This window comes from Hippocampus zosterae, chromosome 5 (assembly GCF_025434085.1).
Source record: "Hippocampus zosterae strain Florida chromosome 5, ASM2543408v3, whole genome shotgun sequence".
NCBI lineage: Eukaryota > Metazoa > Chordata > Actinopteri > Syngnathiformes > Syngnathidae > Hippocampus > Hippocampus zosterae.
The window spans coordinates 18080790-18151812 of record NC_067455.1 but is presented as its reverse complement, the minus strand read 5'-3'; the positions used below and the strand labels follow the sequence as shown (position 1 = coordinate 18151812).

General features: G+C 41.1%; 5 protein-coding genes across 8 annotated transcripts in view; 3 read left to right on the top strand and 2 right to left on the bottom strand.

Annotated features, from left to right (window-relative positions):
* Positions 1-15296: 15296 nt before the first annotated feature.
* On the bottom strand, positions 15297-22856 carry cep76 (centrosomal protein 76). Of its 3 annotated transcripts, XM_052065582.1 has the most exons (14): positions 22476-22855; positions 21789-21944; positions 21576-21660; positions 21394-21491; positions 21267-21303; positions 20951-21136; positions 20207-20304; positions 19952-20080; positions 19661-19849; positions 17496-17662; positions 16660-16819; positions 16356-16529; positions 15896-16113; positions 15297-15698 (listed from the first exon to the last, which is right to left on the bottom strand). In XM_052065582.1, exons 1-14 carry the CDS (start codon positions 22536-22538, stop codon positions 15560-15562), a joined length of 1899 nt encoding a protein of 632 aa, XP_051921542.1. In that variant the 5' UTR covers positions 22539-22855; the 3' UTR covers positions 15297-15559. The 3 variants fall into 3 exon arrangements, with proteins under 3 accessions (XP_051921542.1, XP_051921541.1, XP_051921543.1); XM_052065581.1 differs by having other exon boundaries at positions 21267-21491; positions 22476-22854; XM_052065583.1 differs by lacking the exon at positions 15297-15698 and having other exon boundaries at positions 15912-16113; positions 16381-16529; positions 21267-21491; positions 22476-22856.
* Positions 22857-23696: 840 nt separating this feature from the next.
* Positions 23697-31326, top strand: dync2i2 (dynein 2 intermediate chain 2). Of its 2 annotated transcripts, none has more exons than XM_052065589.1 (9): positions 23697-23883; positions 25505-25765; positions 25852-25961; positions 26129-26286; positions 26380-26489; positions 28069-28236; positions 29327-29442; positions 29527-29684; positions 30309-31326. In XM_052065589.1, the coding sequence occupies exons 1-9, from the start codon at positions 23806-23808 to the stop codon at positions 30545-30547; spliced, it is 1398 nt and encodes a 465-aa protein (XP_051921549.1). In that variant the 5' UTR covers positions 23697-23805; the 3' UTR covers positions 30548-31326. The 2 variants fall into 2 exon arrangements, with proteins under 2 accessions (XP_051921549.1, XP_051921548.1); XM_052065588.1 differs by having other exon boundaries at positions 29210-29442.
* LOC127600792 (tyrosine-protein phosphatase non-receptor type 2-like) lies at positions 31127-42183 on the bottom strand. The gene is made up of 9 exons (XM_052065591.1): positions 41903-42183; positions 39474-39564; positions 38963-39063; positions 38691-38789; positions 35818-35955; positions 35426-35635; positions 34667-34828; positions 33665-33852; positions 31127-33222 (listed from the first exon to the last, which is right to left on the bottom strand). The coding sequence occupies exons 1-9, from the start codon at positions 41957-41959 to the stop codon at positions 33033-33035; spliced, it is 1236 nt and encodes a 411-aa protein (XP_051921551.1). The 5' UTR covers positions 41960-42183; the 3' UTR covers positions 31127-33032.
* Positions 42184-44653: 2470 nt separating this feature from the next.
* Positions 44654-53772, top strand: seh1l (SEH1-like (S. cerevisiae)). The gene is made up of 9 exons (XM_052065590.1): positions 44654-45069; positions 45620-45670; positions 45841-45987; positions 47324-47535; positions 48594-48692; positions 48801-48941; positions 49056-49210; positions 51284-51437; positions 53434-53772. Exons 1-9 carry the CDS (start codon positions 44959-44961, stop codon positions 53609-53611), a joined length of 1248 nt encoding a protein of 415 aa, XP_051921550.1. The 5' UTR covers positions 44654-44958; the 3' UTR covers positions 53612-53772.
* Positions 53773-60635: 6863 nt separating this feature from the next.
* The window catches only part of cep192 (centrosomal protein 192), a 45920-nt gene continuing 35532 nt past the window's right edge, over positions 60636-71023 (top strand). Inside the window, exons 1-11 of the mRNA XM_052065613.1 lie at positions 60636-60824; positions 61560-61801; positions 62555-62662; positions 63470-63627; positions 63849-63910; positions 64169-64310; positions 67752-67870; positions 68065-68151; positions 68224-68376; positions 69472-69622; positions 70508-70728. Coding sequence (XP_051921573.1) covers positions 61629-61801; positions 62555-62662; positions 63470-63627; positions 63849-63910; positions 64169-64310; positions 67752-67870; positions 68065-68151; positions 68224-68376; positions 69472-69622; positions 70508-70728 — 1374 coding nt within the window. The 5' untranslated portion in view covers positions 60636-60824; positions 61560-61628. The remainder of the gene's footprint in view (positions 60825-61559; positions 61802-62554; positions 62663-63469; positions 63628-63848; positions 63911-64168; positions 64311-67751; positions 67871-68064; positions 68152-68223; positions 68377-69471; positions 69623-70507; positions 70729-71023) is intronic.

The window sequence follows — 71023 nt, the reverse complement described above, 5'->3', positions numbered from 1 at the left end:
ACGTGCATGGCAGGTTAATGGAACACTCTAAATTGGTTTTTCGTACTCTCTCAATTGTCCCTAGGTGTGATTGTGAGTGTGAATGGTTGTTTGTCTATATGTGCCCTGCGATCGGCTGGCAACCAGTTCAGGGTCTATCTTGCCTACTCCTGGGATAGAACCCCAGCATGCCCGCAACCCTCATGTGGATAAGCAGCTCAGATAATGGATAGATGGATGGGCGTGGGAGAGACACTGTGGGTGAGAGCAGTCTACTGTTGACCTAACTCTTGTCAATAATCCATGCCTTTTTTCCATTTCTGCTGCATTACTGTCTGCTGCATTGTGGAGTTAGCCAGTCGTCCCTCAAGTGTTTCCTGTTGGTCCAGAAGGCTGTTGCTCGCCTCCTCTCCTAAATGGTGCTTGCGGATTGGAACACATAACTCCAATTCAGGCCTCCCTTCACTTGGCGCTAGATTTGCACTCCGCACAAAAACGATGTTCCTATGTCCCCCACCTGGGACACCTCGGGATCCCGTTGGTAGAGCTGGACAAAGTGACTCAGGAGAGGGAAGTCTGGGCTTGACTGCTTGAGCTGTTGCTCCCTCGGATAACCCCAAAAGAGTGCAGGTTGACACCCGAGACTATCACACACATTGCAAAGTGTACTTGTACTAGGGAGGGTGTGATCACACACAGTGGGTCAGTTAAAAGCAGAATTAATGTGTTCTGAAAGCTAAAATGTAATTGCTGAGGGTAAATAGGGACATGAATTTGGAAATGTTCGTTGTTCAGTTCCATTTCTCCATTGCGCCTCATTCTGTCCCTAATAATTAGGTGAATCGGAGTGAAAGAAAGAGGCTACCCATGAGGGAGTGAGTGGGGGCTGGAGCCCGCTTGCTTTCACTCCATCAATTAATGCCAGAGCCAATCCAGAAGTGCACTGCCGCTTACTGAGAGAGCAGCAGGCTGTCAGAAAGCAAGATACCGTATCGTCAGAGTTTAACTGGATTTCCTCTTTTTTTTTTGTATTTCGGTGAAATATGGCTCTGATAAGGTTAAAGTAGAAACGTTGCTCAATCTCGTCATCTTTTTCTTGTCGAAGAGATAAAGAAATGATTCCTATCCCTCCATTAGTCTCCGTTGGTTGATGTGCATCACGGCCTTCACATTAATCACCAGTCTGTCACTGCTTTCTCTCCTCCTCCTGTTCTCAATTTATTCACATTCCTCTCTTTCCCTTTCCTTTAACGTGTATCACGCCTAATTAGGCGCACTCTACATCTGATTTTCATAAAAGGCTAGGGGGGAAGGGTACATTTGGTTATGACAATTATTTTTCATATGTGGAACAGGGACAATGGACAATGTGTATTCGTATTCGGAGCATTAAAATGGAACCTCCAATAGATGCCTCTTTGATTAAAAAACTGTAATGATGGGGCACTTTTGAATAGGATACATATTGCCACTGGCCGAGCACTATCATGGACACAAAACTGCATCATGTGCCTTGTATTGAACGTTCATATTAAAACATCCGATTTGTGGTGAACAGCGTTGCAACTAGATTCTTCATTTAAAAATCACACCATGGGCCAATTATGAATGCAAGCTTGAAATATTCTCATTTTTGGACAAAACTAAGTGTTACTGCCTCGCCATATTTTGTTACTTTTTAGGAAAACATTCATATTTTCACCACAGACACCCCCCTCCCCCCCCATTATTCAGAGTGTGTGCGCTATCATCCTCATAAGACCAGAAATACCAAATAACCTGGGGGTGAATTGAGGATAATGAGAAAATATTGATTTAAGTTGCAGAAGATCCAACGACATCCGCTGTTATATTAACAACATGCACGCACACACTTCCACTTGTGCTCTATTGCCATATTGAGTGTGTTCTATTGTTTACGGCCCCCTGGACAGTCTCTCCAGATGGCAGGGTGCCTATTACCGCGGCCCTGACTGTGAGGGCCCCACTGTGCGCGTGAGCGTGTGTGTGCACGTGCGTATGTGTTTATCGAGCAACGTGTGAACATGCAAATATGCGCAGACGTTCACCTCCGTAATTGTGTGCATTTCTTTCTTTCGGTCTGCAGGGCAGGCTGCGAGTGTGTGCGGGTTCGTGGCTCTGTGTGTATGAAGTAAGGGCAAGCCCAAGACACCGGTGTGACATTCCTTTAAAGGCCTCATCAGAGCGTCTCCCTACAAAGGAAAGTGCAGCTCAATGCTCGGGGGGATTAGCTGGGCCTCGGTCATTAGGCCTCACCCATATAGCCCTGAGGAGAAGCTGCTGGCTCCATAGCATGAAACGCATACAACATCCTCACAGCCGTATGGTGGGCCCAGCTCATGAATGTCATTACATAGTAATGGAGAATTCCTACTAGGGAATAAAGCACTGTTATCCCACAATATGTTTGGCCCTGCTGCCAGGGTGGAATTCAAGGCATGGGATAAGTGTCTTCAATATTTAATTCCTTTTCTATTCCAGTCAAATGTTCATTGATGCCATACAAGTTGAGGTGACGTACTGTGTCTCTCACTGTAAATTTCATACAAAAGTAGTCCATCTTCTTTTTTTTTAAAATTTTAGAATAACAGTGGGCCGTATCCGACATAACCACATTGTCTGACCAGCCCTCACAGTTATCATCAAGTCAAAGTAAAATGTTCAAAATGAAAGACGGATGTTTGTTTTTTCTCTCCCAGTGTGCAACTGTAATGTGAAGTGATTAAGAGCTTGTTGGATCATAATAATGATAACCAGTCACTAGTAGAGCACCATTGATCATTATTAAAAAACATTGACCAGATGAGGAAAAGCGATGCGATACAGTCATCCATCTCCATAGGTCACTGAGGTTGAATAAAGACAAATGGCTTCAAACAGGATTGTGACAGGCTGCATTGAAAATCATTTTATAAAGTGGGAATTTATCAAAATTGAAATAAAAGTCTGTAAAAGTACTATATAGATCGACTTCACTTTTCTGCGGGCTCTTTCTCAAGCAGTTGCCTCAAAACACTTACTCCATTTTGTTCTTATCATACATGAGTTAAAATATCACGCTTTAAAGCCACTTAGCCAATCATGTAATTTCAGTACTAGTTCATGAGGGGGGGGGGGGGGGGGGGGTGCAAACAATGTAAGTCAAGTTGTAAAAATCTTTAGGTGTTATCATGGATAAAAATAAAAGTCTGGAGTAGCGGTATTCTCAAAATGGAAAATTATACAATATATGTAGATGTAGAGACCTAACTCTTTTCAGAATTATAGACATTAGCATTCCTACATTATGTGATGAAGAATATTGTTTTTGATATACAATTCCGTAAGGATGAGTACAGTATGTATATATATATATATATATATATATATATATATATATATACAGTATACCGTATATATATATACAGTATACCGTATATATATACAGTATACTGTATATATATATATACACAGTATATATACAGCCACTGAAAAAATGCATTAGCCGCAGACGCACTGACAGGACGTGCTGTGCTAGTCTTTGTGTACCACAGTGATATGTTGACATTTGAACATAATGGTGCCAATAATGCATTCATCCGTCTCCATTTATGGAGCAGCAGTCAGGAGTGACAGCAGTGATAACATAATTCAGAAACTACCACGCCGCTCGTGCATTCACAGAGAACATGCTTTTGGATAACTTCAACATTTTCTAACATTGACTGTAACCAGCAATGTCCTGTCTCCTAACAATCTATCAGATGAGACATTTTCACATCCTGGATGGTAATTCTCATGTCAGTACCAAAAGGACATTTAGGAGTTTTTAGGTCTTGGTTTAAAAAGTTGTCGGACCACCATATGTCTTTCCAACAGACTTCAAGTTCTCCACCTCAAAGATAAGACTCCTTCCCATGCACCCTTGGCAGTCGGGGATGAATTATTTACACTGTGTATGGATGTACAAGCTTTTAGGGCGTTGCAGTTGCTGAGCCACAATGCCCAGGAGCAAAGGAAGGAGTGGGTGAATCTGTTGTGTGTAGGGCGGGGGGGGGGGGGGGGGGGGGGTTACAAACGAGCAGGCAAGCGAGGCGAAAATGTAGCTCTCACCAAAGGTCAATGCAACCCAAAGGGTCTCTTGTGATATTTTCATTACTGTTGGGAACGTCCACTTGGCTTTGTTTAGCTACTGTGTATGTGCACCGCCTTCAAGCTCACCGTAGCTACGTCTCGTGGCAATTTGACGTGATTACGAATAGGAATGTACTGTATAGTATTTTGCAATGAGGGGAGGTATGTTATAGGGAGAGTATAGTGTTAACACTTGGAAAAAAATATTGACGTCATTTGAGGAAGAAGAAAAGTTGAAGAGAAAGTGAAGATAAAATATTGGAAAGAAAAGGAGGGGTGAAAAGATTAGAAGCAATGAAAAGAAGGAGATTAAAACAAAGAAGAGGAATGAGGCAAAAAGTAGCGACTTCATTACATAGATGCATCCCGGCAAAGCAGGGGAATCAGATAGGCTCTGATTGTTTTTTTTCTTAGATACACTTATCTCACTGATCTCCAAACAGTGCTGTAATTGGATTCCTCTGGGAAGATCAAGAAAACAAGTTCTATTAACTGTTGTCCTTTTGTCCTCAAACATCAGGGCCAGTCGTAGGATGACTTGTTCTTCTCCTTATTGGGTTAAAAAAAAGTCACAGGGACTAGCTGGGACTCATCATCAGGCCTCACCCAGTCACTCACAATAGTCCTTATATATTTCTATAAACTATATACAGAAACACCTTTTAAAAGGATCTCTTGCAATTACAATAAAAACAGAGAATCATCTTTGCTGCAGACATAATTCATTTAATCTAGACTTGTTTTAGCTACTTGGAATTACTGCAGAATATTCCGTTGTGGTAAATCTCAATTTTTTTTCAGCATGTCTAGATTTGTGTTTTCTTCTCGTTCAATGTGTGATGCTGCTGGTGATGAGCTCACACAGGCACACTGCATGTTAATTGTTCTCATTTGCTGCAACGCTTTTTTTCCTCACCTGTCAATTAATCCGTGCACTGCGCTGCTCTGTGATAACTAGACAGGTCCTCTACTCTGGCTCGCCCACAAAGTACACAAAAAGAACTTTGTATATCTCTGCACCCTGCTGAGTATGTCTTACAAATGCTCTGCCAAAACTGATCTGAGTTCAATTCACGGAAATGTACTCCTTTAACCCTTGGGTCCTTCAAATGAAAAAAAACAATAAGGTATGCATTTTACAATTTCTGTAATGATGTATTTTGTGTTATACAAACATTCTTTTTTTTTTTCAAACACTCAAAATGTTCAGAGGCATCTGTGCTATCCATACATATATAGTTTTTAGTAGTTCTTTGGGATCTTTTATTCTTTTTTTGCAAAAGGAAAAAAAGAATTGTGTCTGGAGGTCCCAAACAAGCCCTACTAACAATCCCGACCGGACGTGTTCATGTAAAATGCATTGGTTTGAAGCCTCCTGCAAAAAGGCAAACTCATTTGCGATCCTCTGGCGCCACCTAAAAGTTGCACAATTGGAATGACCTCAACCCAACAATGTGGCATGCATACGTCTGTGCAAGCGAAATCAAAGCGATTGACGTAAAAATCGCGTGAAATGCATGTTTACACATTACGTTTATGATGCGTTCAAAAATATGAATTATAATGGGTCTCTATGGTGCAAAATATGTAAATTGTGAAGATTACGGAATCAAAACCTTTTTTATTATTGCTGCAATGCCTGAGAATTATCAGCCGGTGACGTCATGAAATTTAGGCCATTTTAGAACCCCCCATACGTTTCAGCTCTCTCGTGTTTTTCCGAACGCCTTTGCCTTTGATTCAAAGACATAATTTTACATTTATCGCAAGCGGTGGACTACGAGGGTTAAGCATCTGGTCTCCCAGCCTTAACATATATCCTATTTGGACAAGCAATGGACTCTACATGCTTTCCCATCAAATTAACTGGCTTAGCATTGTAAAACAAACATTCAATAACCTTTTATTCTCCTGATAGCAACAAAATATAAATACAGAATGCAGAACACTTTACACACAATGACAAACACAAGTGTGTACACTGCTCTTGAGATCTTTTGACAAAAGCCGTTTGTCACGTTGCGAGGTGGTGGTGGACCCCAAAAAGCAGGCAAAAGAGAGGGTGTACTTGACAAGTTGTATTGAAACACAGAGAAAACTAAATCTTAAACAAAACAAAGTCCAAAGTATCACAAGGAATCCGAAGTACCACACCAAAACCATGACTGAAGCAAAAACTAGAACAGAACCATGACAGAAACAAACATGACAAGAGCAAACAGCAACAATGACATGACAATGAGTGGTCGGGCGGGAGTCCTTTTATACACCTAATTACCTAACGACCAACAGGTGTGCAGCTGCAGGGGAAGTCCTACAGTGCCGCCTGTTGGTCCCAAACCGAATCATCCAAAAAAACCTAAACTTAAAAAGCTCCAGTAGTTGCTGTCAACATGAACAAATAATATATTACAGGGGAAGTCAAACCAACAAAAATAATGTTCTTTGCGCCTCCCCTTCTCTACACATGGCATTCTGATTAACATTGCGTTTGACCAATATGAGTCAAGCTGCAAAATCCGTCTTAGTCCATTTTATGGGGCAGCCATTTTGCCACAGCTGAGAATGACATCATTGGTTGCTCAGGGGCTCGGGTAACAACCAATCATAGCTCACCTGTTTTCTGAAGCTGAGTCATGAATGGTCGTTATCTGAGTCCGATTCCAGTACTTTTACTCACTTGAAAAGCGATTGAGTTCAAATAAAAAGTGGTCTGTAATGACATGTTTAACACACCTAGAAGCAAATATCGTGGCATAAAATCTGGAATTCTGAACTTTTGTCTGATATTCGTCTTTTAATGAGAAGGCCAAATCTCATCAGTGAACAATAAAAACAAAGGAATCGACTTTGCCATTCTGATACTTTTGGAGGGGACTGTATATCACTGTTGTCTTGGTCATTGAATTACATTGTGCAGGATCTCCATTTTTGTAATTTTTTGGGGGTGGGTATTGTTGTTGTTTACAATACGTAATGTCAGAAAGTATATACCGGTAGTTGCCAAGTGTGTATATGATTTTTTTTAATCGTTCCTTTAATTAACATCATAATAATAAAAATGAATTATGATCATTTTGGTCACGAGAATCGTTATATAGAATATGTTCATTTGGACTCACCTCAAATGGAGTGTGTGGCAATTATTTTCTTTTTGGGGATTTTTCCATTGAACAAAATATTGTCATTTTGTTTCATTGAAGCATCCATTTTTGTACCTCATGAAATCTAAGCCGCTTTGTAGATTTTCCGAAGGGAAATGATAAGAAAGTGGAATCTGATGTTGTTTTTCCACTGTCAGACAATATACGGTACATGAATTACAACAGGAAAGGCAAATGGCAAAAGAAACTGCTGCATGCTTGAATACCAAATGGGAGGAATTCTCATAACTCTGAAGCAATTACTGTCAAGGGAGGTGTGTGAAATTGTGAAAAATTAAAAATACTAAAGCGCACTGCAAATTAATTCTTCCTTTGAAATTGCATTAAAAATCCCCTGAAAATATGAATCCTTAATTGCCAGCATAAACTCTTTACACGGACGGGAAGGAAGATTTAAACCAGGCCGAGCAAAACAATTTTACTGGAACAATTTCATTTGGAAATCTTCATCTGTTTTTTCCCCTCCTTCCTCTGCTTGGGGCAGAGAAGCAAATAAGTGAAGTGCATGATGTCGCCTGCATGTCATTTTTTTTCTTAAGAGTCCTTGATGTTTATTTTTTCCTTTTCCCAAAAAAGCTATGTGGATTTCTTTCATGGTATTGATCTACTGAGCTGGAAGCCTCTCTTTCTCTTTCCTATGTTCTCTCTCTCTATGCCAAGTGGACCACAACCACAGTTATTTGTAAATATTGTGAAATACATATACAATTGTGGCTGCACACTGGTTGACTGGTTCGCTCATCCGCTTCACAGTGCAAAGGTGCAGGGTTCCATTCTGGCTCCAGCCATGATGTGTGGAGTTTGCATATTCTCCACGTGCCTGCGTGGGTTTTCTCCAGGTACTCTGGTTTCCCCCCATATTCCAAAAACACGCGTGGCAGGTTGATGGAACACTCTAAATTGTCCGTAGGTATGAATGTGAGCGTGAATGGTTGTTTGTCTAAGTGTGACCCGCCTACTGCCCAAAGACAGCTGGAATGGGCTCTCGCATGCCCCCGTCTCTTGTGAGGATTAGAAAATGGATGGATGGATGTACATTGGATGCACATTCCTGACTTCTCTTGACATTCTAAAATGTGGACAGGTTGTATAGTTAACTGATGGATGGGAGGTTGTTTTCTTTTTAATTAAAAGAGCAATGTAAAGTTAAAGTTTTTTAACCCAGCTCATAACACCTTCAACAATTAGCAACGCCATTTATTTAAAAAAATATTTAACTGGCATGCACATCAAACTGAAGAGATGAATAACCACTGTGTAATAAAATTAAAATTAAGTTGGAAAAAAATACACTTTAGACACCTAACAGACACTGAGAGAGAGATAAACAAAAAGATGTTATGGTTTGATGCAACAAGCTATGCTGCTGGCCAACCAGTCAGAGACAAAGAGACAATTTTTTTTACTGTGTTACTGCAAAGAGCCACATCATGCACATTAACATCCCTTCCACACACACACACACACACACACGCGCACAGACCTCTGCTAAGCCACATTCATTGTAAATGTCACACATCAACATGATAATGACAGAACTTGACTCCTACAGTACTAAGTCCACAGGCCAGCAGTCATTTTCAACCATGAATATTGTGTGCACTGTCTCACACACACAAACTTTCAGTTCAACCAAGTCCACAAACAAAAATTGAAAACGTTTTTCTCTTACTATGCATGTTGTTGAGTGCCTTAGAGCAGGGACGTTCGGCGTTCCTTCTCTTGAACAATCCTCTTCAAATCTGGCTTGTATTCCATTGATGCCATTCGAAACAGGCACTGTGTGCATGCGAGCTGCAGTGGTTACTTAATACTTGGGTCAGCTTGCTACATAATTTACTGAAGATTGACTTTTGAAGCGACGAATCTCCTGCGATCGACCCGATTGAACCAGCCAAAGAGCTGCATGCGGTTCATGAGCCGCAGACTGTCCACCCCTACTTTATTGCAATTACTAGATTTACTGAGTAGAATTGAAAGGTGCACATAATTATCTGGAGACTTGGTAACTATGGTCACTGATCAATGACACCTGTCATCTACATCTCATGACATGTGCATACAAAATAATATCTCGGGATATTATCCATGTATGCATTAAAAAAAAAACATTGAACTTTATGTGGAGAACCTGACCCTCTCATCATCTGATGAACCCTACGCATAAAAGATTTGAGGCAGATGGTGGTCTTGCCAGAGAAGGACAAGTTGTTGATTGTATGGAGGAAACTGAAAATGAGAGCAAGTTAATTCCAATCAATGTCTTCCTTTTAACTCACCATTGCTTCAATGGCCGTGGCCAAGGTTATTTGGCTAATGCCACAATGCACATTTGTTTGTCCGTGTGTACCCAAAGAAGGCGGCGCTATTCTAATGGACTTCAAAACAGGCCTTTGAATTGGTGTCAAAGACAAGAGAGTGTCTCTTTCCTCTTCCCTCTTCTGCTTTTGTAAATGCTGACAAGCGGCTCTCTCTGTATTTGCCATGTAATCAGATGCGCCCCGGCAGTAGACAAGAAGGTTCCCTTCCCAAGTGCCTCTGTATTGGAAGAAATTGGACTCAATAGAGCCGTCATCAATTTGGAGTCACATGGTCAGTGTGCCCTCTATTTCATTTCAGTCGGTTCAGAAATGACATTGGAAGCAGAGCTGAAGACTGACTTTAAAAATACTATTCTAATGTTTCGTCAAATAGTACATTTGTTGATTGCAATGATTTGCAGAACTGCATCAAATGATGCTAATGAGAGAGAGAAAAGAATCCTTTGGTGCAACAGTACACAAATGGAGGCTTGCAATTGTTTTATTGTGACTGATTGCATGGACAATACACAGGATGGGCAATTTAAACGCTGGGGGGGAACACAATGTTTTTTAAATCGGTGTGAATGGGGGGGGGGGTTACACGGGCCCAGGCATTGCCAAACCGGATGTATGAAATGAAAAAAAAATGCTATTTTAAGTATGTGCATGCGTGCAAAATATGGGCTCTTAATCAATGTCATTTTTGATAATACATTTTTAAAGGATAAAATATGCAAGCTCAACAACAAAAGCGGGGCGGTCTGGTAGTCCAAGTGTTAGCACGTCAACTTCACAGTGCAGAGGTACCGGGTTCAATTCCAGCTCCGGCCTCCCTGTGTGGAGTTGGCATGTTCTGCCCGGGCCTGCGTGGGTTTTCTTCGGGTACTCCGGTTTCCTCCCACATTCAAAAAAACATACATGGCAGGCTGATTGAACACTCTAAATTGTCCCGAGGTGTGGATGGTTGTTCGTCTGTGTGTGCCCTCCGATTGGCTGGCAAACAGTTCAGGATGTCCCCTGCCTACTGCCCGAAGACTTCTGGGATAGGCTCCAGCACCCACCGTGACCCTCGTGAGGTTGAAGCGGTTCGGAAGATGAATGAATGAATGAACAAAAAAAGCTTTCAAGTAAACAACAAAATAGCCTAAACAACAAAATAGCCACATACTGTATTTTTTTCCAGTCCAAAGGGATCTCTTGCATAAAAATTAGCATTCAAGGATGGCACAAAACAGCTGAACAGAAACTGTTCAAAGATAGTGAGTGCAAGAACTCATTTTGTAGATTTTTTTCACTCAATATTATTGATTGTTTGTTCTGCATAACTATGCAAATCTGCAAAAACATATTAGGCCTATTCGCGTCGTAAAGGGCAGTGTAAGCGCAACAGAGACATAAGATATCCTTTATTCGTCCCACACTGGGGAAATTTACAGCCTCCAGCAGCAAGAATGTATGTAGAAAGAAGAAAGATGTCTGCCATCTAGAGGTTATTGGTGATATTACAACATAACTACAGTCGATCACCAGTTTGGCACCCACAAACCGACAAATTCATGGATTTTTCTCCCTCTTTTTTATTTTATTTATATTTCCTTATAATATTTAGTATGTTTTACAATTTTGCCCAGATACACACAACAAAATATTGTTTTGTCTTCTTTTGGTTTTTTTGTAAATTCATCAAGGGGCCACTTAAGAGTGTAGTTTTGTATGGGCCGCCAGTTGCCCATCCCTGCACGATTTCATTTTATGACTTTAAGTCAATGTTATTTGAGGTTTAAATTTTCACAGTTGGTCCACTTTTGGGAGAAAAAAAATCTAACTGATCAATCTCAAAGGGGCGCAGAATGGTTTGTATTCTGACTACCGGTACATCGGCTTTTTGCATTCTCACTTTCTTCTCTTGCATCCAACAATAAGCTCATTAGATTGCATGCAAACTGACATTTCAACCTGACTTTTCCCTCTCGCTCTTGTTTCACATCATTAAGTGGCAGCGTCAGGCTCAAAGGTAAGCAGGCTCATTCTTTGAGGGCGACGCTACGCCTGGAAGGCGAGTGTTTTGATGAGCTAGTCACTCCCTCACCTCAAACATGCCTCATTAGTAGTTCATTCCAAACATCTACCTGCACCCCACCTCCCTCCCTCCATTGCACACATACAGGGTCTTTCTCATTCCATTTACCCCTCTCTCCCATCTCTCATCTCCCTCTCTGCCACCCCCCCCCCTGTTTTTCAGCACTAATTAGCTGGCTTCTCCTTCTCCTGTGCTTCCCCAGTCACATCTCAAAGGGAGATGGATATGATTTTTCCTTAACCCAAAGGCCAACTTAATCAGCTGAATTAATGACTTTATTACTAGTTAGGCTCTGGGCTATGCAATGCCTTTCTTTCCAGTGCCCACTGCTCCTCCCTTAGTCTGTCACCCGCTCCTTCCTTTACCCCCTGCGGGAATTTTTACATTACAAAAATAGACAGAGAATAGAAAGCAATGCAAAGACCTGGTGGGTGGTAGGAAGACAGGAAGAAATATAAAACTTGACCTGCATGTCACAACAGAATGCTCATTCAGATGATCTTAAATAAAAATGGTAATATAGACACATTGTTTATGCAGTCAATAAATTTGCAGCTGAGATAAATTAGGCATTTGATACCCATCCATCCATTTTCTAATCCGCTTTATCCTCACAACTGTTTTCGTGTAGTAGGCTGGGTACACCCTGAACTGGTTGCCAGCCAATCACAGGGCACACAGAGATGAACAACCATCTGTGCTCCCACTGACACAGAGGGACAATTTAGAGTGGTCCCTTAACCTGCCACGCATGTTTTTGGAATGTGGGAGGAAACGGAGAACAGGCGCGGGGAGAACATGCAAACTCCACACAGCTAGGGCAGAGCTGCAATCGAACCCTGCATCCTCTGCACTGTGAGGCTGACGTGCTAACCAGTCGTCCACGTGCCGCTTGCATTTGGCACATTTTAATAAACTAAAACAAGGCGTGGACGACACAGTAGTCGACGAGTTAGCACGTCCTATTACTACAACTGTGTAGAGGTCATGGGTTTGATTCTGGGCCATGGCCTTGCATTGTGGAGTTTGCATGTTCTACCCATGACTGTGTAGGTGTTTCTGCGCGGCCAGGTCCTCGGACCGCTGGTTGGGAACCCCTGATGTATAGTTCATCCGTCCATTTTCTGATCCGCTTTATCCACCTTCGCAGGATGTACTGGAGCCTATCCCGGCTGTCTCCAGGCAGTAGGAGGGGGACACCCCGAATTGGTAGCCAGCCAATCGCAGATCACACAGAGACGAACAACCATTCGCGCTCACACTCACACCTAGGTACAATTTAGAGTGGTCAATAAGCCTGCCATGTATGTTTTTGGAATGTGGGAGGAAACCAGAGTACCCGGAGAAAACCCACGGAGGCCTGGGGAGAACACATGTTCCTGTGTTCCTGTGTGGAGCAAACTCCACACAGGAAGGCCAGAGCTGCAATCGAACCTCTGCACTGTGAGGTCAACGCGCAACCACTGGGGCACCGGGCCACCCTGATGAATAGTACCGTGCTAAAATGAAAAATTTTAACAGTGAGGCGGGACATCAGCCAGCATGAAAACTCTGGGTAATTTCATGCGGTTTCACTTGCCATTGTCACTTTAGTTATATTCAAATTATGTTTGAAAATCATTGCCACAATAAAATAAACTTTTTTTACAGATTCAGCTCAACCGTGACCAGAAGGGCGGATGGTTATTTTGAGGCGAACTTTCTCATAAATGTTTTTGGACGTGTGACTAGTTTGAAACAAAGTGTGCAGGAGAAAACAAGATCATTGTTAACAATACGGAAATGATCAAGTGGAGATGCAAAGATTCTCATATAGTGTAGAAATGTATTAAAAAAAGAATGCATCAACTCACAATGCACAAGGTAAAAACTGTATCTTTTATTTGTCATTAAGTTGGTGACGACAAAATACGGAGAAATAAATGATGACGCGGGCAACCCATTATGATGTTCTGGTAGTAGGCCTGGGGAATTTGACCTATTTAAACTTTAGACAAGGGCCCCTGGCATAAGCCGTGTATCCATTTTATAGTTAGCACCAATGTGCATCGGTATGAAAAGGTGGTGCTTCCACAAAGATGTCTCACAGGAATGCAAGTGCTGCATGCCAACAGAACTGTTGTGGATGTAAGGTGTGAGTGATGGTTAGGAGAGGAACCGCCATACCGCCTACTTCCCGTTTTAGCTGCTATCCCACAGGCCCCATTAGTCAATTACACCTCAGCACTGCTGATTTATATGAGCTGAAAATGAACCTACGTTTCCAGCATCAAACAATTCCGGAGCTCTATATTCTTCCTGTGGAGCTTAGGTGTGTTTGTGACTAATTCAGGACAAGTCAAATTATTCATTAGCTCTCTTTTTTTTTTTCTTTCTTCCAGCCTCCCAACTGATCCTTGTGTTCAACAACTCGGGGCACAGGCAGAAATGCAAATTAGAAAGTGAAATGGAAAATTAATTGGCCACCCTGACAGACATGTTTATTAAAATTTGACCTGTGTTGTCAGTAACTCCCCTTGAACATCAAACAGCACCGTGCAATATAAGATGGGGGGGGAAAAAAACCCAAACCATACTTTTTTTTAAAAAAAGTATTTAATTGAAAGCCACACTGACAATCACACAATACTTAGCCACAAAGCTGTCAATGCTTTCCCATTTCGAAAGTATTTGATATTCAAGTGAAGACGCCAAATTCATTGATAGCCTGTCTGTAATGTGAATAATTCCAAAGACTGTTAAGCTCTGTAATTACTTTTTGTAATTACTTTGTAATGTTGTAAATAATTTAAGGTGTGTATGTGTGTGCTTTTTTAGGTGTGGTCTTCCTAACAGACATAGGTTAATCGTAAATACTTTACAAAAAAAGAGACCATTAAAAATTTTAATATTGGAAAGGGAGAGGCATAGGTCTCCATGACAGACGGACGGCCAGTCAATTAGCCATTGGTCGATGTCGTGGTGGCTGTCGTTCTTTGAGCGTGTGACAACGCAGTCTGACTTAAAGCACAACGAGCATCATGTACTGTACACTGTCTACTTCGCTGATTTTATTTTATATCATTATCAACTTTAGCCTAAGGCGCCATCTAGTGCAGGAATTAGGTATTACAAATGTTCAGCTTTTACACTACACAATGGTATCTGTGAATTTGGTGAAGGGGTTACGAAAGTCTGTTGAAAGATCGCTGCATATGATGCGCATCATTTTCTTCGTGAAATTAAAGACTGCTCATCAATTATCTCTATTTTAAAATCAAACAATTCACCAGAATACAAATTGTTGCACTGCTGTGACAATGGTGCTGTGTGTATATCGTAGATGTTTTAATACGTAACTGAGTTTTTTTTTTTTTTTAACATCTCACTGAACACTAATACTCACAGGACATACAGCCCTTGTATGTGTTTAACTACATGTATACAATGTGTAAATTTCTTTCATAAATATAAAGTATAACAACGTATGTCGTAACTGAGTTTTTTTTTTTTTAACATCTCACTGAACACTAATACTCACAGGACATACAGCCCTTGTATGTGTTTAACTACATGTATACAATGTGTAAATTTCTTTCATAAATATAAAGTATAACAACGTATGTATAGGGGTCAGTAACATCTGTCTTACAAATGTTTCATAAAATGTATAAAGCTTTATTTACAACAAAAGTTTATAAATACAGCTGAAAACGAATAAGCATGAAAAGCAGAGCAAAACTGACAAAAACCTGGCTGGATGATGAAAGAGTATCTGTATCAAAGGGTCCCGAATGTACCTGTGACTTTGTCGATCATCATATTGTATAGAATAAAATGCCAAATAAAGTCTCAATGTGCAGTACACAGTGCTGTAAATTCATAATTTTGACATCATAGCAGACATCAACCTGTGGCTGTCACAGCACAGAGCGATACTTACAAGCAAACATGAACCAAACAGCACAAACATTCTCTGGATAAATAAAGACCCGAACACGAAGGGCGAGCCTCACGTGGTCACCGCGACAACACACTATCTCCTCGCAGAACCGCGACCTGCACAACAAACAACACAAGACAAAGAACTGACTGTGAATAACTACATAAAACAACACTGACAGCAAAGTCCTTGTCATACCATAGGTACAACTAACACAAACTACAGTATATATGATCACAATCGATGGTCTTTGCAAAAGAAGCAGACAACTCTAACAGTGTCAATCCAAAGTTAAACAAAGTTCCAAGCTTACTTGAGGCATGTGGAAAAAGCTCTTCGGGCATTGCGGTGCAGGAAGTGGATGGGGAAGCCTTTAAAGGTGTGCCCATCTGGGACAGCCCTCCTGATTGCATCCTGGAATTCCTCATTTCCACACGAGACCCCAGTGCAGCGCTCCATCTCATAGGCTGACAACGCCGAGGACAGCAGGTACGACAGGTGGTCATCCCAGACCGATGTCAGGTTCAAATCCTGGAGGAGAAAAATGATGCATAACCACACTAGGCACAACATCGGCTCATCTGAGATTGGGTAATAATAACTTCAATGTGTAAGTAACATTTGACATATGAGAACAAATCTCCAACATGGGATGTGTGGCTTTTGGGGAGTTTTAATTTGCAACATCGTGTGGAGAACCGAGCAGTAAAAATGATTTGAAACATCTACATGCAAAGTGGAATCATTTGGTCCACCGTAGCACTGAGTCGTACCTTCCTGTGCTCGGAGATCAAGTACCTCATCTCCAGCTCCAACTGATTGCTGACAGCAGCAGCATCGAGAGATGATGAGCTGAGTGGAGGAAGAGGCGGCAGCGAGGTGGTCGAGCCAGAGTCACACACTGACTTCAGAGCCTCTTCACTCATTGCTTTCCACCGAGATTGATTCTGGAAGGAGGAAAATTATTCATTTCTTGCAAGTGAAACTCGAAAAGACAAATTAAAAGCCATTTTGCTACCTCACAATACGTGGCCCCTCTCAAAAGAAAGGATTTTCAAGAAACACCTACTGCTTTACCTGGAGGTCAAAGACACAAAGCTCCACAGCGTCAGAGGGCTGACAGTTGGCCAGAAAGCTCTGGTGGTTGAAGACGCAACCCACAGTGCGGTAGGGGTACGAGGGTTTAGGATGGGGGGCCAAAGGTGGGGCATCGGGGTCTATGGCTTGATGAAGGTATCTTGCCAGACATACATTTGTAACAAGAAAAATGCTCAGTTTTGTTGAAAACATACCAACAAACTGAATGACAAGTAAACACAGAAGATGGTGCAGCTTTCAACGCGTCTTTCAAAAATAAATCACGATAAACACGCGTTTCTGGATATTTTCATTCATCCGGGTCACTTCTTTCTAAGGGCATAAGAAATCGATCAAAATTGGGCTGCTCTGTTCGTTTTGGAAGACGTTTCGCCTCTCATCCGAGAATCCCAGAACAGTGCGTTCCAGTTGCAATCGATTCAATGCCCTGAGAAAGATAAAACTAGAAACACAAAATGACATTTATGACGCATAGGGGAGAGGCCTTGAAAGCAGGACTATTATGCAGAGATATTGCGTTAATATCTGCCATTTGATTTTCTCCTCTTTTGCCTATAACTATTTCAAACAACAAACAGTATGCAGAAAAGGGCTTAAGATTGAAGGAGTGTCTGTGTCTGATGTGTTGTGTTGTATTATTTTGTTGTTATGACTTCAAGATGGCGCCGCGAGAGTGGCTGCCTTTACAGCAGCTCCTATACTTTTTGTTCTTCCACTTTCTTCCTTTCATAACTTTGCTGCTGTAAATTGGGGATTTCTCCACTGTGAGACAAAAAAATGATTTCTTATTCTTATTATCCCGAGTAGAAACGAACCTGTGTGCAGTCAGGCTCTCCCAGAAAGTGATACTTCCATCAGTACCTCGCGTCAGGACCCAGGTGTGGGGTATCCCCTTAGCTTTGGTGCCTACACACACATAAGCGTCAAGGCCAAAGCCCAGCAGGAGGCTGCACAACAGCGTAGAGTGGTCCTCGCAGTCCCCCTGTGGGTGACACAGATGAGTTGAAAATGCATTCATTACATTCTCTTTTGACACCAATATGAGGATGATTCCGCCATTAAGGGGTCTTTGGGCTGTCAAATTAAAGGAATTAACTTTGGAGATGAATGAAAAATAATAATAATAATAATAAGGCCTCACCAATCAACCCTGCTAGAGTGTGTTGCTTGTGGTCAAGACTAAACCTGTAAGCAGGAAGTTTTGAGATATATTTTTTCGATGAGACTAGAGGAAATATACCTGTAAAGCGGAGTCAGTTTTGATCGTTTTGTTCAACAGGAGCATTATAATCAAGGCTCAAACAAAGTTATTGGAAGAGAAATCGAAATTGAATCTACTTTCTCTAGTGATTTTACATTTATTACAAGATTTTACTCAAGTAAATGCAGTACGTGTTTATCAAAAGGAGTCGATGGAGAACATTTTGATGAATCCTATGGTTAAAAGGACACTCCACAATTCATTTCAATATACCCGATAGTTCTTTAGCACCCAGGTGCTACAAGATGGCACCAAAAACACTCAATGCAGTGTTGGGGGCAAAGTGGCCTTCTTTCCCCCTCGTGTTCATTGATATTGGTTATCCAAATACAGGCTAGAGTCAATGAACAATATCCTTCGAAGGGTTTATTTGCAGAATATTCCGGGCACCTGCGTTTTACAGATAATGGCTGCGTTGGTCACGATTGCAGAGAAGGAAGGGATTCACCACATATTTATATCATCAAAATGGCGGTATCGAAACACAGGGTGTGACATCAGAACTTTCGTTTCTCCCAAACCCGTTTCTTAGCTTGTATCAACTGGTGCATTCCTATGTCTGTGCGTCTCTACAAGGTCTCCAGTAGAGTGTTCCAATTTTAAGTGATGATTCCTTCAAGGATGCCAAGTTACGCTGCGGGCATGGGGAAGCTATACAGCATGACTAAATATGGGCAGAATACACACTTCAACAGTCAGTGAGTTATTCAGCGCATGACAATGGTTTTGGTTCCACAGAAATTCCATGAAGAGGTGAATTCACAATTGCTGCGCCACGGATATGTGGGGGTTTTCACTGTATCAATTTGTTGTTTGATTTTCACAATTGAAGCGTTAAATGTCCACCTGCTGCATTTCAGTGTGTTCAACATGCCCGGTGGCAGTGCCAGCAAGCAACTGTATTTATCCCGGAACGTGTTTTTTTTTTTTTTCCCTGCAAAGAGGTGTGACGAGAGCTGACTGCTACTGCAGTATGCCGGCTGGTGCGCACGACAACTCAGAATGATAGATGTTCCCCAGTAGTGCTCGTACTGACGGCAACATCCAAACAGTTTGGGGAGAGATGAGGCTAAATTAATTTTGCTTGGAATGAAAGTCATAAATCATAGCTGACAAGCGCCACTTTGTGAGAGCTGTGTTGTGTCTGTCTTGCCAGGCCCAAACAGCAGAACAGCGGGAAACATTTATCCTGTGTTGGTCTCGGGGAAAAGCCGCAAGAAAATGGATAACCGCAAAAAATGTCCCTCTCGGAAATAGTATCATCAATACAATTTACTAGACTACAATCGTTGATGAAATTAAGAAAAAAAAATATTTTATCATTTTATTCCTGGTGTGTGACATAATTCGGTACTCCTGAGCAATACTTCATTATTTTATGCACTGGCATCTAGTAATTTGCAATTATGTGTTCCAGGAGAGAAAATAGATTAATTATATATGATGAGATTTTTTTGGGACAGAACTGTATGCACTGCAGTTTTACACCAATATGAAACCATTTTAAATCAATTCCACCTTGTCAGTGTCAATCGGTCACTTACTGTGCACTCCCTAGCAAAGACGTATCTTTGCAAAGGATTTGGCGTTAAATATCACCAGGTTATACAAATAAAAGAAATGTTCTATCCATCCATGATCTGAACCGCTTTATCCGCACGAGGGTCACGATTGATCGATTGATTTCATTTTTATTGAAGCAATAAACGTCAACATTACCTTTCCTTGACACAGGAAAGCCAATAATGTGCACCACTGCTCATGCTTCTCTCCTCCTCCCACCATTGGGGCCTTCTCATGTGCCAGGAGGCTAACAAAGCGGGCCGCCCGCCGAGGACTCTCAAGCAACCGGCCGGCCCGGAGGATATGCACATAGGAGCACACCGGTCTGTTGATGCCATTTTCATCCTGCAGATTACACAGATTTCCAGCCAAGCAGTGACACAATCTCCCAGCAAATGTTACCAACCGTTGTTTTTTGTAATTCTTCAATTGTAAACATGATCAAACCTGTGCAAAGATTTTGACCATTTTGGACTGATTTGATGTTCGGATCTCAAGAAACTCCCTCCACCACTGTTTGGCATAAACAAGGAAGATTCTCTCCTTTTCCGCTGTCCTCTGCCTTTCTAGTGATTGCTGAATAACAAACATAAGATGTCATCGATTTGCTCAGACAGACTTACAGTAACAATATCTGTATTGAGAGATCATTAAACACATGAACACCTGAATCGGAAAAATGCAGAATTGAAATCAATTTACCTGTGTGCTGATGATGTCAGCGCTCAGTGTGTCTGTGAGAGGAGGGTAGAGCTCAAGACTGATTGTCAAAAGACCAGCCGGCAATTTGCTTTCACTTCCTGGTGACACAACATAACTTCGGTATTTCATATAAGGCCAAAAGATATATTTTTACAGCAGTTATAGTTTGCAGTGGCAATGAGATGTACGACATCGCACTGAGGGTTGATTACAATGCAAAGCTGACAAAATTTGTTTCTAAATATTCTAGAAAAAGAAAAGCAAAGTCTAATTTGAAAATTAAAAAAAACTATGGATTCATCACTAAACTGTCATGTTTACTTACATTTAATGCAAGCCATTTTCAGACCCTTCTTTACCGTTCCACGTGAAAAAATATTTACAAATTCATAAAAGACATACCTGGGATTCAATGACGGGATTTTTTAAAAAACATGGGGGAAAAAAAACCCTCATCCCCGGTACCAGTTATACACTAAAAAGAACATACCGTATATTTCTGTCGCATGTGCCTGTAACTTGGAAGGATAAATAGTTGGGTTTCCCACCAACACCCAGGCTAGCGCTCTACTAACTCGCCTTGTACTGATGAAGCATGCTCAGGTAAGAGATCAAAATCTTCTAAGACAACCCAAACAGTCCAGTCGTAATCGATTCAATGTCCTGAGAATATTAGCCTGATGCTTGAAAATTCTTTTAAGAGAAAAAAACCAAAACAAAACATCAGACCAATTGTTCTCTCACCCACTCCCATCAGTTCCACAGCCAAGCATGTCTTCCCACTAGGTGAACTAAGGACTGTCCTCCAGTCCAGGAAGTAGGATGAGACCAGAGCTGTCTCACCGGCGGTGTCAGTCTTGATCAGCACTAAGTGAACCGGATCACATATGGATAGCATATTGGTCGCATCTGCCATCTTTCCTCCTTCTCCTGCAGAGCCAAAAGAAATGTTGTCACTCTTACAGCATTCATTGGAGGATTTGAAGTCCTATCGAGAACATGGTGGACCCCAACTTGTAATAACGGCACGGTTGCAGTCATCATTTGCATTTCCATCTACCTGTGCCATCTATATGGATTTGGAAGAGGAAGCCCTCCTGCAGGTCAGGGTCACAGGCACAGGGCACTGGCTTTGAGTGAAACCTCTGATTTCGGAAGTGAAGGAATAACTTGAACGTGGAGCACACCTGACCAGGTAAAGGTTCTGGCTCCTGCAGATGCTCCAAGAAGGCCTTACCACCAAGCACTTGCAAATACAGGTGACGTCTTGATGGGTCGATATTGGCTACAATGTCAAAAAAATAGCTTCAGTATTTAATACGTAATCAGCTATGAAACTGATTTTCACTTGTTTGCTAATATTTTGTACTTTTTGTCGGCCGAATGTTTTCTTCGTTTGTCAAGTGAGGGATGAATTTTGGAGGCGATCCGTTTTCCATATGTATAGGTGCTGCCTAGCAAAGCAAAATGTGAGAAAAGAAAATGAAAATTTCGACATCTAAGTGTAATGACACCGTCTCTCAAAAGTAAATTAATAGAATAAAGAGACAAAACAGATATTACAGAAAGAATGTGGAGCCACCTGCAGAAGGGGTAGGTCCTTCATCACGTCGTCGATGATTCCTCTGCGCTGCAATGCATGGAGGAAGTCTGCCTCAGATAACATTTGATGAGCTGTACCTTGATCATCCCTCAAAGTCTCAGACAACACCTCTCGGATCTTCCCGTGAATATCCATCTAACAGAAAAGTAAAAAGGTCATGTTGCATATTCACTTCAACATAAAAGTCACAAACAACTGTTACCGTAAATATGGACTAATACAATTGGGTAATTATTGAACATGACTAATATCCAAAACTATGTGGGGCAGATTACACATTGCATGCAGTAATTTATTACATTGTGTCTCGTGCAGGGGTCACCAATGTGGTGCCTGAACCACCAGGCAGAATGCGCATGTTTCGGTGGGTTTTTTCTTGTTTGGGATTCATTATAATTTCGGGACGATGCCCATGCGAGTAGATGCTGATGGGACAAGCCGAAAAGTGTCTGAAATTACTTTTACTCTAAATAGTGTCGTAGACTTTCCACAATCACTTGACGCAACCGATTGGATAAAATATTAAATAAAGGGCTCTTAATTCTTTGCTTTGGATGACGCGGTTTTGAAACTTCTACACAGTTTTTGTGTGCGTTAAAGCTAAATTGCGCAGACGCACAGCGATTGTCATTTCAAGTGTCCATAACGAGTAGTTAGGGTCTTCACCTTCATCAGATGGTTGTGAATAATTTGCTTCAGCTCGGAGACCTTCTCCGGACGAAAAGCCATCGCAACAGCTGGGCTCCGGGCAACTATAAATTCGTTAACCGCGGTCCAGTTGTGAGTAAAAAGTGGATTTTCTGCTTGACAACGATTGGGATCGATGTAAACGACACGCACAACAACATTTCCGTCTGGAGCGGCAAGCAAGCGGGAAAGGGTCTTTACATATGCCTGATGACGCCCAGGCAGGCGATCAACGTTTTACTTTTTTTTAAAACGTGACCATGAAGCCAACAATAAATGCATGTTAATGCACCGTTATTCAAAATATTTTTAATGTAAATGTATTAAAAATTAATTATTCAAGGTACGGGTAGGTTGTCTGTGACGTCTTAGCCTGCGACGTGAGTTTAAAAAAGACCCTGAAGAGGCAGCTAAAAATCACAGATGTATTTGTACACACCGCCTTGACCGTGGAATCCAAATTCCACGCCGCCGCCATTTTGAATGTGGCAAAGTGGACTCCACTTCGTGTAACAATGAAGGAAGATACTTTCATTCCGTTGATGCTTGATATACCAACCGTTTTACAGTCAAAGCCAAATTTCAGATCGAACTAAAACTTGCTTCTGATTATATTAGGCCATAATTGTAACAATATTTTGCTCCACTCATAATCCATCAGTACTGTGGGTTTTCTACTTCGTTAACTGAAATCATCCAATAGGATTAACAAAGATGGAGAATGCTTTTTTCTGCACGTCTGTCTCCAGTGATAGCTACTAGACTCTAGTAGCTATCACTGGAGACAGTAACTTGAGTCAAATTGACATACAAGTGAATCAGTGAACATCAAAACGATTTATCAGAATCCAATACTATAAATCTAAATGGCAGAAAACCCACTTGTCATCGAGATGAGTACAAGTTTTTTATCAATACTTCAATATTTATCATCAAAGTGGCCATGTTTCATACTTAAATAATAATCAAGCAATTCAAACTTTGTTTATGCCCTTTTTTCTTTTTTTTTAAAAGCCCCCCCCCCTCCCTGGTTTCTGTTTTTTTTTTTGTTACCCTGTATTAATAACTTTGCAATACCTGTATATGGGTGTAGGTACCAGACAGTTCATCGGATGATTTCAAGTTAAATTGTGGAGAGAGGTAAACAAAATACCAGAAGATGGCAGTACTGCGCTCATTTATGCTTGCGGGGCTCCAATATTATTAGCAGAAGAAATCGACTTTTGTTGACGGATGTTGAGTCTATGTCGTAGTCAAGGCTAGTATTTTGTTTGGTTTTTTTTTTCATTTTACAATCGGATTTATTGATATGTTTACGGACGAAGCACAAGTGTCAGTGAGTATCCAGTCATCCTGGCGAAAATCTCAGCAGTCGTCGCAGGAGTCGGTACGTTTAAGCAACGCCGTTGGATATGAGTACATAAAGAAGTCATGATTTGTATGCACAGTCAAGCACCAGTTATCTTGGAAAGTGGATGGGCACGGACGTCATAGTGAGAGATGCCAACACAGTGTGAATCAAAACAAAGAAATATACTTTGTAAGGACGACCTTTCACCCAAAAACTCCGTTATTGGGTGTCATTTGTGTGCAATCGAAGGAAAACCAAAACAATATGTCCCATTGGAAATAAGATAACATAAGATAAGAAAACCTTTATTAGTCTCGCAATGGAGAAATTCCCAAATTCACAGCAAATATGAATCCAATTAATCTGTTCGAGATACTCATACATTCTAATTTGTAAAAATAGAGAATAATTGTAGTTTAACATGCAGAAAATTATATGAAGTTATATAAATTGCTACATAATTAAACATCACTTTTACCTTTTATAGAAAGTAACATGGACAATTATGGCAATATAGATAATCTCTGTGCAATTTAGTTTCTTAGCACCCTGTATTGGTAAAAACTTTATAGTCCAGCTCAGCAGTGAATGTTGTAGTTCAGTAAGTGATTGGCCGTATGCCCATAGTTCAAAAGCCGCTTTCCACCACTGTCGTCGCCCCTCCATTTTATCATGTTCTCAGAAGCATGAAACATCACATGGAAGTCTCTTGGTGATGCATGAAAGACAGTAAAGAGGGTGAGGTGAAGAGGATATTGTTCAGAAAAGGAACCTGCCATTTTTGGTACTTTCCTATGCATTCTTTCTTGAATGTTATGCTGTTCCTCATTTTCTTCAAAAGTGGACTGGCACTTGGAGCTTTCCTATGCTCGTGCTGGCTTGTTAGACAGTGGTACTCAATAAAAAAGAACAAGAACTTTCAAAATGCTTCAGACGATCGCGCTGGGTATCGCTCAGTTTCACTCACTCATAAGAGCAATTGCTGCACCTAGTCAGACAACAATGTCAGACCATACCCAATTCAGATGACCTTAATAGAAATGCAGACAGAGGCAGCAGAGACGCATAAAAAGCATGACTTATTAGTCAACAAAAGACCGGAACATAGCTAAAATGTCCATGATGCAATGTAGCAGGATGACACATTCACAAGCTCGAAAAAGAAAATGCTTAATAAAGTAGTGCATGTTCATGAAATGCTTTGTGTGAACACTCAATTTCAGAAAGTGAGGGGTTGAGTCACTCGGGCAGACAGAGAAGTTTGGTATCAATCATTTTCAAACCCACGGAAACTTAAGTGGATGTACAAACACCAGGTCAAAATTACATTTGTCTTGAATCACCCTCACCAGCTGCAAATCCTTCCTAGCGTGATTCCTCTGCCTCGCCGGTTTAAGCAACTTCTTTTTGCCTTCCACTTGGACATCTAAATAAATGAAACAAAATCTTCAGTGTTTTATTTTTAACTCAAATCGAACAAAACTACCCGGGCCAGAGTCACCAGATGTCGCACCATCGTAATGCTCATTCAAGGACAAACAAAAGGAAACTCATTGAATGTGTCTACCAGCCAAGCATCTATCCAGTCGCCATACCTCTACAAAGCATTTCTTTCATTTTCTCCCTGTGTATGCTTGTGTATATGTGCACATCTCAGAGAGGCTGCCAGACCAGAGCCATTCACAGTACTGAAACAGGAGTACAGACCTGTTCCAGCGTCGTCAGCAGTACTCAAACAGAACTCCAAGATCATGTAACGACACAGTTCCTCCAAGACCCCCACAATATGCTCCATTTGCCCGGCTTGAACGACTTCCTACGTCAAATTGAGGCCCCAGTTATCCGTGAGTTGGTCAGAAATGCCAAGAGTCATGCTTTTGATGGCTTTCAGGTGAACTGGGAAGAACACAATCAAATGGTAAGCAGTGAACTGATGAATCATCAAATATAAAACACATCAATATTTGACCTTGCCTTTATTGCTTGCTTCTGGCATTTTGATAGGTTTTGTGCCTTCACCAACTTCAACATCCCAGGGCCCTAGAGCAAGATCTTCATGTCACGAGCGTGTCCTGGAGTTGTACTGGTGCAGTCATAGCCTGTGCTTATGGCCGGTATGTTGCATCCCATTATATTATTAGGAATCACTCAAAGCTCGACATCCCCTACTGTTCTGCGAAACACAACCCTGTTTGAACAAGCTCTCCTGCAGTGAGTGAGCTTCTATCAAGCATGTCTAATTCACTCGCTGAGGAAGGCAATTTGCCTGTGTGATTGGCAGGATGGCAGAAGGCGATTGGAGCAATGATAAGTCATATATTTGCACATGGAACATAGATCATGGAGGTCTGAACCCCAAACAAGCTGATCTGGTCATCGATGTTCCTACTCCAGTGACAGCTCTGTGTTGTCACCCCAAGCACCCCGCTCTAATGACAGGTATATGACCCGGACTGTTCTTTTTTGCGACATGTTACATTATCATGATTTGACAGACATGTCATTCGCTTGTCTGTGATGCTGTGGCTGCAGGTGGTTTATACAGTGGGGAAGTGATCGTCTGGGACACCAGCCAGTCAACAGATCCAGTAGTGGCTCAAACTGGCATGTCTGCAGATAGCCACAGAGAGCCCGTTTGTCAGGTGAGAGAGACCTCAGGACTTACAAACCGACTAGTGATGTTAACTTTTTCCCTTTTGTAGCGTGATAAAGGGGTGGAAAGCGGAAGTGGCACAGAGTGTATGTTTCATTAAACATTTCAATAATAAATTCCTATGAGATTCCATTTTTACCAGTTTATTCATGCACACACTACAGTGAAGTCAAGCCCCGGTTTTCATGCGGGGCAATGTGCCAGACCCATCAGCCACGGGTGAAAAGCCGCAATATCGAAAGATCAGATAAAAACCTTTGGAATGCTGTTGTTTCAACCTTCCCACGTTTAAACTTATTAAAGTACACCTAAAGTTATTGAAATACACTTTTTAAAGCATTCCTTGGCACCTGTTCTCCCTCTCACGCTGTCGACAAATGGGGAGACTATCGTATAGCTTCACTTTGAAGATCCGAATATAAGATTCTCAGGTTGGCACTGTTAATTCCAAATTAACTCATTCACTCCCAAAGACGTTTTTAAACGTCTTTTCAGACTTGGTCCAGAATTGGCTGGTACTGAATGAGTTTTAAGAGGTACAACGTGCTTGTACCAAGCGTTTATTTTTTACTATCTGTTGCAGTTTACTATGAAACTGACACATGAAGCAAAAGACAATTGAACGATCTATAGTTCAACACCAAACAGCTGGACTAAACCATATCATTTTGCTGAATGAAAGTCCACTAGATTCATGCGATATGCCATCTGCAGGCATAGATAGAAGTAAAGGTAATTCTAAATCTTTGAATAACTGCCACATTGACACACACACAGCAGCAACACATACAAAAAAGTCCATACAAATTACTCGCAGGCATACATTCTCTGCTCCACAAGTTTCAAATATTACTGCTGCTTCATAGGTGAACTTGTCTGCCTTATCTTCTTGCCCGTATTTACCCTCTATCTTCATCCAGCAGACGTCAGTGCTCCACTCGAGATGCACAACTCCTAATTCTGACCTGCATGAACCCAGTACTATAAAAATCAATTGAAAAAAAAAAATCAAAAATCTACTCTACAGCAGGGGTTCAATTTATTTCATTTTATTTTCCGAGAATTTTCCAATCCCACAATTGTGTAACTTTTAAGAACGTTCAACTGATTGAATCATTTTCTCTTGAAAAGGTTCTATTAGAAACTGTGGCATACATACAGTATTTTGCATGAGTCATGACTTTTGGTTATTGAACAAAGGACTCAAACAAAACAATTGCACCGAGTACACAAACCATCATTCACCCTGACTGGTCTGTCACATGGTTAATGGAAGGGAATGAAATGGCTGCTCACCATCAATGACAACATCAAATTTTATGTGCCTGAAATTAGCTTTGTTGCGAAGTTAGATGTAATGTATTCGTTTGGGCTTCATTTGAGTTTTTTTTTCTTTCTTATTGGCGCAATCTCATTAAAATGTGTGTAAAAGACCAGAAGGACACAGGATTCATATTACCTGTAACCGAGAAGATCTAGTCCAACTATGGTACTTTATTATTGCTGGATAGGTGAATGATAAGGACATCATAACATGGCTGTGTGTTTGTATGTACACATTCCCATAGGTTACCTGGGTGCCCCTGCAGAATAAAGGAGAGTTTGGTGTTCTGAGTGCATGCTCTGGAGGGAGGATTCTGCTATGGACAGTGAGCGCGGAGCAAGGAAAATGTGTCCTGAAAGTGGCCTTTGCCCTCGTGCAACAGCAAGTTCTTTCCAAGAACATCAGTTTCAAGGTAAGGCTCACTGTTCCAAGACAGAAGAACACTGACAGTTATTTCAAAGCAACTACCAAAAAGTTCATTGCCTGACAACGAGATACTACTTACAGTGAAACTCCTCTACAACGAAATCATGTTTGCAGCAATAAATTTATCACAACAGGGGGTTTTTCACTATAGCAAATTTGATCTCAGATGTAAACACACACACACACAAACGTATGTGTACACGCATATACCAACGTATGTGTACTCTATTTTTATTCCAATAGTGCATAAGTATGAGCAAACACTTATTTGACACTTCATATAGTTAGTGTAGAAAGAAAAAAGGGAAAGAAATTGCAAAATTTACCATCGGCATTCACTTTCACTTGCATCAATTTCTTGGATAATGTCTTTTATTTTGTTTCCTCCGTCTTTCATTTTGATCACTTTTACTCTCTCTTCCAGCGTCAGAGCTCTTCTTGTCTAAGCTGCTTGACATCCAAAGGTCCGTTTTGTAGCAATTTTAGCTATGCAACGTTCTTACTGCGTCTGAAACTAACAATCACAAATACTTCCTGGACTACTGCGCATGTGTAAACCAGTGTGTTGGTTGCTGTTTCCGAACGAAGCAGTAGAGGTCGCTGTTGGATTAGACTTCATTGTAGTGAATCTCTTCCCGAGGCAAGAGCAGAGAAAAATATTTCATATAACGCAACAGGGTTTTGTTTCCATTGTAATGGGGGGCAGGAAAGTGGGAATGGTGTTAATGCATTAATATTTTTTCACACTAGGGGGTATTTTTGCCCATGTAGGTTTCGTTGTAGAGGAGTTTCACTGTACTTCTTATTTCTTATATCATCCCCCATCCCCACCCCACCCGACCCCCACCCCCAGTCCGGTTTTGTCCTTAATGGGTCAATAGCAGTTCTTGTTTTTTTAAAATGATCTGTTCAATAAACAGACATCATGTGTGTTGTACGGGATTGTAATTTGTTTTTAGGGTCAAGGCACCAGCCCTGTGGGTGTCACCTCCTTGGATCTGTCTCCATGGGACCCAGACACATTTTTAGTAGGCTCCGAGGGTGGCCTACTACTGAGATGCTCCCTCTCCTCACAGACACCAGCAGCGGTCCCGTCTGAATGTCTCAGCGTGCCACTGAGAGCCCCAGCCGTCTTCTCTTTTCGGCCTGGCAGCGGCCCTGTCCACTCCATACACTGCTCACCTTTTCACAGGTACAGGTTTAAGGTCGTATCAGTGACTAAATCAATGTCTAAATACAACCGGTGACTCATGTGTGACCGATGTGTTTTCTTTAGGAACCTGTTTTTGAGTGCAGGAACTGATGGTCTGGCTCACCTCCATTCTCTGCTACAGACCAACCCACTGCGCTCAATACGAGTGTCAGACACTTATGTTTTTAAAGTGCAGTGGTCTCCAACCAGGCCGCTGCTTTTTGCTGCAGCCACTGGACAAGGTACAGTATCACAAGTATTGGAAATCTCACGGTGATCATTAATAATTAGTTTTAAATAAAAGGCTACTCTAATGCAGTAGGTTAACACAGACACACACGCACAAACACACACACACACACACACACACACGCACAAACATTCACACAACCATTTACATTTACAGCACATCACTCCTATAGGCTATTTAGAGTCTTCAATCAACCAATTCTAAGTGGACTGATGTACCAGTGATACCTAATTGCCTGATATTTATGAGTAAAACTTAAATCTATTCATTACTTATTTCTTCAATATGCAATGCCGTGGCCTTTGATTCCCTTTCAGAATGAATATTTTCTATCTCATGTTATAAAATACTCCCTCACATGATGGCCATGACATATGACATTTTTTTTAATCTGCACATGCAAAATTGTTGTTTTTTTCCAAGAAATTCAGTCAACAGCACTGAGGGTTTAGCAGAGCAAAATTTTACATTCAAAATTTCAAATTCAGAGGAATTTTACCCGAGATGAGTCTAGTCATTGTCAGCATTCTGAAAATCTTTCTTATGTAATGATTACTTGGCCAAGCGCGTACTCATTTGTGTTACGCCCTCTAAAGGCACTCTTTTTTTCCACCAGGTGAGGTGCAAATATTCGATCTGAGTCGCAGGTCCCTGAGACCAGCAGCCACGATTGACCCAGGAGGCGTTGGCCACGCCGCAACCTGTTTGGCCTTCAACTGTCAAAACCCCGGCCTCCTTGCAGTGGGAAAAACCAATGGAACAGTTGGTGTTTGGAAGCTCAGCACTGATTTAACAGAACAGATCCCCACAGAGAGCCATCTTCTGGAGCAAATAGCCAATCAAGTAGCAGAATGACACTGTGGGATGGATGGGGACTACTGCAATTGTAGTGACGGTTGCCGTTTCGGCCATGTGTCATATGGAACCGGAGTTATATTTCAAAAGGCAAATCAAAAGCTAATGGAATGAATATTGTTTGATGGTGTTTTACACAGCTATAGACTTATAACAGTCATCGGAGCTGGACCCTCGTCTCTTAATGAAGACGTAATAAGGACGTCATTGTCATTTCTGATCATGGGTTTGCAAAAATTTTGATCATCACAGGTTTATGAACATCGGGGTTGATTTGGGGCTAACAAAAACTACAGCAAATGTCCTAGAGAGAAAGAGGGATATTCCTAACTTTACTCACATTTTCCATTTCAAATTTACTATGTGATGTTACCGATATATTTAAAAGTAAATGTAATTTATGATGAATGGCTGGCAACCAGTTCAAGGTGTACCCCGCCTACTGCCCGAAGACAGATGTGATCGGCTCCTGTGCGCACCACGGCCCTTTTGAGGGTAAAGCGGATTGCAAAATGGATGGATGGATAAAATTAAACTGTTTTGGACTTTAATATGTTTCTTTTTTTTCCCTTTTTCTCGTTTTATATTGTTTGCTGGGCTTGTTCGAATCTTGGTAGTTGCTATGATTGAACAGGATAAAATAGCAAAAGATTTGTCAAGTCAGATGCCTTACGGGTTTAAGGACGTTTGTAAAACTGAATGTTTACAGTTTCATCTGTCGTGGTGGAATTGCAATACTGTAATGACATGACCTTATATTATTAAAAGTGCAGCTAATTTGTGTGACTTGATTATTGTTTAGTTTTTTTAATATGTAAAAAATTATTCCCCCAGATGTCTTTGTTGTATTGTAGCCAGGAGGCATGATTACCATTCGGAATTTTGCCAGTTTTCATATGGATATACATTTTTTCCTGAACAATTTACTAGGAAAAGTCCTCCCGCGAGCACATCAGATAACAGCATATGAAACTATGGTGCTTAATCCGGGCCAGGACTTCAAGAAATGCTGAATCCCTTCCTGGAATCCAAGAGGAGAACATTGCCAGTCTGACAGGAGTTATTAAACTCATGCAACTGAATGAAATTGCGGCAACAGTACAGCAAATGCTAAACAGAGAAGTTGGAACACTGTCATGAATACCATAAAATCTCTTAAAAATAACAGATGCAATGCCAGGTTTTGGAAAAAAAGGATATTGTTTTATTAAGAAGTATTTCATGTTGTTTTGTTCAAACAACAAATGTTGTCATTGTGGCTAGATGTGGGACCAAAATGAAAACATTGAATCTGGAAAGCAAAAACAAATGGAATGCCATGAATAAAAAGGTTTATGAGTTCAATGTGAAGACATATAAATGAGACTGTGTGCTTGTGACAGAAATGACAAAATCCTGGGCACCTGTATTTTTGTTTTGGTTCGAGGAAGGGGGCGGGGAGAGTGAGATAAAAGCTCACGTGAAGTAAGATCTTGAGATTGCAGTAAACCTGGTCGCACACATTTGTTCCATTTAAAATCACATGAAGGCACATCCTCAAACAACAAACAGGCATTTACATTTGCTCAGAGGAATTTTAACCCACTGTACACTTCCAACTGATACAGCTTGGTCCCAGTTAGTTGCAAACCAATGCGGTTACATGCAACTCCAAGGTGCAACAAGAAATAGGAGTCAGCTGTGTCACAGATCCGACAGAGTCTACATTCCACCAATCAGAGAACACAAATTAATTGAGTAAATGAATATATTGCCTTGGTTTCCTGAAAGCGAAACAGTGGGATAACTTGTAATGACACAAAATGAGCCCAGCCAGTGGGACAATACCTGCACCACGAGGTGAACGACCCGACCATTTGTCGGATCCAAACAAAGGACATGAAAGCTAAATACTCACTCATATGCTGTAAGATAAAACGTTTTTTTCTGAAGCAAAATCAGAAGCAAGGCAGCTCTCGTAAGTGTCTAGCCGACTAAAAATATACACTTAATCAATTTTGGGATGCCCCGCTGAATGTGAATGGAAGAACAAGTGGTGCCTTTCAGAAACACTAAATGCATTAATTCAACGAGTGATGGGGGCGTGGGACCTAACTCCCAACGCTCGAGTATCAAATTCCTGAACAGTCATTTTGAATTTCTAAATGTAAAGATGTGACATAGAATGGGGTATGCCTATCTGATCATTGTAAATGAAAAAAATAAAATACAATTGTCTTCTGCACTGCACCTTTCATACATATTTTCCATGAAATGATACAGTACATTCAGAGACAAGAAGAAAAAGGAAATCCTCATGCTGGCACCAAGATCCTGAGATGTAACTAATTTTGTTTAGATCTATTAAAAATATACACAGTCATTTGATCTAGCACTCCTGCATTGTGACCTTAAGAAATAAATACCCTCTAAATCTACTTTGAGAAGTACCTAATCTCAGGTACTGGTGCAAAATAAGAGTCAGTTCGAAGTGACTGCGAGATGCTCACTGGGAGTACATCCAGCACACCAGCAGACCAAAAGCCAATGCAGCACCTGCACCGACGTTAAGCAGAATGGGTCTCCAGTACTGCCACTTCTCTTTTTTTCTCTCCGAGTCGCTCAGTCTCTGTTTCATCTGCTGGACCTTCTGTGAGATGCTGGCAATCTTCTCTTCACGGTGTCGCTTCTTCACACTGCAAGAAAAAGAAGCAATGAGTCATCAACAAACCAGACGCTTACACCGTGAGGGCGCACGACATTACAAAGCGCATAAAGCATTTTAAGTGCGGCTTATAGTCCGAAAAATCTTACCTGGACACAAGTACATTAGTAGTACATTCTGTATCCTGATCAATTAATCAAGAAACAATCGCAAATTGAATGTTTTTGACGAGTCCATGTTTACAAACTTGTAATGACTTTAAAGTCCTTTCCTGTCATACAAAACCCTCCGTGTCTCAGGGTTTTTTCGACTATTTCAGCATTTCATTTTTGTGCGTTGTTTTTTAACTACCGGTACATAATCTATTCTACTGGATTAATTACCAATGCATACCTCTATTTTTGTCTTAATTACATTTCAAGTCAGTGAGATTTCTTTGACAGATAAAACCGACAAAAAGATGGTTTACTTACTGTCCAGTGCTCTCTGCCTCGCTGTGATCTTGGTACTGTGGCTTCTCTCCAAGCAAAGGCATGTGGTCTTTGGAGGTGAGCTCGAACTCCATGCAAGGTCTGCTGTTGTTTAAGTGAGGTCTCGGTGGAGGGAGAGGTGGAGGCAGCTCTGTCTCCAAATCATCTCTGGACACCACCACTGGCTTGACCTGATACCAGGCAAAGTACAAAAACAGAATGATTTTCGCATATTATTAACAATACAAATTTCATCTTAAAATAAACTATCCACACGTGCTTTAAAGATGATCACATCTCTTCCTCTGCATTGTTTTAACCACTTGATGTCCAAACCAGCAATAGAAGGCATCCGTTTGTTAGCTTAGAATCCAGTGCTAAATATGAAATCATCACTTTTCAGGCAACCCCCTAAACAATATTTTTGTTCAGCCATCAACATTGCATCATTGAAGAAAGCAAGACATTTTCAAAACTGGTCAAAATTTGACCCACACTTGTGAGTGGTCAATGGTATACAGTATATTTGTGAACAGAATGTTAATTTGCCAAATAGTGTCAAGAAGTTTTGTTTTGCGAATTGCATAACACAGCAGATGAAAAATGCAAGGTTGACAGGGGCATTCAAGACCCTACCATCAGCTACCAGTGCTTCACCAGCCACAAACCTCACCACGTCACTCACTAAAATGACATGTATGCCACTTCCTAACATTGACGCACTTGCTTATGTTAGATTCAGCAAAAGAGTCACAGGGCACACTGCTTTTTTTTTCTTCTTTTTTTTTAAAAACAAATGTAGTCTTTTGATGTCGGAATTTAATTTCTGCTTCAAATAAAAAGCCTCTCTCGAATAATTTCCTCAATTTAAAGTAATATGAAAATTAAAAATAGCAATTATCAATAATCACTTTACCAACCACTAACCATTTCTTTCTTTTAATTCCATTTACTAAAGTGGATAAAAATAATAAACCTCGCCGTTCCCTTCAGTCAAAGTGCTACCTGTGCTGAAATGTTGGTCCCAAGGAGTTTGGCTCCCTCGATGACAGCCATGTACGAGAAGCGCAGCTGATCAGGAGTCTGGATCAGGCCCATGCGGTATTCCCTCATGTCCAGAAGAACCTTCTGTATGTCCACCGAGGACGGATTATTCCTCCGATCCATCTGGAAAAACATATTTTCCCTATTTGATTAAAAGGACCGGGCAAATCCATGCTTTGGAAAACAGTTGACACAGTTGCATTGTTTGTTACATTCAGCAAAATCTAAAACTTGGAACTATATTTAATCAGACTAGGGAAAAGGTTGCAGCCAGTATTGCCGGCCCTTTTAACAAAGATGTGGACTCGGCTACGGAACATAAATATTCAAATTCCCCCTCAGTGAACTTTACATTTACCGTAAATTAAACTCAAGACATTTTTGACAAACCAAACTTAAACCTCACACATGTACATGCTACATCGCATGCACATTTTTTTTTTACATTTCTTAATTCCTATACCTTCATTATAGACCTACACCACATAATAGTTTATTTTTGTTTGTACAGTATGTTTACTTGTATCTGTGAATGTATAACGAGGCAAGATGAATTTTATAGATCCAACAAGGATTTTCTGATCTCACCTGCAGCTGGTTATTATTATTAGATCAGATTGATTTTTGGAGTGTGAATTGATGACTCTCGGTCAACTCATATCAACCCTACGATTGTTACTATCCTCACTGGCCAAATTTGAAAACAATCTCTGTTCTCACCAAGACCAGGCAGGTGTCCACCAAGGCAAAGGTCCCAGAACGCCCAATCCCAGCACTGCAGTGCACAACTGAGGGCCCATGCTCTGTGCCCAGTGAACAAGACTCCCGAACCTTGAAAAGGAAGTTGAGGAAGGAGGCAGGAGATTCCGGCACACCAAAATCCGGCCACGCGGTGTAGTGAAAGTGATAAATCGATCTCCACTCCCCTGTCTGTGACAGACAATGTGGGACCTTAATCGTGATCTGAGTGTTGTGTGAACAGATTTCTCCACAAACAGGCTCATTTGACAACACAACTCATGGGAAAAAAGTTTAGACGCTGTAGCTGCCAAAACCGTCACACTAAACACATCACATATGGAAATCTTCCTTTTAAACAGACTCGATCTTACCTTGACGTTTTGCAATTTTAGCACACGGATTTTGAAATAGGAATGATCCTCCTCTGACAGTAGCCTGACAACAAAACCGGTGTCAGTGAAGGACATTTGTTGTTCCGCCGTAGTTGGCCAGTACTGCGCACACTTTTCCTGGAAAAAATAAATAGGAATTCATTAAGAATGGTAGAAATAAAAGTATGAGCCTGGGGAACTAAAGGCTTGCACAGAACAAAAACAAGGTGATGCGGGAAGCTTTTTAGCTGGGAAGCTAGCTGGTGGCTAGTGCCTTTAATCAGTGTGGAAAGCCCTGCGATGACTCGGCGGGATATATTCTATCCACTGGCAACTTTAAGCATGTATAATTTTGCGGCACAAATATGTAGGGATGTTGAAAGCATAAGAGAGATGCGAGATATACTTGATTTACAGCTGAGCAAGGCGTGGTTTCAGCAAATTCTGCACACGCGGCCACAGCATTGGGAAAACAGAAACATTGGCTTCCTTTAAAAAAAAATAATTTGAAACCCGCCCTTTTTTGATCATTCCAATTTGGCTCTTCTACGGGGAGTTTCAAATTTACAATCTTACCTATTACCCAAGACAAAACTCTTTTCAACTCTGCATTTTTGTGCTTTTTCCAGGTGGTATGTCCAGAAGTTTTAAAGGCATTGCTATGCAGGGTGGACACATACCTCCACATCAAATTGCCACGCACTGGGGGTGACTTAAACAAATCAAAGCATGACTTTTATGTGGTTAGGAGTTTCCCCAACATTATCAGAAAGATCATTTTCCGTATTTCTCTTCCACGAACAATTGCCTCTATAAAAATGCAAAATCCTCAATTAAATACAAGTCACGAGTTGTTGAAATGTTTTGCGTGCAAATCCATCACCACAAAGACGAGACACCAAGCTGCGATGCTCCACACGTGCAATTCCACAATATTCTTATTTTTAGGGTGGTTAGAGTCGACAATACCTAGAACTTGATAGCCTAAGCCCAGTTTCCAAGAAGCAGTCAAGTTCTGTTCTCCACACTGTACACTTTTTGTATGTCAAGGGCTCAAAGTTGTGCAGGGTCACATCCAGCAATCGGTCTAATTGGCCAACAGAGAATCGTCACAACAAGAATGGAATGAAACACAAACGAGTCCTTTTCTTAAAACAAAGCCCATCTTCAAACAAACAACGTAATGCCAAGAGATACTGTAGTGTAAAATCAGCACAGCACTGCTGCCTGGCACAATACAACCATGAAAATAAGTGCACTTCACAAAACAAAGCGGGGCTGTTGATAATACAATATTTATTTTATGATGAAGTAAAAATCATCTTTACACGGCTTTATGTTGTGATATTTAACACACTGTTATGTACATTAAATCTCTTTTTCTGCAGCTCTCTCTCCCACTTTCTGCCTTGATTTTAATCATCGAGGAGGCTCTTCAAGTTGTAAGGGGAACTACAATTTTTTTAGAAGGTTCATAATTCACTCCATCATCAGCCAGAACATGTGAATCAGTATTACCGCATTACATGGATCCTGTGTGAGTGTGGTGATTGCACCTTGGAACAAATGCGTGCTTTAATGCGAACACATGCATATTGCTTTGTGTTTTTTGTTATTGTAAAGTGTCCTTGGGTGTCTTGAAAGGTGCTTATAAATAAAATGTATTATTATCATTATTTAAGGCTGAATGAACAAAACAAATCTGATTTTGCCCAAAGGAGTCATTACTCTGCTGTCTCCTTGACTGTTTTTAGCATTTGCAAAAACAGACAAAACTCGGCGCCGTTATCACATTTTTGTTTATCTTTACTCAACCGTAAAAACATGTTTGCAAGCGCACATACACCGAAATGAAATCTCATCACTAACAATACAGTGGAAAGGATGACCAAGACGATTGCTGCTATCATCAAAACACGGCTTCATGTTTTGGTGATATGAGGGTGGAGCAAAATCTTTGCAGGATGTTTTGGGTCATGACTGCACCTCTTTACTGCGTGGAAGCTGAATGGTGACTTATGATAACAACTGATCCAGTCATCAAAAGTTGCCCTCATTAGCTGTTTTTCACGCTCTTCCAAGTCTGTTTCATGTAAAACTTGAGTGTTACTGCTCACATCTAAACTCCACTTGGAGAAGTAGTCTCGGCCCTCTTGCAAGTGAGGTGTGGTGCTGTTAGGTTTACCTTGTGACTGCTCCATGGACCCAGAGGAAAAAGAAAACCATGGAACTCACAAATATATACCAACTAAATCCAGTTATCGGAAGCACTCTGAAGTCATATGAAATAATGAGCTGATGCAACCCCACTGACAGTTTTACAGTTTTACAGTTTGCAATGTTTGAGTTTTACCACACACACGACATCAATCCATTTTTGGGTTACCAGCGTGAAACGCAACTTGCACGTAAATGTGAATGCGTGACTCAAAACTTTGGTCTGGACTACAGAAGGATGAAAAAAAATTGTGAGCGTGAGCTTAAGATTTTTTTCGGTTGCTATGCAAGCAGAACTTTTAGGCAGCCATCAAGTTTGCTAAATACAGAAATAACAACTGCTGTCATACAACAAAGGTATTACCGTTGTCATTTGTGAATCATGAGTCAAGTGATTTGTGTCCAAAGTGATATATATGATCACCAAAGTGCCAATAATATCCACGTATATAATGTGAATATATAATTTGCAATAAATACGACGGCCATGTAGCAATGTATTTATTAGTAGTAAATATAAAAAGTCCACACACACCCCTGTTCAAATGCCAAGTTTTTGTAACATTAAAAAAATTAGACTTTACTATGGTGCAATGACTTTTAGTTTGGCACAAACATGAACGTGCTCATCCCCAATTGAGTTGAAATGTACTTACAGATCCCTTTTCAATGATTCTGTTCAGCATTATAACGGCTTTGGAACACTGCTCCCAAATCATCAGCCAGAAGTGACCACAAGTGTTCCTTAAAGGACCCTGTAAAGCCCATTGAAAATAAATTTAGGACACGTAGTCACAAAGAGATTTTTTTAAAAATCCACAGTTTTCCTCTCCAAATAAGCCTTGTGAAATAACCCAATATGCTGCTGTCAAAAAATGTAAGTGAATTAAGTGTGACAAACACACATCTTGCTTATAGCAGACCTCACCTGAGAAAGAATGTAAGCTCTACGGGCTTCTTCCACTGAGACTAAACTTGCATTGATGTAGTCATTTTCAGAACTTTCAAGTTTTACCCGGCTGTGATCATCTAAAGTCAGGAGAGACAGAATAGCAACAAGTCAAAAAGACATTATTGACCACAATGCAGATTAATATTTCAAGAAAGGTGAACGATATCATATTCCAAAGAATCTCAAAAGCCTAATTGATACAATGGCAAAACTGTGGAACCGAGCTCAACACTGATTCCCGATCTAAGTTCATAACATGTCAAAGCAGCCTGGTAACAAAACTTCACACACTTTCCCGACCATCAATGTTGTCGGTTCATATAGAAAATGATAGATAACATTTATCCATTTTGTCGTTTTTGTTCACAAAAAAAAGTGCACTGCACTAAAAGGTGCTCTCTTCTTTACGTCTTATTTCAACACATTACCTTTCCAATCGTTTCATATCATGCTCATCTCAGCATACAAGTGTGTTCGGGAGACTTACATGGACTAACATCTCTGTAGCGATTCAAATTACGATTCACAGCCAGTTTTGCCACATTGTAGGGATATTCATTGGCTTGGTTCCGGATCTCCTGTAGAAAGAAAGCATAAGACAAAGAATGTTAGCTTTGCATAAAAGGTGATTACCGTACTTGTTGGGAAATGGTCGTCTCCTCTATAACGTGGTGTTTTAATTAGCCTGGCCCTCATTGGACAAGAACTACTTTTTGTTTTGTGCCGCACAATCTAGTACACACATGTCATCAATCATAATCGATACAATCAGCATCGTCCACCAAAATGACAAAGCGATTTTCACAAGACGAGCTACAAGGTTGAATTCTGCAAGTAATCTTAACACAATGCATGCTGCATTTGTTTCACTTGTTATTGCTTTCCTGCTTGACAGGTCTTTTGCAATAAATCCCGCTTCATTGTTTAAGTCTTTTACTACGTCAACAAACGTCTTTTACTACGTCAATAAACCGTGACTATTGTTTAAGTGCTATAAAAAATATTTTACAAAACCAAACCAGAGACGATTACAATAGCAATGGCACTTCGGAGAATATGCCAATTAGAATAGAAATTTCAGAGATACAAGAATATGCTGAGTTTGGAACAATGTGTTGTCGCTAATTACCGGTAGTAAAAATCTGCCATTTCTAATCTGTGTGCAAAAATATTTAAGTTTAGCAAGAATGCCAAAATATGAGAGGTGAACACATCCAGGTGCACTGTGAAATTAAGTGTAAACACATAATATACAGTAATAATCTACCATACAGTCCCGGGCAAATGGTTTGGTAGCAACTCAATTCAACAACACGGCTGACGCTGCTACTTAAGTTTTAAAGGAAATCCAGGCATTTTTTTCTCCTGCAATTTAAGACAGTTTCCAGGTGTCTTAAGATAACATTCAAAGCCTCAAGCATTTCAACACATTTAACACCCTCTATGTAAGTCCACGGAACTCAGTCTCAGGTGGTCTTGTCACATGCAAACGACCCACCGTACACTCTGCTCACTATTGCAAGCCTAATGATTAATAAAGCTTTAATTGCCATGACGACCAGAGGCAGAGCTATGGTGTTGATGGGGCATTCATTCAAATCCTATCTACAAGAAAGCACAATGACAGAAATCATTTTATTCTTCAGAATTGTTGATGCTGCTTTTTACTTCAGGTTCATTCCTGCTTGTACTGTGAATGTGCTGAACAAGGTTCTGGATATATGTGCATTTCATGAAACCATGATAAATAATGACTTCTCGGCCATGATGTTTGCTTGCTATAGTGTGAAAATATTGGATATCATGGACACTGACTTCAAGAATCAAACCTTCCATTCTAAAGACAGGTTGTTATAAAATTTGTATTCACACATGACTCCTGACGACCCCTGGCTACCACATAGTTGAATGGTTCAGTTTGCTATCTATAATGTAAATGGATTGATTGGTTGCTCCCTCTAAATTATGGCCTGGTCTCTTGGGGAAAATGGGGAAAAATAATGTTCAAATAGCACCACCGGAGCCCCAAAAGATGTCGAGTAACGGGGCATCTGCCCTGTCAACCAGATGGCCAGTCCAGCCCTGGCTCGGGTTAATTAAAAAAATAATAACGTGGTTACGGCTGAGTCCACAATATGTAGTACAGTAATTAGTTAATAACTTTACAAACTCCAAAAGCAGCAAATTGGAAAGGGGAAACGTGAACAAAAGGGAAACATAAAATATAAATCACTGCCAAAACGTCTGACCATAAATATTTAATACAGTACTAGGATTATTAGTATTTTCATTGATCTTATTTTACAAGACTCTAAGCACGGTGGCTGTGCGTGTACAGTACTAACATGAAACAAACAACTGTTTTCGACGATAACGATAACCGTTTGTTTTCATCGACAATGCTGCTCTTTTTGTTGTTCCGTTTGTGTTGCTTTTGGAAAACCGACGTAGGTTTTATCTGACATGATCACAGCTTGGGTTAAACCGGAACTTCAGTGTGATAATGTGAACGCACGGCTCCCTTGGAGATGGCTGTACAACACGTGCCTTCTTTGGAAGTCCCGATGATGACGACTTCTCAGAAACTGACGCAAGCGTGTACCGCTGCTGCGGTCAAATGGCATTAGCTAACTGAGCTCAACTTGGAACACAGCATTTGCACGTTTTCTGGCTACGGAAGTCGAGGACTACTAGCACAGAAAGCTACTTCTCCTTAGTCTTTCAAGAAAAGTGGGTGGGTTAAAAAAGCCTCATTCGCAAAAATAGATTTAATAGCCACGTGATTGACATTACACGACTCGCTTGGAAACATCTGAAGTTTAAAAAATGTGTTTGCAATAAAATTAGCGTAGTAGTTTAATCAGCACACGCGCGTCATCAAAACACCAGAGGCCCAGTAAATGCCGACAAACTTACGTTGTAAACGTTTTGCCATCCCCCGGAGAAATCAATGTCTTCAAATTCTTGCTCCATTGTAAAGTTAAATAGCGCCTCGGACACTTTCTGGATAACTAAATGATGTTTGCGGCAGCCTTCACCAAGTTACTCCCCTCGAGCGGCCATCTACACGGTTTACAGTGGTTGGGACCGTGGGGATCCCTGCGGGGAGTCTGTCTGTCAGTTTGCCTGTCTCTCTGTCTGTCTGTCTGTCTGTCTGCTACGCCACTACAACCACAAGCTGATGACGTTTGCTTGCCAGCTCTCCCCCTCCCCTCTCGACTCCAGGCTTTGTGCGTACCTCTTTACATTGGAAACACAAACTGTTTTCTTGATGTTGAATTCGTTTTAAACGTTTAGATAAATGAGATAACAAGATAAATAATAATAATCATGGACACATGAAGTATCACACTGTTTTCCCCCCAAGAAAACTATCTGGCCACCGAGTGATTGAGGAAGCAGGGGAGACAGATGGTGTTCAGCTGTTTGAACGTTCTGAATGCGTTATGAAGTACAAAAATAGGGTGAGAAGCAAATTAAAGAAAGAAGTAACAAATAAATGAAGAAATATAGCGAAGTAAAATAAGTCGATCTCTTCTTTTAATGTTTCATCTTTAATGTTTGTCATTTAATCGTATCAATCAATTTCTGATCATGATTGTGTGGTCAACATTCCGATTTTAAAGAAGTGATCAATTGTACCTTTTACACTACAGCGTAGCAAAAATTGTCGTAGTGGTGAAAAGTGCCAGAAGCTATTGTGATATTAAAGGAATAAGTTGCCTGGAATCAAAGTCATAATGTCAGGCACACAAGAAATGTTATGATGGTGACAGTAAGAAATTCTGCAATGAAAGTCTGGACAACGTGCAAATGGGAGTGTGAAATTTGTAATGAAATTGAATTGAATCCACATGCAGTTGTGGGGTGTAAAACTACTGTACACAACCCCAATTCTAATGAAGTTGGGAGACAGTGTTAAACATAAATAAGAACTGAATACAATGATATGCAAATCATGTTCAACCTATATTTGATTGAATATAGTACAAAGAAGAGATATTTAATGTTCAAATTGATAAATGTTATTGTTTTAACAAATAATCATTAAGATAGAGGTGTCGCTCATCTTCGCAATATGGCATGTTATAAATGTATTATTATTATTATTATAAAAAGCCCAGACTGGTGGTAAAAAGACTGAGAAAGTTTAAGAATGCTCATCAAGCACTTGTTTGTAGCATGCCACAAGTGAACGGCCTAACTGGGAACAGTTGGGTGCCTCAATTGTGTCTAAAAGGAGCTTCCCTGAATTGCTCAGTCATTCATAAGCAAAGATAGGGTGAGGTTCAAGTCTTGGTAAACAACTGCATAAGAAAATAGTCAAGCCGTTTGGATGATGTTCCTCAGCGTACAATTGAAAGGAATTTAGGGATTTAATCGTCTACGGTCCATAATATCATCAAAAGGTTCAGATAATCTGGAGAATTCACTGCATGTAAGTGACAAGGCCGAAAAACAACATTGAATGCCCATGACGTTCGATCCCTCAGGCAGCACTGCATCAAAAACTGACATCATTGTGTCACCACATGGGCTCAGGGACAGCTTAGAAAATTAATGTCAGTCAATACAGTTCGGCACTACATCCGTAAATGTAACTTAAAACTCTACTATGCAAAGCAAAAAAACATTTATCAACAACACCCAAAAATGAGTCCGAGCTCATCAAAGATGGCAAATTGGAGCAGTGTTCTGTGGTCTGACAATTCCACATTTCAATTGTTTTTGGAAATTGTGGATGTCATGTGCTGCTGGCCAAAAAGGAAAATAATATAAGTTCAAAAGTTTTTTTCATGGCTTATTTCATCAAGACAATGTCAAACCACATTCTACATGCGTTCCTACAGCATGACTTGATAGTAAAAGAGTACCAGTACAAGACTGGATTGCCTGCAGTCCAGACCTGTGTCCCAATGAAAATTTATGGTGCATTATGGAGCGTAAAACATGGCAATGGAGACCCAGGACTGCTGAACAACTGAAGCTGGAAAGAATTCCACCAACAAAGATTCAAAAGTTAGTGTACTTAGTTCCGAAACTTTTATTGAATGTTGTTAAAAGAAAAGATGATAAACACAGCAATAAACATGACGCTGGCTTAGCTTTTTTGGAACGTCTTGCAGCCATAAAATTCGCTAAAAAAGTAACATTTATCAGTTTGAACATTAAATGTCTTGTCTATGTAGTGTATCAATTCAATATATGTTCAACATATATTGAAATTACACAACATGTTATGTTGTGTATGATGATTTGCACATCATTGTATCGTGTTTTAATTTATCTTCAACATAATGTCTTGAATCGCGACTTCATTTGAATTCGGTTTGTAAAACGAGCAATTCATAGATAGGTAACGTATATTAAATAAATGAAATTTAATCAAACATACAAACAATTATTTCACAGTACCAAAAAAGATAAAAAGTATTAGAGATATTTATTTTAATTTCTATTTTTTGGGGGGACAAGAAAATTTGATAAAAGATTTATTGGTAAGTAATAGTTCAGGTCAAAACAGGATTCATTGCAGCTCAATGGGGGTGGGGTAATGCACTCTTCCGGTTTGCAAACAGCCCTTGAAAAAGAAGCAGAAGAAGCAGAAGAAGAAGCAGAAGAAGAAGCAGAAGAAGAAGAAGAAGAAGAAGAAAAAAAGAAGAAGACGAAGAAGAAGAAGAAAAAGAATAGAATCGACAAATTTACCTCACTTTTCCTATCTTCCTACCTTGACTTTATGGCCAAGTCAAACATTATAAAGCGACATAAAATTGGTGTCATGCAAACACGGAAGCACAGGGGTAGCATTTTGTCTAATTTTCTTAATGCGCCCCACTGTGGTCACATGTAGTAATCACATGTGGTGAAGTCATTGGCGGCAACGGCCCGCCAACAAATACCCTACATCACGTCATGATAGTTTGTTAGCTTGAGGAGTGTGTTGTGAGTTTCGTGTAGCTGCATTTGCAAACATGTTTGTTGCACGCAGCATTGCAGCAGATCATAAAGATCTCATTCATGATGTGTCGTATGATTTTCATGGCAGGAGAATGGCGACTTGTTCCAGTGACCAAAGTGTCAAAGTAAGTTAACTCGATTTAGCCTCAGTAGCCTACTTGACTGTAGCCTCTTTTCCAACACGTTGCGCGTACTGTTGAGTTTACTTAGTTGAATTTGCTAATTTGTCGACAGACGTGGGCAAGGCATTTATTTTCTGCGAGTTGTGGCGTTTTTGAATAATGTGGCTTCATCGGAAATAGTTGGGCCAAAATAGCATACATGCAAGGTAATGCTGCACACGTTGTAACGGAAGAGTTGTCTGACCACAAGTAACTTCGACACACAATACAATGTAATTTTATTTATATAGTGCTGTCACAACGGCTGCAGATGTACCAAATCGCTTTTGAGAACATTGTATTTAAGATGACAATAATACAACATGTATAAAACTAGCACATAGGTAATAGGTGCAAGACACCATATAGTACTATGTGACCGATAGTGATTGACAAATCTATTATCAATTGTAAACACTTCAATATAACCCCACCACATAGACGTGTTAGATATTACAGTGCTGGGAAAAGAGGCATTGATTGTCTTAACTCGGTGACAATCTTTTTTCCCCAGGTGTGGGACAAGAGTGAGAACGGAGATTGGCACTGTACTGCCAGCTGGAAGGTATGAACCGGCTGTGTGTTGTTCGTATTCCAAAATAGAAAATGTGTATTTCTACAGAAAGTCACATGAAATGTGCACACCGAAGCACTTCTTATTTTCTGCACTCTTTTTTATGGATCAATGTATTTCGATTGGGGATACACTTGACAAGTTCTTCTCCGTGCTCACAGACGCATAGTGGATCCGTGTGGAGAGTGACCTGGGCTCATCCAGAATTCGGACAAGTTCTTGCTTCATGTTCCTTTGACAGGACAGCGGCTGTTTGGGAGGAGATAGTAGGAGAGTCAAATGACAAACAGAGAGGACAGAGCCATTGGGTCAGTGCCACACCAGAATATTGTTTGACTCTTGCATGAGTTACAAATGACATCCCTGAAGGGAAACATAACATTTACTTGAGAAATTCACAGTTGCAAATAATTCCATATGGGCTTGGATTAACAGTTGTGCATCTGTCATAGAGTTTCTTGTCAAACAAGCAAGTCATGTTACAAAAACCTTTTGACATCTAAAATGACGACAACATTTTAGATTTTAGATTTTATTTATGCGTGTATAAAAAAGCTATGGTGTGTTGCACTTATGAAATGAATGAAGTGTTACGGAGAAAACAGTATTTTATTATTTACTGAAAAGAAAAAAAATAACTGGGAAAATTAGGCTTGGTTGAAGCTTCCATTTAAATATAATAATCACTGTTAATTTGATTCATCCTCAAATTCCTGAAATTAAAGGCAAACTAAGATTATTTGCCTCTAGAAAACCAAAAATGCCATCTGGTTCTGTGTTCATTACGGTCACTTAAACGATCGTTAAATCAACCGTTATTCTTGACTTCTTTAAATGCTTTCACAGTCAGAACAGTCCAAGGAAAATGGAAACTTCGATGTGGCCTGCGACAAAAATTAGTTTGACACCCCCGCTATCCACAATCATAAGGTGTTATCAGTGGGCGGAAGAATTGTTTGTTTTTAACATAGTTCATCATGTAGCATTAAATTGTTTTGTTCAGAAACCTTTGTTCTTGGATGCATGGTTTACCAACCATGGTCGAATACATCATAAAATTTTGGCGCCAGGTGTCGCACATTGGTAGTTGGGACATACATTTCAAGCAAACAACATTTTATTTTAACACACACGCACACACACACGCGCGCACACACACACACACAATATCCATCCATCGAACTCTGCGCTCTGAGACGGGCGTGATAACCAGTCGATCACTGTGCCGCCTATATATAGATTTATATACAGATATTAGTACATAGCTCTGTATGCATACGCATGAGCATTCAGTACAGTACACCTTCTGTACTTCTATTTAAAACTCATTCAGTGGCAGCCATTTTCAGACCCTTCTTACCCCACCACGTGATAAAATTTGTAAAAATACATAAAGACGTACCTGGGATGAAATGCCTGGATACTTTAAAAAACATGAAAAAATGTCCCTAGCATTAAATGATAAATATCTCTATGCCTCTATTTACGGGACAATCCTTTTGAATGACTGAAATAAAATAGAAAGCAAAGTGGCAACATTTATTGATATGCAAGTAATAATTTCAACAATTGTTTTAGTTTGACAATTTTCTGATAGAATCTGTATGGTGCACGACTAAACTTTCTCCCATTCATTTCTCCTAGATAAAAAGAACCACACTTGTGGACAGTAGAACATCAGTGACCGATGTGAAATTTGCTCCTAAACACATGGGCTTAATGCTGACCACGTGTTCAGCGGACGGAGTTGTGAGGATCTATGAGGCTCCAGACGTCATGAACCTGAGTCAGTGGTCCCTGCAGCATGAAATCTCTTGCAAACTCAGCTGCAGTTGCATTTCTTGGAACCCGTCCAGGTCAGAGCAATGTATTGTTGAAACCTAAAGGTATTGTGTGTCGTAATTGGCTCGAAACGTTTTGTATCTTTATTGTTGATGCCTTTTCAGGGTTGTCTGTCTTTGATCCCAATCTGAGTGGGAGTCAGGTAATTTGGGAATGCGACTCTGTGTAATGCCGACGTCTGACTACACGAATGTCGCGCGATTTTGAGCTGACAGACGTGTTGCAGACAAACGTAGTGTCTCGTAGCCAATCTTGGGTTGTCTTGACGTGTCATACCTCGTGTGGTGTGACTTACTCAAAAATTGGTCATGACCACGATGACTAAGGTTCTGGCACGCAAAATTCTTCTCGCCGCATAGCGTGACATGTGCTACGTCGCCCTTCGAACCGTTCGTCGGCATTGACCAATAAGGAAGACTCTGCCCTCCTCGTCACAATCTGAATCAGGCTGCGCACAACAGGTGCGCTCAAGTCTCTCCAGCTGTGCCACAGGGGAGGGGGTCGCGTGAATAGGAATCCAGCAAAGACATTGACATTGCGCCTGCAGCTGCAAGGCTAAGACCTTATCGGGGGAGTAGTGTAGGGAGAAGGCGATGGGAATACTCACATCCATGTTTTTTTCTGATCCAGGGGAAAGTCCAGATAACAAAAGGCTGTCTACAATTTCAGACAGCCTTAAATGTCTTTTAGCGCGTGACTCTCCATGGCGTCAATCTGCCGAATATTTGGTCAATCAATTTCCAAAGCGTCCATCTTCCCCGAAAGCCAGAGCAGAAAAATGTACAGGGGTCAGCCTGTTCAAGTAGTTCATGCAAGTGCATCTTTGACGAATGTCGTCAAGCAAATTTTGTCAAGTATGGATGGTCTACATACGCAACATGATGCGTCTTTTAATTTGGGTTGCACACAGGACAACTGTCCCCAGTGTTATTCTACTTTTGTGATACCAATAAAGCAATGTCAAACATGACTGCATCTGTCAAGACAAAATTGAACTGACTTTGGACCTTTTTAATTGTGGCTCTGTTCTAATACATCAAGTTAAATCGTGTATATCTTCACTCCCAACCAGCTCCCGCGCCCACCCACCAATGTTTGCAGTGGGGAGTGACGACAGCAACGTGACGTATGGTGGCAAAGTCCAGATCTATGAGTACAATGAAAACACAAGGTAAGGTTTCTCTCTTTCTCTGATATGTCACACCATTTCCAGCATAATCAATTGATTAACTCCTAATTTAACTAATGTAACATTTTTTTTCTTTCCAATGTGGAAAAGAAAATATGCCAAAGCTGAGACTCTGGCGACCATCACAGATGCAGTTCATGACATTGCATTTGCTCCAAACCTGGGACGATCCTTTCATGTCCTCGCCATTGCAACAAAAGATGTCCGAATCTTTAAGCTTGTCCCTTTAAGGTGACTTATTCTGTGTTTTTGTTTGTCTTTTAAAGTTGATATGTTCATGTGTGAGTCACAGATATGCATTGCAACATTGCACTGGGCACTTAATTGTTGTGCATCTTCATTTAGGAAGGAGAGCACCTCGACAGGACCAACCAAGTTTGAGGTGCAGATTGTCGCCCAGTTTGATAACCACAACTCCCAAGTGTGGCGTGTGAGCTGGAACATCACCAGCACCTTGCTGGCCTCTTCTGGGGATGATGGCTGCGTGCGTCTATGGAAAGGTTAGCGCCTGTTGAGCATTGCCCTCCTGTCTTTTCAGTGCCGGCTACACTTAAGCCAGCCCTGCACCAAGCGACGGCATGCCACCGAACGATCCAGTCACAATGCGTAGCGTTCTGCAATTAGTTTCCATGAATTGACGACCATCTGCAACTAGTTTGGCTGCATTTTCGGTGAAATGGATGGTCACTCATTGAAACTGTTGATATTGATTTGCAAAACTGCTTTTAGCCAGGTTTGTGCCAATTGGACTGCCGAACTGCACATGCATGCAGTGAGAGCCACTGCCTCTTTTAGTTGCACCTTCATACAAAGCAGCGTATATTGTAGTAGTCTTTAATCCCTGTGTTATGGTTTCCTTGTTTGGGGAGCATAGTGTTAAAGTTTTGTTTTTTTAATCACAGATTGAATTGGTGTGATCACATGAGATCACAATTTACATGGAGAAAATGATCATGAGCATCCGTATTAATTAAAATATATATATCTATATATAGATATATAAACAGCAACCTTACATAATTTTGGGAATTAGAAATCTATATATATATTGCGCGTCGTCCCGCACGCGGTCTGTCCTTCCGTCTGTCCCTTTTCAAAACGTACCTACTTCACCGTGCCGCTGCGCGCCGCTCAGGCAGTGGCTCACTACGATCGCGCGGGCATCTTAGCGAAAAAATGTTGTCTACCCACAAGCATTGCAATGAAATTGTTAGTTATTTAGTAGAGCTAAACATCTCTTTATTTTCGCGATAAGCAATGAAGATGAACAAAAAGTTGAACCAAGCAACAACACTTTTGTGGTCCGAAGGCCCACCTTACCAGCCTTCCGCAGGAACTAGCTGATGAGGCACCCGGAGGGCGGCGAACCAGCTAGTTGTAAATATAAACACTAAAATTTTGTTGTGTCTGTTGAACGCAAATGAGCCATCTCTTGTTTTCCCATTTAAACTTGGAAATTGAAAAAAGGAAAATGAATCGTTATCTGATCTACTATGTGTTTATTTAACACAAGCTGGGAAACAAAATAGTCATAATTTGGTAATCTCAAACTTGCTCTGTCTTGAAGCTGAATAATGTTCTGTGTATATACTTCTCTCTCTCTACATATACAAACCAACACACACACACACACACACACACACACAATGTGACAACAGTTTGGAAGCTCGGGTCATGCTCAACTGACCCACACGTCATGAAAAGGTGACAAATGTCATAATTGTTTGACAGGCCCTATGGTGTGGAAAGGAAAGAGCAGCAAAATGTCAGCAGAAAAAAAATGCCTTACACTGATAAATATATTGGAGAATCGCTGAGCTCAAGCACAAACTCCTTGGAATTGCCACAAATGCGACTGAGACCGACATGCAGAGCCATGTTTACTCAGCGCCATGTGAAATTGTTTTATCAGCATGCATTGTCACTCGACCTCATGTTTAGTGTGCGTGCATGTCACCAGATGGACTTCTGGTCACATTATTAGTCACATCATGGCCTGCAGTGTGAATGCAGCCAGAGTGCTCTTTCTGTAATGCTTCCAATTAAGATTTGACACTGATAATTTTATCACAGTTTATCGATACACTGTTTCAACCTTTGTTTGAACATGATGTCAGTGACATCCTTTTGTAAAAAATAACCTATTGATCCAGTATTTTACCACACATTGAACTTATTTTGGAAAGTGGCATGTCATGAGCGTGTGGGCCTGTCTCTTGCAAATGAGGCACTTCGAACCCTGGTTACTCTTCATCATGGCCCATGCAGAGGACGACTTTCCTTACCGCAGCTGCCTGTGATAGATCTTTGCAACGTGGCATGGTTTTACTTCTCTACCAGAGCTACAATATTTCACTGGGCAATTTGTATATTGGATCCATACATGCGCAACATGCAACAGATGTTGACAGTGTTAACAGTGTGTTAACTGCTGGCAGATTGTGTCCATTGTTAGTGAATGTTTGGAATACGGATCCAGTAGGAGGTGCTAGAAGGCTAGACTGAACCTTTCTTTTGCTTTGGAAAAGGTGATTACTGGACACTGCCTTACCACTGTTCATATTCTTCCACAGCCAACTACATGGACAACTGGAAGTGCACAGGCATCCTGAAGGGAGACGGCAGCCCGCTAACTGGTTCATCTGGTCAGCCCACAGTCATGAGAACTGTGGTGGGCTCCTCTGCTCAGGCCTCCCAGAATGCAGTAAATGGAATTTCCGCAGGAAGGTAGGTGGTGTGGCTTGCCTGACACCACTCACCCATCCCAACCTGAGCCAGTCCCAACTGACAACTCGATATGCCTCACACTGTCTGGGACTCTGACCTCCCACTGACCAAACTCCTGGAGCCAAACTGCACTCATGCAAAGAGCTTGGCTTTTGCGACTTTCCAGCATAAAGGTTGTTGCCATTCAACCTGTGCAAACAGGTGTTACATCTTTTTGCTGTGTTTTGACATAAGTGTTTTTGTTTTGTACTGATGCTTGTTAATAATCCCATGCTTTGATTTTGCAGTGTACTGGGGCTAACCACCATGCAATGTCAACTGAATAAACCTGTTCATATAAGTTGTGCCTCTTATTTCTAAAACAAAAAAATGTATATGAAGTAGTGTGTCATAGGCGAACATCCAACATTGATTCGATGATTAATATATTCCATTAGCCATTGTCCCAACCTTTCAAGATTTGCAACCTCGGAATTCGATTGACTCCGACAAATCTGACTGAAACCGAAAAATCGAGAATTAAAAAATGCCTCCAAGTTATTCTCGGAGCTCGAACACCCGGACATTTATGAGTGGTTCTAAAGATAATGTTTTTAAATTTTTTGCTGTATAATTTTCTTAGCCATGGCCCGAAGACAGTTCAGCAGCAAAGAAAAAAGGAAAGTGGTGCGAAACACAGTGGGCTTGAGGAAGGTTTAATGGCTGCTAAAAGAATGAAAATGGTGTGTGTGTTACAGATCTTGCTCACCAGTATCGTAAGGCTAAGTCAAAAAATTTGATTTTTTTTGGGGGGGGGGGGGTATAAATACAGGGTGTGCATGTTTTTACATAAATACGAATTTGCTGTATTTGGAGCCTTTTTTCATAGGAAATCATTTACATGATTTGCTTTGAAAAAGTGTTTCGGAGGATGAGCAAATCAGACTTTAAACACTTCACAAGAAGAAATTATGTTTTTCTAGGTTGCACTGTAATGCTAAAATGTTGTCCTTGATATAGCTCAACATTTGAATTGCAACTGCTGACATCTTGACCACCTTCCTTACCACCACCTTCTGCACTCGCAGCAGAAAATACATGTGTCAATGAATTTCATATGAAAACAAACTCTTGTTGTTACTTTTTTTTTTAAATATAGATAATGTCATGAATGTCCAGATTAGATGTATCGTCTCATGATATGGTCTTTGGATCACACGCAACATATTTCAGTGTATCTAAAGTTCACTCTCGCAAACCTGGCGCATCACTAACCTTTGTCGTATGTGTGTATTTTCATTAAATGTTCTTTAAATATATAAATTCTAAAAATTTTCATTCTAAAAAATTAAATTTGCAAGCATTTTTAAAATATGAACATTTCAGCTCATTTTCTAACTGCTGACAATAGATTATACTGTGTGTTGTATGGCAGATTGAAAAAAGACCTTTCCTTCTAAGAGCTGCAGCATCTTGCATATTACTAACCTCTCTTCTGTGATATTATTTGTGTCATTACGCATCCTGCATGAATGTTTTGTGTCCGGGTGTCTAATTTTGTACTCATTGTGTCTCAAAGGACATGACAAATACTGCAGTGTATATCCCTATACCAGTGGTACTTAACCTTGCTCGAGGTACCGAACCTAACCACTTAATATGCACATTCACCGAACCCTTCATGAGTGAAAAATAAAAACATGATTTTTTGGGGGGAACAAATTCAGGGCATTAAAATGCATTTATTAACAATTGAATAAAAACAAAATACAATTTCAAGACATAAGTATACGTTTTTTAAATTGAGCACAAAATGAACCATTCAGTGATCACCAAGTGGGCGTGTCATAACTAATTGACATGTTGAACCTCGGTTAAGAACCACTGCTCAATACCAGAACTTTAGTAATTCTTAGACAGTATGTGACTTCATTTTCTTTTAATGCCATCTCTACTTACTTCTGTTTGTCCATTTTCCATTCTTGTTTTTGTCTCTTGTCATTTGTTGTGACTTCAGGTATTTTTTTCCGCCTCTGGATCCCCCCAGAGCTGCAACCGGGCATGGTCACCTGCTGCCTCCCCCCTCACTCATAGAGCACTATGATGTTGAGCACAATCAGCCTCAGCAGCAGTCCGTATCATGCAGACTTTCCTCAAGATCATTGGTGTCCTTATCCGAGTCTGACGGGCAGTAACTATATCGATTGCATATACGTAGGCCACAAATAAGGAACGATGTAGTAGGCGAGATGGGTCGCACATATGCTTCAAACTGAGATTTGTATTCTTGTCCTATACCTTTTTTTCTTGTATATACTGTATATACATGAAAATAAAGTCCAACCCAGGTGTCAAATTGCCTTATTATTGCTACCAACAATGCTGCATCCATACTTTTTCTCTGTCAACTGTTTCAAAGGTAAACTAACTGTATACAATTCAGTTACAGGATGTGGATTTTTTGTTGTTGACAACTCTGATTTATTATTTTTTTTACGGAACTTGCTGCTCATTGCAATGTAATTTTAAGGAATTATCGATGCTATTTTTATGATGTAAAAGATACCAATATGAATTGCAGTAGGCAAAGGATATCTTAATCTTAATCTTTTGTACACAACACACTTCAGCTAGCATATTTTCAGTTGGATATAAGGCTGGCTAAGTCATTCAGAAATATACCTGTATGTTTATATGGCCTGTGTGTGTGTGTGTGTGTGTGTGTGTGTGTATATATATATATATATACGGTTATTATACGGTTCGTTTATCGCGGCTTCAGTGCATCGCTGATTTTTTCAAACATATTCATAATTTCTTTTTTAATATATATATAGTTTTTTAATCCGCAAAAGGTCCGCGAGAAGCAGCAGAGTCAGCAAAATAACAGCGAGTCACACAGAGCAACATATACAGTACTAAATTTATGTTTACTGGATTTTGTTATTCATAAATTAACCTAATTTACACATGTTTAAATCTATTAGTATACAGCATTAAGTCATTTTAATTACTTCAAAATTTACTTCTACATGCATTTATACCATTAAATTTGGGCTTATAAATATTATGTACAAATATAAATATTATGTACCTATATGGAGGTCGCGACTTTGCATTTTTGTTTATCGTGGGTGGTGTTGGTCCCCATTAACCGTGATAAACAAGGGATTACTCTATCTATCTATCTATCTATCTATCTATCTATCTATCTATCTATACAGTATATATATATATATATATATATATATATATATATATATATATATATACAGTGTATATATATATATTAATTCATTCATTCATCTTCCGAGCCGCTTGATCCTCACTAGGGTCGCGGGGGTGCTGGAGCCTATCCCAGCTGTCTTTGGGCAGTAGGCGGGGGACACCCTGAATCGGTTGCCAGACAATCGCAGGGCACACAGAAACGAACAACCATTCGCAACCACACACACACCAAGGGACAATTTAGAGCGTCCAATCAGCCTGCCACGCATGTTTTTGGAATGTGGGAGGAAACCGGAGCACCCGGAGAAAACCCACGCAGGCCCGGGGAGAACATGCAAACTCCACACAGGGAGGCCGTAGCTGGAATCGAACCCGGTACCTCTGCACTGTGAAGCCGACGTGCTAACCACTGGACTACCGGGCTGCCCTATATATATATATATATATATATATATATATATATATATATATTAAAAAATCCTCATCTCACCCCTCGGGTGGTGTCCGTCCCTCATTCAGCTCGGGTCCTCTACCAGAGGCCAGGAAGCTTGAGGGTTCTGCGCAGTATCCTTGCTGTTCCCAGCACTGCACATTTCTGGACTGAGATGTCCGATGTTGTTCCCGGGATCTGTTGCAACCACTCATCTAGTTTGGGGGTCACTGCCCCGAGTGCTCCGACCACCACAGGCACGACTGTCACCTTTACCTTCCAGGCTCTCTCCAGCTCCTCTCTGAGCCCTTGGTATTTCTCGAGTTTCTCATGTTCCTTCTTCCTGATGTTTCCATCACTTGGGACCGCTACATCCACTACAACGGCTTTCCTCTGCCCTTTATCTATGATCACGATATCTGGTTGGTTCGCCATTACCATCTTGTCAGTCTGGATCTGGAAGTCCCACAGGATCTTCGCTCTGTCATTCTCCACCACCTTCGGAGGTGTTTCCCATTTTGACCTTGGGGTTTCCAGTCCATACTCCGCACAGATGTTTCGGTAGACTATGCCAGCCACCTGGTTATGGCGTTCCATGTAGGCTTTCCCTGCCAGCATCTTACACCCTGCAGTTATGTGTTGGATTGTCTCAGGGGCCTCTTTGCACAACCTACACCTTGGGTCTTGTCTGGTGTGGTATATCTGGGCCTCGATGGCTCTGGTGCTCAAGGCCTGTTCCTGAGCAGCCAGGATGAGTGCCTCTGTGCTGTCCTTCAGGCCAGCCCTCTCTAGCCACTGATAGGACTTCTTGAGATCAGCCACTTCAGTTATGGTCCGGTGGTACATCCCGTGTAGGGGCTTGTCCTCCCATGATGGTCCCTCCTCCAGCGCCTCATCTTCTGTTCCCCATTGTCTGAGACATTCTCTGAGTACGTCATTCGTTGGAGCCTTCTCCTTGATGTATTCATGGAGCTTGGATGTTTCATCCTGGACAGTTGCTCTCACACTCACTAGTCCTCGGCCTCCTTCCTTTCGGCTTGCGTACAGTCTCAGGGTGCTGGATTTGGGATGGAACCCTCCATGCATGGTTAGGAGTTTTCGGGTCTTAATGTCCGTGGTCTGAATCTCTTCCTTTGGCCACCTTATTATTCCTGCAGGGTATCTGATCACTGGCAGGGCATAGCTGTTTATTGCCCGGGTCTTATTCTTGCCATTGAGCTGGCTTCTTAGGACTTGCCTCACTCGCTGGAGGTATTTGGCCGTAGCCGCTTTCCTTGTTGCCAGTTCGAGGTTGCCATTGGCTTGTGGTATACCGAGGTACTTGTAGCTGTCCTCAATGTCTGCTATTGTTCCTTCAGGGAGTGAGACCCCTTCAGTGCGGACTACCCTTCCTCTCTTAGTCACCATCCGACTACATTTCTCCAGCCCGAATGGCATCCCCATGTCGCTGCTGTAGATCCTGGTTGTGTGGATCAGGGAATCTATGTCCCTTTCGCTCTTAGCATACAGCTTTATGTCATCCATGTAGAGGAGGTGACTGATTGTAGCTCCATTTCTGAGGCGGTATCCATAGCCTGTCTTGGTGATTACTTGGCTTAGGGGGTTCAGTCCTATGCAGAACAGCAGTGGGGAGAGTGCATCACCTTGGTATATGCCACATTTGATGGACACTTGGGTAAGTGGCTTGCCATTGGCTTCAAGTGTGGTTTTCCACATCCTCATCGAGTTCGCAACAAAGGCTCTTAGGGTCCTGTTCACCTTATACAACTCCAAGCATTCAGTGATCCATGTATGTGGCATCGAGTCATAGGCTTTCTTGTAATCAATCCAAGCTGTGCACAGGTTGGTACGTCGGGACCTGCAGTCTTGTGCGACTGTTCTGTCAACCAGGAGTTGATTTTTGGCTCCTCTAGTATCTCTACCAATGCCCTTCTGTGCTTCGCTCATGTATTGATCCATGTGTCCACTTATCTTAGCCGCAATGATGCCTGACATGAGCTTCCATGTTGTGGAGAGACAGGTTATTGGCCGATAGTTGGATGGGGCTGCACCCTTCGAGGGATCCTTCATGATCAGGATCGTTCGCCCTTCGGTTAGCCATTCTGGGTGAGTCCCATCCCTCAGCAGCTGGTTCATTTGTACTGCTAGACGCTCATGGAGTGCTGTGAGTTTCTTTAGCCAGTAGGTGTGGACCATGTCCGGGCCTGGTGCTGTCCAGTTCTTCATATCTGAGACTCTTTCCTGTATGTCTGCCACTGTTATGGTAACTGGGTTCTGTTCAGGAAGGTTGCTGTGCTCCTCTCTCAGGGTCACCAGCCATTGTGCACTGCTGTTATGTGCAACCTCCTTCTCCCATATGCCTTTCCAGTACCTTTCAGTTTCCAGTCTTGGTGGGTCAGCTCTGTTGTTAGGACCCTGCCACTGAGCGTACACTTTCGCAGGTTGTGTTGCGAACAGCCTGTTTATTCGTCTGGCCTCATTCTCTTTCGTGTACCGCTTTAGGCGACTGGACAAGGCTTGGAGCCTTTGTTTGGCAGTTTCGAGTGCTTCAGGTATGGTCACCTGGATGTACCTCTCGGGTATCGGCCTTTTCATCACACCTCTCTGGGCCTCCGTCAATTGACTCACATCTTTCCGGGCCGCCTTGATCTTAGCCTCCAACCGTCTTTTCCATGGTGGGTAACGTATCTCATGGCTTCCATGGTTGCTCTTATAGCCCAGAGTCTCCAGGATCACTGATGCTGAAGCGTATATCAGCTCATTGGTTTCTGTGATCGTTACGGTAGGGATCGCCCTCAGTGCTGCATTCACACTTTCTATGAGACTTTCAGATGGTACTTCACATAGCCGTTGTAATCGGTTTCTAGGTTGCCCAGCTTTCATTCTCGCCATGATCTTAGCTTTCAGGTCAGTTGCTGCATCGCTCAGCATTTCATTCATTGGGGCTGGCCACCCAATCTCATCATCTGCATTCATTGGGGCTTGCCTCCCAATCTCTTGTATGACCTCCTCCTCTGATCTGGCAGCCTGGGGCCCTTCGCCATGGAACCTGCGTTGTACCTCATCAATCTCAAGTTGTGACAGCAGTTGCCGTTTGTGGATGTTGGAACACTGAGCTACTAGTTGTTTCGTGGTCAACCGTGACTGTGGGTTTCAAAGTAACCATTTAGCCCACATTCTCTGCATGTAACCCCTCTGACTAGGGTTGCTTGAGTAGTAGCATTCCAACAGAGCCATGTTATCGCCTCTCGCCCATCTCCGCTTTGTTCCAGTAGCCCATTTTTCATCAAGGTGCTCTGGTTCCCCAGCACCTGACGCAGACCTTGTTTGGCCGGGCGACGTCTGAGCCGGCATGTCATTCGTTTTATTGTCTCTCATCATTGTATGAGGTAGGCATTAGCGTGAAATATCTTGCCCAAGGACCCACACTGGATGGTGTTATGTGCTCATTTTTGCCCCAAGCGGGATTCGAACCACCGTCTCACGTATGCCAAATATATATATATATATATATATATATATATATATATATATATATACACATACACACACACACACACACATCAAACCATCTCTGATTAAAAATAGCTTTTGACCAATTCTATTTCAGAAGTGTTTATCAAGTTGGTAGTCCTTCGCATTCCTCAGTAGGCTACCCAAGAAGCATTGTAGCTCTCAGCTTCAAAAACGTTGGTGACCCCAGATTTATTCGTTTAACAGTATGGGGCCTAGGTAGAGTGTCCAAGACCCAGACAGAGTCAGCCTGGCACTTCCTCCACATGCTGTGCGGACAGTGTTGTAGAATGGCATCTCAATTTTCAAGCAACAATTGTCAGCCAACGTGGTTGTGTCTGTCACTCGTGCATGAACAGCCCAAGCTGAGCCACAAGTGTTCACTGTGATTGAGGTCAAGACATTCCACTTCTCCCTCCTGTGTACAATCTTAGCTCAAAACGTGAGTTAGTCACCGCCATGCTTTGTGGCAGGTGTCATGTTCTCGTGATGCACAATATTATTTTTGCAAGCAACTGCTTTTTAGAATTGTGGTCTGAAAATTCAACCTTTGTTTCATTAGACCTTAACATCTTCTGCCACATACTCATCCACAACTGGTCCTCTCATGACCACCAAATGACAGTCCTTGTGAAATGCAAAACCTCAAGGCTTCATACAGAACAGGACATCCAAATTGGGGATGTTCAAACGTCTTTGTCTGGATCATAATGTGCCATTCGGTTTCACGTAAATCAGTTCCCTCTTTGCGAACACTTTAATAATTGATCATATTTCCTGGATGTGATTCAAACTGCATGTATTCTCGTTTTTTGTATCTACACATACTTGTTTATGAAACACAAAGGAAGACCAAAACAACAGTAACATAAATAAATTAAATTAATTTAAAATAATTATTTCAAAAAAACTCTTGCAGCACCAGATCTGTGTTAGTTGAACCCACTGTGCTGCCCTACTAAGTAATATAATAATCCTTAATTTCATTGTGTTCATCATTTGTTTGCACCATCACTACCCACCCATCCGTTATCCATTAAAGTTAAGGTGCAAGGTGCAATATTTCAATAAGTGGAACACAAAAGACAAGACTTGAGGATACATTTGAAGAAAAAAATAAAAAGAATCGTGTTGTTTTATTATTATAATAGTTAAAACACGGATCCAGGCCTTTAGTAATCTCCAGAGGCAATGATGCCGCAGTGATGTCAATTATTTCTTGTTAGATGACAGCGCTCAATATTATCCATTCAAGTTTCCTATGATGTCATCTCCTATGCATTTTACTTGTTGTGAGGTAGGTATTTTATATACATCATGCTGTCTTAAAATGGCATTGTTGCTTAGCAACAACATTTCTCAGTATTCAACCATAAGTAATGAAGAATGCAATTCATACAGAAGTTGGTAAACAAAACAATTCTTAAGGAAAGCAAGTAACCAAGTAGATATGTAATTATTCTTACATTTGATTGTGTTTGTGTAAAGCTGCTTGCGACATAAATTGTACAGTTCGTGTACTTGACATTCAAGTATTGAAATGGACAAGTGGAAAGGGTAGCATTCAACATCATTCATCAATCCTGTTGTTTACGATTAACCCCTCGGACGACAACAGACAGAAGCATGGTGCAGATCATTTAGTTTGAAAAGTAATATCTACGAAAAAGGAAACATTTCATTCCAGCCAGGCAACACAGATGGCACGCACAAAAAGTGTGTTGCAAGCACCTGTCTCGTCGAGTCTTCCTTGCCAAGCTGTTTGGGAGAACAAATGATGTTTAAAAAAAACCAAAAAAACCCTTCTGCTTCACAGAATAATGCGTGATACAAAGATTTGCTGAACATAACGATATAATCCTAGTTACTGTATGTCATGTATATCAGCAAGGATAATATCTAGCAGCTGATAGCTGATAGATGATTGTTGAATGATTTGTATCAGTGGGACAAGACAAGTCCTGTCTCCTGCAAATGGCATCTTTTTCCTCCAATTGCGAATACGGACGTTTCGGGTGATTATCCAATCCAATGATGATAAAACTTAAGTCCTACCCTCAAGGAATGACGTTATGGCGGGCTTCCTGTAGAGTTCAGTCTTACATTCTGCCCTCCAACTTGTTTATTTCGTCGAACCGCGACGTTTGGAATTGAGGAAACCGTAAAGTGTTTGCGAAAGTGTATTGAAGTTCGTTGTTCACGCCGTCCCTGCTCGAGTATCCAAACAGGAACTTCAGGTCAGAGGGCGCTCTTTTCAGACGCATTTCAACGCGACTGAGTTACGTGAGAATCAATTTTCAATGGTTATCATTGTAACGTTATGATTTCATCTAGAGGGGGATTCAAAGTAACCGCTCAGTTTAACATTATTATTGGAAGTAGTACCTAGGTCATGTTCTGTGTAAATCAACGGCACTTAGCCTGATGTGAGAAATGGTTCGTGAGCTTAACCAACCAATTTGTTGTTAGCCACGAGCTAGCGTTACAAGTTAGCTCCTTGTCGAAGTTCAAGTCGAGTCAAGTCAACTTTGTTGTCAAATGTGCTCGATGTACAACCTACAACACAGATGAAATTTCTTTCCTCTAAACCACATTAGAGAGAAGAGCCGCTGCGGAACAACAGAACAGTTAACATTAAATGACAAATACTGTAAAACAAGACAACACATAAGACAGACAGTCATGCAATCTTAACCACGTTTCTACATACACTTTGTTTTGAAGCAGTTATAGATGAAAGAGGAGGGAATCAAAGTTGCTAGTTGATTGCCAAGTTTGGGGACTTCGCACATCGTGAACTATACATAATTGGCTCATAAGTTATAGCAATTAATTGTCTTGTAAGGTTATGTCAAGTCAGGGCATTACTTCCTATACGGGTTTACCATAATTACTTCCTCGCGCTACTTTGCACAGTTAATTGATGGTTGTTCCCTATTAAATATTAACCTCACATCCCTAATGTTTTCTAGGTATTCCAGATGGCCTGGATTTGAGTTGCCCTCAAGCCAAACTGGGCCACGCCCCTGATTGTTCAATAAATGGCAGAGAGTTTTTACAAGTTAGAAGATGAAGCCTTCCCCAGTTTCCTCGGCAAATCTTTGGACAGCACCATTGGCCGTGCTACTCTGGGAAATTTAACACTGGGCTCAGGCCCTGGACTGCCTGTGGCTGCTTCGACAGTGGCTAAAATTAGACCTGAGTCTGAGAACAGGTGGGAGAATACCTCTTCTTGGGATAGATGTGACCTGTAACTATGCATCATCTAGATCAGTGGTTCTTAACTTTGTTAGAGGTACCGAACCCAACCAGTTCATTGGCACATTCACTGAACCTTTCTTCAATTAATTTTTTTAAACAAATTCAAGACATAAATAAACAAATTTATTGAAAACAAAAAAGTAAATAAAATTACTTGGCGTTGTTTTTTTTTTTTAAATTGTATGACTACTATCAAGACAATCACATAGTGACTACTGAGCGAACTACATTTCCCGCAATACTGATTGGACAAGCAATGTAATGTGATCTTCTGCAGCCAGTGATGGCCAAGTGGGCGTGTCATAACTAATTGACATGTTGATTTGGGTGTGTCTTAATCTCCATGGCAGAGGCTCTGTTGAACCCATAAGACCGATTCACCAAACCCCTAGGATTCGATCGAAGGTGAAAAACCACTGATCTAGAGAATCATCACATAGGGTTGTGTATTATTCCAAAAAAACTACTGTTTAAAGGAATTCTTACAGCAGCATGTGCAAGCAATAAAGTGAGCTTGAATTTATATTACTGTCCTGTTTTTTTTTCCTATTGGTGCTACATTGGGGTATTCTTGGAATATGCTGAGATGTGTTGAGATGATCTATATTTTACTACTCAGTTTAGTTCTACATTCGAGTAGAACTAGTCACTCTTTTTGAATGTAATACAAATTTTAATGGGGTTGCCGTATTCTCACCTTTAACAGAGACTGTGCTGCTGCTTCATACCTCGAGGAAAGTGAGCTGCAGCAGGCAAACTCGAAGTCATCTGAAGACAAGCACCCCAAGTTTGCCCTCAGTTTCAAAGATGACATGTGAGTAAAATATTGTCTGAATACTGAGTTCATGCATTTTGGGACCTGGCACAAGCACCTCTGTAAGGAATTAGACTTTTGCACTGAAGCGTCATGGTTCTAGTCCCATTACGTGCAAAAGAAATTGCAACTAGTTTTTGAAGTGATGCCTCTTCTTCCTGATTCCTGTTGAGGGGCATTTGAGCAAGGCACCACCTCCCCAAAATGCAGCTGAAGGATGCAACGCCATTTTTGTGTACTGTCACTCTGACATCTTCCTTCTTTGCTTTCCAGATGTTTGTAGACTGTGGCTGTGTGATGTGCAATAATTATATACAGGAGACTGTAAAATGCATTTCTCATTGAGGGATGAAAATGTGTATGAGAAACACAAGTAACAAATCTATGGTCATGGGGTGTACTTTGGCATCGTTTGACATTAATCAAGATTGTGGTCTGTAGTCTTGAAAAGAAAACAGTTTTCATATTCATTGATTAAGTTTATGTAGTCGAGTGTTTGGGCCCTTTTTCTTGTAATGTAAAACACTTTTTCCGTCATCCACCAGCAGACAGTTTTATTGTATTTTTTTGGAATGGCTACTCAAGAATGAGCACTTGAGTCAGATCATCCATCTATCCATTTTCTGAACTGGTCATCCTCCTGTGAAATGTTTACTTACTGGCATCACTGTTACGAGTCAGCACTCTCATATTTGCTTTGCTGCTTCATTGACTATATCAAAGATTTAATGCTTTAGTTTCTGGAGTCAGTTTTTTTTTTTGTTTAATTAAATGTATAGAATTATTTGAATATTGCTATTTATTTAGGGACAATGCAGATGACTTTATCGCAGAACATCATCTATCAAAAATGCTGATTAAGATTAACATGGATGAAAGTGCATCCAGAAACCAAGACTCCCTCCTGGGCCGTCTTCCCACTCAGATCGGCTCGGTCCAGGGCAGGCACACTGAACTTCCGACGGGTAAGAACTCCCCGGTGTATCCAATTCCCCCAATTCCTGAATATTATTTGCGCCTCATTATTCATGAAAAAAAGCTACTTATGTTTGCAGGATAATTTATAATATACATTATTATTATTTTTTGAAATGGCAAAGCTGTATTAAGTTTATCCTTGTGTTCTAGTAGACCCGTCTTTTGCATAAGACTAAACATGCTGTGTTGTGAGTTCCGTCTTTGTCAGATCTCTCAACAGGTCTTCTAACATTCGCTCAGTTTGGACACAAGGATCGTACAGACACAAAGGTATTTCTTGAATCTCTCTAAAATACGGAGAGAAGCTTATTGCTTTGTTACTGTATAGGAACGATTAATTTCCTATCAAAATTAAAATCCAAAAATGTATGAGTGGCTCATAACTAAACATTTCATTTAAAGCAATCTTTACACATCTTCATGGGCATACTGTAACTCGGCTTAATTGCAAGTTCTGTGAATGCTTGTGGACTGTTACAGCAAGGCTTAATAATTCCAAAGTAATTTTTCCAATATCATGTACAACAGGTGCCCTCCCTGCAAGCCACTACTGAGAAAAAGAACGTGCTAAGTGAAGCAGTGGACAGTGACCATTTCAGTGGCAGCAACTGCAGTTTTTTGGAAAATGAAAAGCTCATCTCTGTGGACAGCATCGACAGTGACATTACAGGTATGACTAATGCATATGTGTATGTTTTTACTGGATATTAAATTAACTTTGGGAGGCTTCAACCGTCAAGACCTAAGGTTTCGAAAGAGAACTACTGTATTTTCACGACTATTCGACGCATCGTACTAATGGCCGCAGTCTCATTAATGGGTGACGTTTCTGTATTTTACACATACACAGGACGCACCGTACGAATGGCCGCAGTTTTACAGTGGTAAAACATACGCCAGCTTAAACATACGGCATGCATGCGCGCACTCTAACACGTTAGCTTGAAGCATACGGTAGCATGCCAAGACATACAGATAAGATAAAAACACGTTTTTAAAAAGGCAACGAAAGCAGAACTGAGTTCGGGTGTATTTTATTTAGCCATCGTACAATGTTCTCACGTTTTTCGATCAATCATCACCCAGAAATCCATCAAAGTCCTCATCCTCTGTATCAGAAGCAGAGGACTGCACATCTCAGTTGTCATTGAATGCATCACATGCTAGTGTGAGTTGCTACGCATTGCCGAGCGGAAAGAAGGAGTAGCAACAGCAAAGTCAACATTTCTCTCGTGTGAAGCTTTCCCACATTTGAAAGTAAAGAACAGAGCGAAACATGGTGGCAGCGCGTGTGTGTATGTAGAAAGAATTGAACAATTGTGCAAGTACCGTAATCCATCAAAAACGCCACATTCCCTCTCGTTGTTGCGTATTGTGGCGTAACTCGCCAAGCGCTGCCTCTCACTCTTTGTAAAGTTGTGTTTGCCACCGATCATCCATTGTTCCCATGCCGTTTGCAACTTTACTTTGAACGTCCGGTTGATGCCAATGTCCAGCGGTTGGAGTTCTTTAGACAAGCCTCCGGGAATAACGGCAAGCTCAGAGTTCATTTGCTTGACTTGTTTTTTCACCGCTGCTGTGAGATGGGCACGCATGCCAAAAGCATAACCGGTGGCTTTAAGTTTGAACTGAGCTTCGTAGGCGTGTCTTTTTGTCGAATTTATTTTCAGGGGTTCTTAGAAACCAAAACTGGAGTTGTTTTGCAACAATGCACATTGCCACACTCTATACAAAGTGTTGGTACTGGCTTGAGGCGTCCACTTACACGCGCACCCTTCACCATTGGCGGACTAGCTTGCCTGTCCTCTCTCTCCCTCTCTCTCTCTCTCTCTCTCTCCCTCTCCATATATGTATATATACACGCCCACCCTTCCCTGATTGGCCGACTTCTTTCCCGCATGCCTGGCGACAGTCACTTCCGCCTTTTCTCTATATAAACGGCGTGTCGGCTGTCAGTCAGATTTTGGAACTCAGCGCATATAAAGGACGCTCCGCACCATAAGGCGTCCTGTCCATTTTGGAGAAAATTTAAGACTTTTAATGGCGCCTTATAGTCGTGAAAATACGGTATGTTTTTCACTATTGAGAGTAGTACCAGGACAGATGAACGTTACCATGTGTATAACAAGGGTCCAGATCCATGTTTAATTGCTTTTTGTGTGTGTGTGTGTGTGACACAAAAAAAAATGTGACCATGATAAATAATTCAAACGCTTTTGCCACCAATAATTTGACCTATACCTGGACAACTCAGTGGTGCTGAAAATGAAATATTTTTCAGCAGGGGTTGCGATCGACCGGTAGCCCGCGGACTGGTCCCAAGTCGATCGCGAGGGGTCGAAGGTGGGGAAATCGGCGTGGTTGTTTGTGTCTGTAGGTTTCAGTTTCGTTCATTTTCGGGGCAGTTTAAGGCTGTTGCTCATCATGGCGTGTATGCGTGCGTGCATATGCATGTACATGTATGCTTGCACGCTCGTGATCAGATTGATTGCGGGAGGTCGGTTGCTTCAAAAGTCTTTAGTGAAGGTTGGGCATCCCTCTTTTAGAGAGAGGTGATTCTTCAGTTTAAAGCAGGGGTGTCCAAACTTTTTGCCAAGGGGGCCAGATTTTATGTGGCAAAATGTCGGGGGGCCGACCTTGGCTGACATTCTTTACATTGAACAACAATATTGTTCAACAAATTTTAGTAAGCCAGTCTGTTTCACATTTCCATTTTTATTTTAATTTCAACAATCTTAAGAATTTCTTTTGGTTCATTTGAAACAGGTATATCACGTGCAACTCCTTATTCACTTGACTTTTTCTTAAACAGAAGTCTCCTGAGTGCAAATTGATTGATTTGAAACATAAAATGTATCACCATGACTTTTCAATAGTCACAAAACCTTTGACTCGAACAACAGGGAAATGAACAAGCAATACACATATCCACAACTGCAAGGATCATTTGAAATATGACATATCAGTCAATATAAACACGGAGTGATGTCTTGTTAACTCGTGAGTGATGCCCTCTAGTCTCTAAATGCTATTACTCATTTAGTGAATGCTATTACTCATTTAGCCACTAGAGGGAAGCAGTACTCTATGAAACATCACTCACCAGTCAATGCAACACGTGTTCCATTGCGCCCAACCTGCGGGCCAGACGGCACTGATTTTATGACAGGGGCCGAGGGCCGGATGAAATTCGACCGCGGGCCGGATTTGGCCCGCGGGCCGGACTTTGGACATGCCTGGTTTAAAGTCAAATGCATCTTGGAATGGGCTACTTATTTTGAGGCTCTTCTTGATAAACTTCCATGTTAGAACTGTTCCTGATGATTCAAAATTCCACAAATCTCAGATCTAACACCTGGGAAGCCAAGCCCACCCCCCCAACAATTGTTTTGGGGTGGTGTGTGTGTTGGCTGGAGGGGGGTAAAAAAGTGCTTCGTCTATTGATAAAGGGCTGTTAATTATATTCTGAATTTTGCTACTCATCAGTCAACCTGGTCCCTATCCACTGTGAATAGTGAGGGTCCACTGTACTGTACTTTTGTTTATTTTCACACTATTGTTTAGGGCAGTGGTTCTTAACCTGGGTTCGATTGAACCCCGGGGGTTCTGTGAGTCGGTCTCAGGGGTTCGACGGAGCCTTTGCTATGCAGGATGAGACACACGCGACTCAACATGTTAATTAGTTATCACACGCCCGCTTGGCCATCACTGGCTCCAGATGAGCACATGACATTGCTTGTGCAATCAGTGCCGTGGGAAATTTAGTTCGCCAAGTAGTCAACGTGTGACTGTTGTGATAATACGTCATACAAAAAAAAAAAGTATACTTATCTCCTGAAATTGTATTTACTTTTTTCTATTTTTAATAAATGTGTTTAATATCTTGAAGTTGTAAAAAATGTATGCATTTATTTTTCACTCATGAAGGGTTCGGTGAATGTGCATATTAACTGGTAGGGTCCGATACCGCTAAAAAGGTTAAGAACCACTGGTTTAGGATATATTGGAGCTTTTAATGTTTGTCATCATAGGGTTTCTGCTCTGTCTTCCTCTGTGTTTTTAATTTTCTGGTGAAATAAAACTGATTGATTTGAGTCTGTATAATCCCCAGATGATGACATTGATTTCAATAATTTGCCGGACAATGAGTTGGAGCTGTACTTCAAAAAACTGGTGCCTTCTGCCATGCAAAGGGGTACGGTGGAGGGCCAAGAGCTCCCTGCAACAACAGTAAGATTAAAACATTGGTTCTCAGTCCTGTTTTGATAAAGTAGTGGAGTGGTTCTCAAATCGGGATGAAGCCACTTCGGCGGGTAAATGAGATTTTAAAATATACATTTTATAAAGTAGCACCTATGCAAGAACAAAACTTGATCATCACAGTTATGCTAATGCCACAATTTGTTAATTGTGGTCTTAATTAGATGCTGCCTCGAACATCTGACCAATCCAATTCTAGTTCCACAGAGGATGAACATTACGGACGACAGATAATTGATGACTGTGATCAGGTTAATATAAATACACATTTGGCTCTTGAAAATGTGTATTTGTAATATTACTCCTTTTCTCCTTCTTTTCAGGACAACTTCCAGATGCCTGTTGTGCGTCTTGCTGCCACAGGTATGGACTCCTATCCTGCAAGTGATGAAGACACCGAGGATGAGCTTGAGAGTCCCATACAGACAAGCAGTTCCACGAGAATGAAGCTACTACCAAGCATCTCCAGGCAGTTGGTGAGAAACAGAATAGAAGGATTTATCGAGCCAAACAGTCACAACCTCACAGACGCCAGGCCACTCTGTAGTATACCAGAGCTTTTCCTGGCTCAAATTGAGGCAGAGGTGGTACCATCCTGACCATGCGCCATAATGTGCATGTATTCTGTCAATTCAGCGGACTCACTTTCTTTTACAGGAAGCATGCGCCAAGTTAAGAGCTCCGTTAAGTGACTATTATGTTAAAGCATTAGTTTATCAAAACTTGTATAATAAAGGGCTCTTCTCGGGGTCCACAAACTCTTGGACCATAAAGACCACCCACACAAGTACTGCAAGGTGAGAAAGTGCATATAAAAGTCGATTCAGTCAACGCACACGTGAGCACTGCAGTGTATGACTTGAAGCCAGCTAACAGGACTAACATCATCCAGCCCTAAATCAGAAGTGAGGCACGTATCATTTTCCTTCTGTTGGGGTATGCACCTCCTGTTTTAGAATATAGTGACGTCTCGGAAGTCTAAACCGTACACGCCGAGTGGTTTAGTAGCCCCCAAAAGTCAGCGACACAAAAAGGCGCCCACAACATAAATTTTGAAATCAGATTGCATCGTATGAGGCCCATGGCTCCTCTCTGGCAAAAGGTTAGCATTTTTCTTTTCTTGACAGCGCAGCCATCTTCGTTGGCTTTCAGAATGCCGTCATACCCATTAGCCGTCTTTTAAAAAAAAAATTGATTTACTGACAAGATGTCATTACGATATTTATTGTGCATCCCAAGTTTCGGCGTGTTTTGGAGCCGCAGTTGTATGTGTGCGCAGGACACGGAGGGAGGGATACTGGAGCTCTGTGAAAGAGGACCCATTGCTTTCGGTCTTTCCTTTGCACTGCTGTTCATATAGCACCTCCACAGTGGTGCAATGCTGCAAATGAGGTCAAAATACAAAGCTGCCGCAGAGGGACGTCAATCCCTCGATCACCACAGCTGGAGCTTTATGCTGTGTTGAGCGATGTCAATCAGTCAGGCTCGGGGCGGCACAAAATAAGCTGGAGGCGGCCGCTACGCAATTTTAAAATGATTTAAGATATGTGTTTGCCTGTGTCTTTTTACAGGTTGGGGAAAGCACTCATCCCAGTTTTAGGCCAGGTTTAGAAGGGGGAAGTTCGGATGATGAGTCGTCAAGTGGCCCTGACGGTCCATCGGTGTCTGGGATTGAACACAGACGATCTGCAGAGGGACAAGTTATTAACCCTCTTGTCACAGGTTAGTTGTTGTATAATTATGCACTATTTAGCGGATATAAAGATTATGTTGTCACTTTTGATTTACATAAGGTTTGACATCTTGACACCAATATGTTTGATTTTGTTGTTCCAGAAATTGTTGTACAGTATCTGTAGAATATGAGCAATTTATCTGCTAACATTACTTTGCTCAATCAAGATGCTTCAGTGTGTTCTATATTCATATGAGTGTTCTTAAGAACACATGAAGGGGTGAATTCCACGTTCTTCAAAAGTGTGAAGTGGGTCAGTAGGAACGTGTTATTGGTTCATTATACGATACACACCCACAGTTGTATTTAGATGTGCACAAAATTGTTGGTACCTAGAAATAACTTGAATCTGAAAAAAGTCTGAATAAATGAAAATTGATAATTAAAATAAGCCACTGCTTTTGAAATGTGGTTAAACAGAATTATTAAAAAAAATCACAATAATAATGAAACAGGCCTGAATAAAAACGATGGTGCTTTTAGCTTACCGGTAATATTTTGTTGCGCAACCATTTGAGGTAATCATTACAAACAAATGGATGGATTACAATCAAATGATTTTTGTAACTTTCAGTGAGACTTCTGCACTTCTCAGCAGGTACGGTATTTGGACCCACTCTCCATAACAAACCGAATGTACGAAAGCATTGGTTGGTCTTTATTTTCATGAACACATTCATATTCAGGAAATGTGTCCTCTGCATGACACCACAGTCTTGAGCCACGTGTCAATGGTCAGTTGCCTTTCTGATCCTAACCACTTGGCCACTGCATAGTATAATAATTTGTTTTTGTCATATATGAAGCTCATTCACTTTGCATGGACAGACAACTTGCATTATTGTTGTTGTTGTTGTTTTTGTCTGAATCAGGGGATGGAGGCGGTGGGGATGGGAGCAGTGGGAGTGAAGAGAGTGGCAATGACGGGGGAGTGTCAACGATCCCTTTTCCCACCTCAACAAATGTTCTATCCACCTATGATATGATGCGTGGGCTGGGAATTGTCGGTAGCAGTTCTGTTGGTGAAGGTGGAGATGGTGCTTCTTGTAATCCCACAGAACATGGGAGTGTCAGCTTTAACTCACATGCAGAGGTACGTGTATAGTCGTCTCTAATTATTGCCTCTTTGGCATGGTTTACTGTGTTTGTCTGTAAAATCTGCATCATTTCATTTGACCCACTTCAAACTTTCAAAGATTGTTGTCTTTCCGATTAATATCTGTATAAATTCTTCATTGTCTTGCTGAGCATACATACGAATCAGTAATAGCTAGGGTTGGGTGGGTTACTTTTAAAATATATTCTGATACGGTTACTAGTTACCCGTTAAAAAAATGCAGTCAGTAATCTAATCCGAGCACCAACGTTTCAGTAATGTAACTTGTTTA

Excerpts from the sequence above, each read along its gene's own strand:
- seh1l (XM_052065590.1), top strand. The coding sequence starts at position 44,959 with ATGTTTGTTGCACGCAGCATTGCAGCAGATCATAAAGATCTCATTCAT. Across the intron at positions 45,070-45,619 it reads CCAGTGACCAAAGTGTCAAA|GTGTGGGACAAGAGTGAGAA; the intron begins GTAAGTTAACTC and ends TTTTTTCCCCAG. Across the intron at positions 45,988-47,323 it reads AGAGAGGACAGAGCCATTGG|ATAAAAAGAACCACACTTGT; the intron begins GTCAGTGCCACA and ends CATTTCTCCTAG.
- LOC127600792 (XM_052065591.1), bottom strand. The coding sequence starts at position 41,959 with ATGGAGCAAGAATTTGAAGACATTGATTTCTCCGGGGGATGGCAAAAC. Across the intron at positions 39,565-41,902 it reads GATGGCAAAACGTTTACAAC|GAGATCCGGAACCAAGCCAA; the intron begins GTAAGTTTGTCG and ends TTCTTTCTACAG. Across the intron at positions 39,064-39,473 it reads CTACAGAGATGTTAGTCCAT|ATGATCACAGCCGGGTAAAA; the intron begins GTAAGTCTCCCG and ends TCCTGACTTTAG.
- cep76 (XM_052065581.1), bottom strand. The coding sequence starts at position 22,538 with ATGGCTTTTCGTCCGGAGAAGGTCTCCGAGCTGAAGCAAATTATTCAC. Across the intron at positions 21,945-22,475 it reads TTCACAACCATCTGATGAAG|ATGGATATTCACGGGAAGAT; the intron begins GTGAAGACCCTA and ends CTTTTCTGTTAG. Across the intron at positions 21,137-21,266 it reads AATCCATATAGATGGCACAG|GAGAAGGAGGAAAGATGGCA; the intron begins GTAGATGGAAAT and ends TTGGCTCTGCAG.
- dync2i2 (XM_052065588.1), top strand. The coding sequence starts at position 23,806 with ATGTTTACGGACGAAGCACAAGTGTCAGTGAGTATCCAGTCATCCTGG. Across the intron at positions 25,962-26,128 it reads ATAGCCTGTGCTTATGGCCG|GATGGCAGAAGGCGATTGGA; the intron begins GTATGTTGCATC and ends TGTGATTGGCAG. Across the intron at positions 28,237-29,209 it reads CCAAGAACATCAGTTTCAAG|GGTCAAGGCACCAGCCCTGT; the intron begins GTAAGGCTCACT and ends ATTTGTTTTTAG.